Source organism: Diospyros lotus, chromosome 10, assembly GCF_014633365.1.
Source record: "Diospyros lotus cultivar Yz01 chromosome 10, ASM1463336v1, whole genome shotgun sequence".
NCBI classification, from domain to species: domain Eukaryota; kingdom Viridiplantae; phylum Streptophyta; class Magnoliopsida; order Ericales; family Ebenaceae; genus Diospyros; species Diospyros lotus.
In genome coordinates, this window is record NC_068347.1 from 1,870,099 (window position 1) to 1,942,187 (window position 72,089).

General features: G+C 40.1%; 2 protein-coding genes across 2 annotated transcripts; both read right to left on the reverse strand.

Moving 5' to 3' along the window:
- Window positions 1-16,427: 16,427 nt before the first annotated feature.
- LOC127811796 (trans-resveratrol di-O-methyltransferase-like) lies at window positions 16,428-18,151 on the reverse strand. The gene is made up of 2 exons (XM_052351968.1): window positions 17,369-18,151; window positions 16,428-16,748 (listed from the first exon to the last, which is right to left on the reverse strand). The coding sequence occupies exons 1-2, from the start codon at window positions 18,149-18,151 to the stop codon at window positions 16,428-16,430; spliced, it is 1,104 nt and encodes a 367-aa protein (XP_052207928.1).
- A 49,900-nt stretch (window positions 18,152-68,051) lies between these two features.
- LOC127811802 (trans-resveratrol di-O-methyltransferase-like) lies at window positions 68,052-68,870 on the reverse strand. Its single transcript, XM_052351979.1, has one exon. It carries the CDS (start codon window positions 68,868-68,870, stop codon window positions 68,052-68,054), a length of 819 nt encoding a protein of 272 aa, XP_052207939.1.
- Window positions 68,871-72,089: the final 3,219 nt, after the last annotated feature.

Sequence of the window (72,089 nt, forward strand, 5' to 3'; positions counted from 1 at the left end):
TGATAAAAACCTAATTGAACAACAATCACGATTGCACAAGCCACAAGCCAAATCTTCTATTCCTTTCTATCATGCCAAAACCGCTTCTCAATAGATAGAAAATATTTATATTTATATTTATATTTATATTTATAAATATTATTTTTAAACTATTTGACCCCTTGCTTGATTGAAGATTGTACATCTTTAACTGTACATTTGTAAAGTGACACTTTATCTACTCCCCTCCCCAATTGTCTAGATTTTCAGTGTGATGTGGAATTTATTTATTTTTTTTATTAGTAGTTAACAACCATCTTACGTATTTTTATTTAAATCTTGCCCTGATTGTGACGCATGAATTAAACATAAATCTTGCATCTTTTTACAAATTTTGTTATTGGTATAAGTAAAGTTTAATACAAATGAATCACTTATCTTACTATAATCATTAAAATATAATTTATCAAAACACTTATCGGCACACAATTATTAAAGTACCACATAAGCAACGGACAACTGAATCAATAAACAATAATAAATAATGAATAGTTCCCAAGACATAAGTTAAGTAGTCGGATAAATAATATGTCAGTGTCAATTCGATGGGATAACGTAAGGACAATTATCCTAACAATAAATAATAAATAATTTTTAATTAATTTAGTTAGACTTGATATCTTTGTGATATGTTTGTAAATAAAAAATTTCATTTCCTAGAAAGAATTGACACAGAACAAACTGGGGGCATACTTCAAACACAAAAGACCACAAGCGTTAAATACTATACAAATAATAATTTTGAGTGCTTAAAGTATACTCATGAATAAAAAAATTGAAAAATATTCTAGACAGCCCAACAATTAAACGTGCAAACATTAACGAACAATGAATATTCTTTAATTAGTTTAGTTTGATTTCATTTGTTTGTGATTGTTCAACTTTGTTAAAGGAAGGGAAGAAGACAAAATATAGTAATGGACAGTGAATGCACATGGATGTTATTTATTCATAGAATTTTTATTATGTATGAATTTATAAATTCTCTTATGTTTTTTTATTTAATAGAATATATGATATATAATAAAATGGAATAATATTTTATGTAAAAATTTTATGTACAAATAATATTTTTTAATAAGTATCATTAATTGTAACATGAAGTCACAAGTTTTATTGTTTCAAATATATCCCTGTACTTTGATGTGTTAAAAATAATTAAATTATTTTATCTCACTTTATTTTTATTTTTTTACACATCAAATTAAAGAGATTAAATTAACTTTAAAATGCAGGTAAAGAAATATAATTGAAACAACTAAAAATTTAGATTGTCACATAAAAAAGGGTTAAAGTACATAAGTTAGGTTGACTCAAAATTGGGAATGCAATAATGTAACTGAAATAACAAAAAGTTAGGATGACCACACACACGAAAAAAAATATATGTAGGAACAAAAATATGAGTTTGCCTAAGGTTTCCTAGAAAAACTCCAATTTAGTTTTTCTCTAAAATTATTTGGATGATAACAAATGCATTATCACCCAATTAAAATTAATTAAAAAAGTTGATAAATTTTCTTATTCAAAAATATAATTTTAGTTAAGACACTCATTAATGTTACTGAATAAAAGTTAATTTAAAAAATTTAATAGATATTATTAGCTAAAGATATAGATTGAATTTAATTTAATTTAAATGTGTAAGGATGATGAGGTGATCCTTTCGTCAAGTTAATGTTTTATTTTTATTTCTTATATTGATACAATCTAAATTGTTTACAATAAATATAAATAAAAATAAATTGACTATACATCTTTAAAATCTTGAATTTCTAGTTCAAATAATTCATGATTTTTTTTAAATAGATGTGATACCTGTCGACGTTTGAAATTGGTCGACCGTGATTCGTTGGCCTGCACTAAGAGAATAAATACAAGTGTAGAAGAAATAAACAAATAGAACCAATTACAAGTCACACACAGAAAGATTTAACATGATTTGGTCTGAATGATGCCTAGTCCACGATTGTCTCTCTAGTTATATCGGTAGAGTAACAGTATATTATTGCTCTTTTTTATACAATGGTTTTCGACCCCTATTTATAGTGTGGGTGTGACGATTAGGAAATTTTTCTCAATATTTAATTACAATTCGCTAATAACCCAAATATATGGGCCGGGGTACGACCCCAAAATAATACAACAACGGAAGCCAAATGAATATGAAACACATCACTCAGGGGCTTAATTATACATGACAACACGACACCCAAACAAATCCAACAAGTCACAATAATCGAGCCCTCGACCACAATTCGCACCTCAATGATCTTTTTAATTGGGATTGCCCTGTACACACAACCACCTAAGACTGGCATGCCGATAGTTTAGTCACAGTGTCAGCTCCCACATCTAGAATGATGATGAAACAAGATGAGCCACAAGGCTCAGCAAGCATAACAAAAGAATATAGGTAAGGTTGGGCATAGATCTCCCACACTAGAGTGCATCCTACTAAATGCAGGTAAGACAGACTAAAACCAAAAATAGCCATACTCGACATGTGCCACGCTAGATGAAGATAAACCACAATCGAAGTACACCTCGCAATATAACAATGCTGATATTGGAAATACACCTCTCACCCAGAAAACACCTGCACAAAGTGTAATGCGGCATATGAACATGCCATGCCATGCCATACCATGCAACAGAATAACCAATGCTCAGCTTAAATATAACAATGCACATTACAATCCTTGGGGCCCACATAGGAAATGCACATCCTGGCACCCAAGTCTCGGCATACAAACCTGCCACAACCATGAACTGGTTAGCATAAAGCCCATGAGCCCGAGGCTCCCACAACACGATCCACACAAGCCCGAGGCTCCCATCATAATCAGATACTAGAGTTCTCGAGTCATGGCTATTTGGAGCCTAGCTCACACTCATAGCTATTAAGGGTTAACTCCATACCATGATCCATAATTACATACCAGAGTTCCTGAATCATAGTTATCTGGAGCGTAGTTCACACTCATAGCTATTAAGGGTTAACTCCATACCACGATCCACAATCACATACCATATCAAACAGTAACCATGCAATGCAGCAGATAATAAATGTAATGGCTTTTGCAGCATTAAAGTGATGGTAAAGCCCCCATAAGCCCAGTACCAGGCTATGTTATGCCCACATAGGAACCCATACAGGAAAAATGCTTTAAATGAATGAGCTCACTTATCGTACCTAAGTCAGCACTCAACAAGCCAACCGGGTTATGCCAATGTGCACACTAGCATGACCCCCAATGAATGTAAGCCTAATCCCATGCACTGTAATATCATGCGATATACCATATAATGGCTGAGCCGATCGACAATGTTCAAGTAACGGTCGACAGTCCATGACCAGGAACAATTAGACGACAGCCGCCCTCGGCTCGATGACGATTCACCCCTGTGTCACCAAACAGTCAACACGTTACCTCACTAGACGACAACTCACGCCACCTATTATTACCACTCGCATCGACAGGAAACCACATTCACATCATGATACACTCAACCCCAATGGTGGGTGTCCGGCGATACCAACCTACCTAACCCGTTTACAATCTATCACAACAGCTGATAATTGGCACCCATACATCCAGCCATCAACTATCACGACCCAACGGTCGAAAGTCAGTAACTCTGTATCCCACACCCTATGACTCACACAAGCAAATCCCAAGACTCCCGGTTATAACAACTCACCCCAAAAGGCACCCACAACAACAATTGACTCACTAAGAACCTAGCCCCAACCAAGTTCAGCATCATTCCCAAGCAAAATAGGGGCGATACAATACCCCGTAAGCACTTACTGAATTAAACCCCAAAAGTCTTCTATTTAATTTAATTTAATAAAATTCGCACTATAAATAACCATAACGTATATAAATAATTTATAGGATCAAATTGGATGAAAGAAGGAAATGAAATTCATAAATAAAAAAAGACTCGCAGGGAAGTAAGGAGCTTGCCTTAAATTAGCTGATTTCGATATTTTTTCTGCTTACATACCGCTAAATTAATACAAGCTACAAGTTAGTTTAATTAAACCAAGAATTAATAAAATCACACCCTATATTAAATTTCAACCGTACATATTTATTTACACAATTCACCCCACTTACCTGAATATTTAAACCTCACTTATACTGAATTTTTTTTCAATTCCTACATAATTTTCTTCTCCATTTAGCTTCTGTGCGCACCATTTCCTTCTTGCATTTTCCTTCATTTGCTGGTCTGGAGACGCCCGAAATGGGCTTTAAATGGTTACAAAATAAGTGGCTGGGGGATACCCATGTGGCGACCGTGGAGACAGCCGCTGGAAACCACCGCATTTGGGCAAAAATAATGTCATTTCGGCCCTCCTTCGGATAGATAAAATTAGCCTTTTCTCTCAGTGCCCGAGCCTCCTCTGCGAATCAAACCCGCGACCCCAGGATCCCCCTCGCACACGCGTGCCACCCGCGCTGCTGCCTTCCTTTAACATATATATGCACCCACTTAATTATAAAGTAATTCTCTGCCACTTCCAAAATTTATATTTTAATCCCATAACTTTCGAAAATTGCCACATACACCCCTACTTAATATTAACTCTTATACCCCAAATTCAATAATTACTTACCCAACTTTTTAATACCCAATAATTTAATATTTTCCTTAAACACATAAATATTCCATAATCTCCAAAATCACAATAATTAATAATTATTAACCATCCTCAATTTAAATTAATAATTATTAGTCGTTCCCAATTAAATTAACAGTTACTAATTATTTCTGAATTACTAGGATGTTACAGTGGGGTGTTCACAATTTGAATAAAATTTAAAATGGAAGGATAATATCATGAAGATAATATTTCCTTATCAGCTCCACACAATCAGGAATGGATTCTGCTTTTATAGGGATTTGATTTATCTCTAATAAGGCAGGTGGATATTGCCTCTGATTATTCCGTGATTTTTTTGTTATGCGAGCTGAACGGTTCAACCAGCGAGTTGAAAGCATCACGGGGAGTTCTTTTGGTTCTGCAGTTTGGGCTTGGGTTTCGACGACATGTGACCTTGTTCTAACGACCTCGACCTTGGGAAGATTGGGCCAGCCTACTGAGTCAAGTTCGGCCCACTTGACTCTATCCAAAAAAACACCCATAACAATAAGAAATCTTTTTTGTTATAAACTATTGTTGTCAGAAAATGTTTCAAGAGGGGGTAAAGTGGACCTTTGAAAAATTTATTTTTCCTTAATAAGAAATCTTTTGGTGACCGATGTTTTGAGATATATAATTAATGCATTAAGAAATTTATGTTTAATTTTAGAATGACTATAAAAGCCTATATTCTCTATATTTTTTAAAGTATTCTTTAAAGATTTTCAGTAAGAAATGATTTCTAACTTTTGTTAAAAGAAGTAGTAATCTCAATTACAAATTTTTCAAACTTATGTAGAAGAGTTAGAAAACCTCGCAATAAATCTCCCTAACCTTTATACATAAAATAGAAAACCTGACTTACAACTTCTTGCAAATAGATAACTCCTTTATGCAAATAATATAAATCCCACATGTTAGGAAAATTTTAATACATAATTTACAAAACATTCAACCACAAAGACAATTCTTTAAGGTTAACACATCTCTTTGCTTCATGATAAAAACCTATTTGAACACTAATTGCAATTGTAGAAGCCACAAGCCAAATCTTCTTCTCCCTTCTAGCGTCCCAAAATTGCTTCTCAATGGATAGAAAATAGTGTGATAAATTGAATAGAGAGAAAAGATGACCTAACCTTCAATTTATAATGTAAATAGTATTTTATCCATCATATATATATATAACTCCATTAGGTCTACACTTCACAAGTTGTAATATCCCGAAATTTGAGAATAAATGATAATTATTCAAATAGGTATTTGAGGACATTATTGAATATTTGAGAATTTAAAAGGAATAATTTATTTATGTGGTTTTGAGAAAATAATTGTTTTAATTAAGAGTATTTATGAAAATGGGAAAATAAATTAATTTAGTGGATTTTCTGAAAATTATGGGGTGAAAGTGAAATAAGGGATAATTGTGAAGTGGGGGCGCAAGTGTTGATTTTCGAAAGTTCTGGGCGCTGGAGTAATTCTCGAAATTGGGTTGCGGGTCAGCTTAAATATAGCTGCGTGCATATATATGTTAAAGGCGTATGTGGCGCGGGCGGTCGCGCGCGAGGGCGACCATGGGGGGGACGTGGGATCCAATCCGCGTAGGCGCGCGTGAGGCTGGGTTTTGCTGATTTAATTTGGCCAAGGGAGGGACCGAAAGGACATCGTTTCGGCCCCAAAGGCGATGGCCTTCTGTCCAGCCCAGCAGCTGCCACGTGGCTGCCCCCAGCCTCTCATTTTGGCCAATTTAAAGGCCGATTTCAGCCTTTTTCGAGCAGCAATTGCAGAGAAAAAAATTGGAAAAGAAGCAGCGTGCGCACAGTGAAGAGAATGGAGGAAAATGGAGAAGAAAATGAAGATTAAACTTAGTTTTATTTGAGTTTAATTAGCCAGGTAAGTAAAGAAATATGTATTAAACATTCAAGCATAGAAATGCTGTAATCAACTTAAAAGAGGCAAACTCCCTCTACCCTTGCGATCTTTTTCTATTTTATAAACCCCTTGCCTTCCCTTAATTCGTTTCGGTGTCGAGTATTAATTATATAAATTGACGATGTTATTGACATGATTTAATTTAAAATAAATATGAGACTCATTGGAATTTTAATTGTGGTGCGCCTACGCGGGATTTTAGACGGTTAAATTATTTATATTATACGGTAAATTTATTTAATTATAGCTATAATTTTATTAATTGTTAGAAAACGCTTTACTTCGCAACGGGAGCACAAAAGAGGCAGGAATCAATCAATTTCAGGCAAGCTCCTAACCCTTTCCTCGCGTTATTTATTTCTCTTGAAAGTCTTCGAGATTTCTTGTATTTTAAACCCTCCCTCACTATGACTTGGTTCCACGCATTAACAATAATACTCTGCGTGGCAACTACAATATAATTTATATGTTATTAATGAGGTTATTGTTGATGAAATAAGTTACGCAAATGTATCTTGATGTCATTCATTTTGACCGTTACGGAGCTTTGTATCTCTCCATTTTCCTTGGGAATGATGCCGAACTTGATGGGTTAGGTTCTTAGAAGAGTCAGTATGATTTATGGGGTTATGTTAAAGAGTTTAATTGGAAAAGTAAGTGGTTCATTTCCATGTTTATAAGAGATGAGAATGAGAACGGTAATATGATGTTCATGGGATTATGTACATGAAGAGTTATGGAGAAATGTTGTGTAATGTTAAGTTTAGAAGATATAAAGCTAATAGTGTTAGTAAGTGTGTCTAAGGGTATGGGTACAAAGCCACTGACTATCGACCGTGGGTCGTGGCAGTTGATAGCTGGATGTATGGGTGCCAGTCATCGGTTGTTACAATAAGCGCTAGACGGGTCAGAAGAGCTGATACTCCAAATTCCTGCTTTAGTTTGTGCATAACATGATGTGTGTGCTACAAGGGGCTGGGTTGCATTCACTTGGGGACATGTTTTATGTGTGATGGGATGTGTGAACATTTGCATGACTCGGTTGGTCTAAGAGCCAATTTGGGTACCCTAGGCAAACATGTGAATTTAGAGCATGCCGCGTGTGTGTATTCCTATATAGGCGTAGCAGGGTGTGATGCTTGGTTTATGGAGGTCTTGTCATCACGTTTATGATACAAAGGCTATTGCATTTCTTATGTGCTGCATTGCATGGTTCTATTGTTACTGTTATTCTGGGTGGGAGTACCATGCTAGGTGTCAGAAGTACCGACTCGGTGAGCTTCGACTCGGCTTAGATATTAGCTCAGGGTTGGCCCAAGGGAAGACCAAGATCGCGGAAGTATATGATTATGTGATGTATGACAGGAAGAACATATGAGGGTATGATGGGTATCAGGAAGAGCATGTAACGAGTATCAGGAAAAGCCAAATGTTGAATGTCAGGAAAAGCCAACCATGTCAGGAAAAGGCGGGTCCAAGAGAATGATGAAATGGTAGCCTATGTTAGGTTACAATATGTTTGTATGCGGGACCTGGGTGCTAATGTGTGACTTATGTAGGCCCCTGGTTCCTTATGTGTAGTTAATTTTATGTTTTGCATGTAGAAGTAAGGCACGTATAGCTCATGACATGACGTGGTTGCATTGGCATGAATTGCATAGGGTGTCATGAGAAGAATCCTATCCTAAACCCTCAGCCTTTCTTTCTTGAGCTTGCTGAGTCTCGCGACTCACGTTTGTTTTCCATCATTCCAGGTCAGGGATTCGTCTGTGATAGCAGGTTCGTTCAGTAGGATTTGGGTTCTGGCCGTCGGGTCATGATAGCAAGTGTAGAGCTCTCCCAAAACTAGATCCTGGGTGTTATTGTACGTGTGTTAAAGTTAATGTTTTATGTTTGAGATATATGTGTATTATGTAAGTCAAATGGGCTCACGATGATCGGCTGTGTAATAACGATTATGAGACATGATATAAAAGAAAGATTATGACTTAAATAAGGGTTGTGCGTGAGTTGTAATCGTGTTATTGTTCGGTATCATTTTAGTAATGACCCTCTCACGGATCCTCTTTGTGCACGGGGAGGCTTCGGGAGGCGGGCCATTATACAAATCAAGACAAATGAGCCTACACCTATAAAAGTTAACTAAGCCCAACATACCAGTTATGATCACATATAACCTATTGGGCTTCCAGGAAATGTTAAGCTAAAGTCCAACTAGATTTTTCAAAATAAGATCCAATTAATATTGTGCACATTATAAAAATTCTAACATACACAAGCCATTAAAGGTTTGGACTGGAGTGGTTCAATTTGGTTCAGTCTGGACCAATCCTTACAAATCTGGAATATATATATATATATATATTCTTGTTTTAAGGTTTTGAATATAAATTTTCAAAAAATATGCACATATATTTATATATATCATCCAAACAAAAATTTTATTAAAAAAATATCTAAATAAGAATCAATAATCAAAATAATACAATATTCTAAATTAAGTTAATTAAAATATAACTCAATAAAACAAATTAAACAATCACCAAATTCAACATCTAATTTAATATCAAACTTCACAAAACAAAACGATAACAAAACACTACAAGAAAAACACTATTTAGTGATGGGAAAAAATCCGTCCCTAATTAGCTACAAGCTAGTGATGGATTTGCCTTCACAAAAATTTAGAGATGGAAAAGGTCGTCGCAAATTTAGTGACGAAAAGACCCATCCCTAAATTTTTTTAATATTTTTTATATTTAAAGACAGAATTAGTGACGACAAAAATTCGTCGCTAAAAATAAAGAAAAATGAAAATTAATATACAAATTTTTTAGTGACGGATTAGTTCCGTCAATATAATTAAAAATTTAAAAATTAAATTATAATTTTTAGCAATGGAAGAGATCCATCGTAAAAGACATTAAAACTAAAATTTTATTTTAAATTTTTTAGCCACGGATTAATTTTGTAGCTAAAAGATTTGAAAAAAATATAAATTAATATTCCCTCCCCTCCCTCCCTCTGCACTCTTTGTGTAAGGACTCACTCTCGAAAGTCTGGTAAACACAGAAGTTTCGAGAGAAAGCCCTCACAAAAATGGATACAGATGCAAACTTAAACTAAACATCTCTAAAGAGCTTTTCATTAGATTACACAATAGAAGCAGAAGTCAAACAAAACAAAATCTTCAAAGACAACATTAGGGCTCACATGCCCTCATAATAAGACAACATTCTCCCTGCACTCAAAACAAGACAAAACGTCCAAGAATCTTCCAGTTATGGTGCCTCTATGCATGACACCGATTAAAAGGAAAGTTAAGCCTGCTTGAACCCACTCTCGGCTGCCTTACCATGCTTACCTAGAATGATATAAAACAAAAGTGAGTCACAAGACTCAACAAGTATATATATAGATATATATAGAAGAAAAAGGATAACATGGTTGATAGTTGACTCGCCCATCAACATCCCCATACATGAATATGTATCACATATCAAGTCATGCCATGTACCAAAATGGCAAGTCGAAGTCGAAAATGCATAAATGCACACATATGGTCTTTGGGGCCTATATAAAAATGCAGATACTGATGCCCAAGAGCTCGTAGCTAACAACCAGAACAGGCTATCGAATGAAATTATGAATACCACCGCATCAAAGATCTCAAGTTGCTGCAGTCTTACACATCACAATCACAAGCCAAGCTTCATCGGGCGATACCACCAACACCCGGGATAGTCAAACTCATGAGCCAACGCTCCATCGGAATGGTCCTCCCGTCTCCAAAATAAATGTACATCTCGCGAATAAAACCAGTGCGCACAAAGGAACCATGCAATGCAACATATAAAGAAATGCAATGACACTTGTAGCATTAACGTGATGGCAAGGCCCCTATAAACTAAGCATCAGGCTATGTTGCGCCCACATAGGAATCCACACACACAAGAATGCTCTAATGCATATGCTCGCCTAACATACACAAGTCAGCAATCATAGGCCAACAATGTCATGCCAATGCTCATGCTCCTAACCCACATAAACATGACCCTCAATGAATGCAACCCATGTTCCAATATCATCATGCGAAGCAATATAGTAACATAGTGCAATGCAACATAACTGAAATCAAACTCATACAACTAACCCAATATCAACATCTGGAACTTACCCCCATAGGGTACATCATTCCACAAAGAAATGTAGGGAGGAACAAGCCCTACTTGGCTAGTGAATAAAAATACAACAAGAAATGCTCAATAATACTCCCTCAATTATCTAAGGAAATTTTCTAACAAAAGAAGAAACACATGGCCTATTAATGGCTCTCAACCATACTCAAATCATAACCCAAAGAATTTATTTATTTCCCAAAAATTGGAGAAAGGCGGACTATCCGAAATAGAAAATTTCCAGATTTTGGGTAAGGATTGGCAAGATTACTACGAGCTCAAAACATACCCAAAAGATCCAAGAATTATGCCAAACAAATCTTAAGGATTCTAGTTTATGGAGCACAAAGCGGATTTCCATTTGGATACCTCTACAAAAAGTTATGATCCCAAAAATAGAGACATGGTCGGATTACGAAGAAACAAAGATTTCCTAATCCAAGCATGAAGTTCAAAGGGATCCTACAGGTTCAAAGATTGGCCATATGATCCAAATTATATATCAAAAAAAATCTTATTGAGTTAGGGTCTCAACAAAAAAAAAATGAATCTTGATTCTGATATCAGGACAAGAAGTTAAGGTCAAAAGAGTGTAACATGCGCAATACTGAAAGAAAGGGAATAGTCGACTATTGGAAGGAATAGTCGACTAAATCTTAGTCAACTAAGGAAATTCTTAGTTGACTGAGTAGGTTTATTAGTCGACTGGTCCGAGCGCTGTCACAAAAATCTGAGAAAACTAGCCTCTATTGAGTCGACTAAACCCCAAATTTAATCGACTCGACGCATAAAAAACACACGAAATGGACCCAAAAAACTTCAAAACAACCACTACGAGCTTCTTAACCCACCCAAGACATTCCTTGAAGTAAAAATGGGATAAACAAACCGCAAAGAAACACCAACAAGACCTAACTTCATGCATACGAAATGAGCCATTAAGATACAAAAATGGAAGCAATCAAACATTTTAATGGAAAAGATTACAATATTTACAATGAAAGCTTTTTGAAATGAAATGGAGAAGAAATGAAGGAATACTTGCACAAACCATTAAAAAAAGTGTAAGAGAACTTGCCTTAATGATAGAATCCCAACTTGCCTTGATGATAGAATCCCAAAGAAGAAGCAACCTCCTGGAAGCTTAAACCCTCATCTCTTGAAGCTCCAATCAAGAAGAATGATGGAAGAAAAAGAAAAGAAGAAGAAGGAGAAGATACAATCGAGAGAGAGAGAAAGAGAAGAAGAAGAAGAAAAGAGGAATGGGGAAGAGTGGGTTGCCCGCCACTTTTCAACCACCCCCAATCTCTCTTTCTTATTTTGCCCCTCTACACAACACACTCCACTAAAATATCTTACCCATTTTGGACATTTCCCCCATTTCCTTTTCTTTTTCCTTCTTATTAAATTTAAAACAATAATTTCACATGGGTTCAAGCCCACACAATAATCTAACCTATACTATTTAGGCCCAATGGGTTTACTTTTCAAGTTGCCCCAATCCATTTTTATTAAATTCTCAACCTCCACTTTTATTGGACCTTTCCACACTTGGCCCAACCCAAAATCCATTAGCCCAACTCACATTGAGCCCAAATGGTTTAACTCTTTAACTCACCCACATACACAACTTTTTATATCCACAAATGCTAATTCACTTACAATTTATTTTCTTTTCCCCCAAAACAACAATAAATATAATGTTTTCATTAATTCTCCCTATAATTCACCCTTAAAATATTTTTCACTCTTTATCCCAATAATACCAAAATTTAATTCACCAAGATATAATACCAATTTAAATAAATTCTCTACACCCACTAACGGGTTGTTACTGTAACATCTCGATAATTTGGGAGAAGCTAATAATTATTTAATCCTGCATTTGAAGTGATTTTTGATTTATTGGAAGTGAATAATTAGTTAATAGGTGATAATTATTAATTATTACGTATAAGGTGATTATCAAATATTTATGGGGATTATTGTATATTTATGGGTTTAAAGAAAATATTAAATTATTTGTATTAAAAAGAAATTAAGGCAATTAATAATCTTTTTTGGGAGTATTTATGGAAATAGTAAAATAAATTAATTTAGTGGAATTTCTAAAAACTTAGGGTGTTAGTGGAATAAGTGGAAATGGAAGTTCGGGTGTGTGTGTAATTAATGAAAATTGTGGCTACTAAAATGTAAATTTCGAAAGTGGCTGAGAGTTACTTTAAATTTATTAGGGTGTGTATATAAGTTGAGGGCAGTGCCTAGCACGGGCGGCTACGTGCGTGTGTGCGAAGGGTAAGGTCGTGGGATCAATCCGCAACTGTGCGCATGCGTTGGAGGGAATTTTGGATGATTTTTTAACCAAAACCTTGCCCAAAATAGTGTTGTTTTGGGCAAGGTAGTGGGGTGTGCCAGCGCTGCCACACGGCAGCCGCTGGTGGCCTCTTTCTTTTGCCTTTTTAAAAGCTGATTTTAGTGAATTTCAGGGATTATTTCGAGCAGATTAGCAAGGAAATTCGGAGAAAAAGAAGCACCATGCAAGGGGCCATTTTGGGGGGAAACCAAGATTAAATGAGGTTTAATCGAGGTTTAATTGGGCAAGTGAGTAGAGAAATATGTATTAATCATTATGTATGGTTAGAATTTAATTTTGGGTCTGATTTTGTTAATTTTGGGAGTTTATGTTAATTTACAGCGTGTACTAATTTGGTGGCGTGTGAGCATGAAAATGCTAAAATCTACTAAATCGAGGCAAGCGCTTTACTTCTTTTGTGAGCTCCTTTCATTTTATGAATCCTACGTCTTTCCTTAATTTGTTTCGGCTTTGCGTATTAATTATAAAAATCGTGGATTTTATTGGCATGAATTAATTTAAATTAAATATGAGACTCATTAGGGTTTTATTTGTTGTATGCCTACGGGGTATTGTGTGCCGCCCCTATTCCTTTCGGAATGATGCTGAAACCAACTTGAAAACTAGGTTCTTAGAGGAATGGGTTTATTTATGGATTTCTCGGGTATGAGTCGGCTAAAGCTATCGAGCAGTGGGGTAGGCATCGGCTGTTTAGTGATGTTGGAGTAGACTATTGTATAGCTCTAAAGTGGACCATCAGGCGGACACTCCTAGTCATTGATCGTTGATCGGTGCAGGACACTACTGACTAGCTCTGTCATTATGTGATTTGTTGCATGATTCAATATGTTGTATTATCGTTCATGAGTTTATATGCACATGGGTACGAGATGCATATTGAGGTATTCATTTATTGAGTATGCTTGGACACGGAAATTCTAGCATGGTTAGATTGCATCTAGCACGGGTATATGCATCGCGTGTGGTTTACTATGTGGGCGGAGCATAGCCTGATGCCTGGATGTATGGGCTCCAGTGTATCACATTGATGCTCACTACGCCATTGCATTTTTATGTGCATTGCATGGTTATTAACAGTTCACAGGTCTCGGACGAGAGGACTTTTTCGAGGGAGCCTACGGCTCTGTTGTTCTACAGCTCGAGTGTTGGTAGGATCGATGCAAGCATTCGGGTGACGGGAGCACCGACCCGGAATGACGCGCACAGGTTTGTTGGAAGTATATGTTGCCTTTTAGGACAGTGGCAGGTTGATATGGGACTTGGCTGTCGTGTGTCTTGTGTGGCCCCAAGAACTGATATGTGCTTTTATTTTCGCTTTTATACTGTGTTGGGCGTCTCATGGCTTGTGTGTGCCTGAGGGTTAGTGTTCTGGGAAGAGAGTTTACTGGATATGTCCAACCTTCATCCTGCATTTATTTATCATGTGACCGTTGTGCTAGTGGAGTACTCGTAGCTCATGCATGTGTATAGCTTAGCTTCTGCTATTATAATTCTTATGTATCCATGCTAGAATAGTACCTGTCTTATGTTTCATTATTTCTCATTCCGTAGGCGCTCCCGTTTGAATAGTCCGGATGGATGGGATATTCGGGCGGGGGTGCTTACAGTTACACTCTATCTCTCATCTCTTCACTCTGTCTCATTTCTCTTACCCTTTTCCTCGCCCTCTATGCTCTCCCCACTCTTCACTTTTTTTTTTATTTAATTTTTTTTGTTGTAGAGTCTTCATTTAGAAGATACGAGCACATCATCAAAATTTGCAAGGTATTTTCTTTTTTTTCTATGCATTATATTTTTAATATTTTGTTATTTTAACTTTTAAATGCATCTTTGAGTGTTTTTTAGATGAAAAATATCCATGTTAGTTTCGATGAAAAATATCAATGTTATTTATATTTATTGCATGTATATTATTATTTATTTTACATTTATATAGTTGCATATTATGTATATATATTATTGTGTATAGTGTATATATTATTAATGATTTAAACACGATAAAAAAATTAGAAATAAAAATTATTATGTCAATTTTTTTCAATGAAATATTAATTATACATAAAAATTAAAATAAATATACAATTTATTTTTAAAAATTGTTTTTAAGTAGTTATTTATTAAATATATTATAACAATTTTAAATAAAAAGCTTAATATTTGTATTTTAATTAGTTCTCATTTGTATTTTAAAATAAGAAGTACAAATATAATGTTATAAATGTTGTTGTTGAGTTAGTTATTTAGTAAATATAATTTTAAAATTAAAAATACAAATATAGTGTTATAAATATTGTTGGTGAGTTAATTATTCTATTTAATTAATTAAAATAAATTATTAATTATTAGAAATTTATTTTTATATATTTATATCAAATAAATATAAAAATTTATGTTCAAATTTTAATTTATATAATTTATATATTTTATTATTATTATTTTATTTACATATAATTTTTTTTAAATCAGCGATGGAATCAACAACAGGTATAACTCCCGTCGGTGATTTAGTGATGGGACTTATACCCATCATTGATTCAATGACAGGTATAACCCCCGTTCCTAAATGCGTCACTAAATTTTAGCGACACCTTTTTTAGCGACGAATTTTTGATGTTTTAGAGATGAATTTTTTTGTAGCTAAAACGTTGATTTTTTTGTAATAAAATATATCATTCAACATTTTTAAAATAAAACATTCAACTTAATAACATCTGACTGAACCAATCCCAGACTGAATCGAAGATCAGCTAGTGGCTTTGCGCGAATTGAGGACTAGACTGCTTAGCAACCGATAAGGATCAAAATTTGAACACCTCTAGGTGTAAAGGTATAATTTGTGTTAAGTTGACTTTATGTTTAATGTGAGAGATGGTGAGTTCAAATCTTGTGAATATAATAATTTTTTAATATTTAAATAAAATATTCAAAAAGTGTTTTAAAAAATCACAATTGTTGGGACCCAATTTCCATTAAAGAGTGTAGGATTGTAAATTCAAAATACACACATAAATTATGTAATGAAAACCCTAAAAAACCAAACCATACAAATAGACATTAAATAGAAGCAACACTTAGAACACATAAATCAGCCTTTGCCATCGGCTTCCGACAACTAAATCCTAGCTCCAAACACATAAGAAACCAAACCAAACAAATAGAAACAACACTTAGAATACTTAAATTAGTAGACAAACTTGTCATGCAAGAGACAGAAATAACTTGGTTTCGCGACACTAGGAATTACTTATTATGGATAAACCTCAATGAGAGATCGTAAACCCAGAATAGGGTTTATCTTGTAGTCACTAAAGCCAACTGCGGAGAATAAGTTTGCCCACTCTTTTTCAGTTCTTTCTTTTGCAGAGACCAACACCATCATCAACATATCATAGAAGAGTTTTGTTTGGATGGACTTGTCACCATTTTCATTTGCTTCTTCTAGCTTTTGGTGTCCTACCACTATGTCGATGATGATAACCTTTCCTCCTTTTTGTTTGCTTGGAATGGCCTTTTTACAATGCCTTAATATCTTCATGCAATCTTCATCGCCCCAATCGTGTAATATCCACTGTAAAGAAAGATGGATAAGGCATATAAAAGGGGAAAAAAAAAAAGATTTAAGGCTTCACTTGTTCAGATATAAAATATTTTTTCATCTTTTAAGTAAAGAACAAGTTTCCTATCTTGTTTTTCTTGACAAAATAGTGAAAATGAAAATTGAAAATTAGAAACTAGAACAAAATCAAATGTTACCCAAAATAAACAAGTGAAAAAACAAAAGGAGAATAGAAGTAAAAGACGAGCCCTTAGGATTTGTCTAGCCATAAAGGGTTATAGTGGCCCCTTTTTCTTTTTCTACTTATTGGGGAGTAGAAGACGAGTCAACAGGCTATTTTTGTGTTCTCATCTTGTGAATGATGTTGACCATCACACATGCTTAATAGAACCGAAAAGTATACCGTAAAATTGCAAAACCAAATGTGACCCAAAATAGACAAAGCAAAACAATAGAGAGAGAGAGAGAGAGAGAGAGAGAGAAGATGATGAACCTTTTAGATTCGTTTGACTGGAAAAGGGCCACTGTGGCCTTTTTTCTCTCGGCAGGTTCAGAAGGACGAGTCGACAAAGAAACTATTTTTATGTTGTTATTTTTTGGATGATATCATTAGCAGACTATTGATAGTATACCTTGAGTAAAATTGCATTTGCAGGGGGGATGGCCTCAAACATGTTTCCAGGAGTGAAGAACAAATTCTTTCTCCCTGGCAGCTTGCCAACAACGTGAGGAAGATCAAGCACAGTGCACTTCATCTCTGGGAATGCCTCCGCAATGGCCTTAGCCATCGTCCCGGTGCCGCCCCCCACATCGACCAACGAGCTAAGCCCCACGAAGGCTCCTCTGCACTCCTGGATCACCACAGACGCCATCATACGCGAATCACTCTCCATGCCCTCGTTGAGAAGACTGTTAAAGGCGGGGTCCTGTCCGGCGCAATCCCAAATCGTCCGTCCATTCGCCGTCAGGAACGTGGTGGGATCGTCGTTCCCCAGCCATGGAGTCAGCCAATTCCATGGCTTGACAATGAGAGGATGGAGAACAAAGAGCACGAAAGGCGACACGCTAGCAGGTGTAGTCCTTAGGAGGAGATGGGAGGCCGGCGTGAGCGTGTACTCGGCTTCTTCCTCCTTTCCGGCGTCGGCGGCTTTCAGCTCAACGAAGAACCCATCGTGAGCTAGCACGCGCATGAGGCGACGGATGCAGTGGGATTTGGCGGGGTTGAGAGCAGGAAGAGAAGCAACCAGCTGGGAGAGCTTCATGGGTTGGCCATGGCGGTGAATGATGTCTGGTATGCCCAGCTGAACTGCACATTTCAGACAGGCTGAGCTTATGAAAGCGAATGTGTGGTTCCAAACGTGAGCATGCGCACGGAGAAGCTCATCAGTAGTGCCAATTCTCTCTTCGCCATTCATGGCCGTTTCTTAAGATTGATGTGATTTAGTTTGTGCTGAATGGCTCTTAACATTCAGGACGTGTATATGTATGTGTATATATAGCTTGCAGAATGCTCTATTCTGCACGCAGTGAGATTGCTTTCAGTTACGTTTGGTAGGAGAGAAAGAGAAAGAAAATGAAAAAGAAAATGAAGAGGAAAAGGAAAGACGATGCATCAATCATTCACCGCGCTCTCTCTCTCTCTCTCTCTCTCTCTCTCTCTCTCATATTATAAAATTTAAGCGTGATATAAATAAAAACAAAAAAACATAACATTTTTCATAAAGAACAAAAAATGGAAATGTGATAGCGCGTAATCTTAAAAATAAAAATAAAAATGTGAGAAAATATATAAATAAAAAAATATGAGTCTTTCATAAATTTTAATATAAAAATTATAAAAAAAATAATTATTCAATTAAATATAAACATAAATTTCATCATCCATTAAAACGAACATAAATATAAGTTGTTTTTGTCTCTAATTTCATCGCCAAGACAACAAAAATGAAATTATTTTCATCTTTAATATGATCATAAAATAGAAAGACATTTTTAATATTATAGAATGACCCCTAAATTTTTCTAGGATTACAAGAATGACCTAGAATTTTTTTTTTATGTTTCTTGGCATTTTAGGATAGAAAACATTTTAGAAATAACGAAATAACACAGTTTCAATATTTTCATGTATGAGAGGATATTAAACACGAGCATGCCTTAACCAGCTGGCTACCCTTAGTCTCTTTACTAAGTCATTCTTAGTCTCACATTCTACTTGAGTTCGGCTCCGTACAAAGGAATGAAGTTTTCTACAAGACATGAACAAATCCTACTCATGATTAAACTATCAAATTCAATTAAGATTTTCATTTAGAATTAAGTAATAAGTTCGATTATAATTTAAGATAATTTCTTACAATCTAACAATCACCTCAAATCCCAATTAACTTGGATAAATCCTAATTATGTATTGTGTGACAAAAAGACTTAATCTTAAGTAAATGATTATCTCTAAACTAGTATAAATAAAGAAAGATCTCACATCTAGAATAAACATTCTCAATTATAGTCTATAGCTTATTTGTTTTAATTTACTATTGCTCCATGTCTAACTTGTTGGGATCAATATACCCAATCCCTAACTTGTGAAAACCTACGAAGAAATAAAGCAACCAGCCAAGTACCAAGTGCAACCATAAAAATAAAGGAGACATACAATTTATGTGGAAAACCCCCTCAATATGAGGAGTAAAAATCATGAAATTGAGGTGCAAAAAAATTTCATTAATATTACCAAATTTGGGTTATAAAATCCTCTCAATAATCATAAGAGGCAAGAGATGTGAGGACCCTTTCTTAGAGATCCCGTTATCAAAAGAATTTGAGAGGAAATTCCAAAGATTGATACAAATAAAAACTCAAGTGAATAAATTCCTTTTTTTTTTTTTTCCAACAACAGAAGTAAAAATAAATATTAAAACCATAAGTTCACTTAATACAAACATTAGAGGCTTATTCATACATAATTATCAAAAGTTTCAATTAAGTTCAATATAACAAATGTAATAATTTTTCCCTTGCACCCGAAGTACTCCCAAAGACTTTTACTGATCAAGCTCTACTGGACTCACATTTAACGTTCGTTTTCTCCTAATCTAGAATGGTATAAAAGAAAGTATAAGTCGTAAGGCTCAGCAAATATAATTTTAAAACAGACAAGAATCAATAAGAATTGAAATAAGCGACAGAATTACTTAACTACATTAAACTCACCCATGTTATACTTCACAACATCATATAACAATATATACATGCATGCATGCACACATACAACCCTTAGGGCCCACATAAGTCACATTGGCAGCCAAGGCCTAAAAATATGTTCCTGACTTGTATACCTACAAACATAATCATTAAATTGTGGACCATGGTCTTTCCACATATGCACTGATTTTCATCAGGCAAGCATAGTGAGGTGAAGCTCCCACGTATTGATTTTCATCAAGCGAGCATAGTGAGTCAAAGTTCTTTCGTGTCAGACTTTCGTCTACCAAGTTTGTGGGTATACCATGCAGACATTGTTCGCCATGCACATTAATCATCATGCAACACTTAAGCAATTTCAAAGCACATGTATCCATACATGATCATACATTCTTAAATAATATTCCAAGCAAATGCTCATACATGATCATATATTATACACATCATCATGTTTATTAATGTACATTTATAACATATAGCCCCACTCACGATCAACGTAAAATCAATTAATATACATATTAACAACCAACGTGATTTATGAGGCATTATGTCATTCGATTTGTATGTTTGGTTATTTCATCGACTAGATATAAAATAAATCTTCTAGACATGTTTGGGGTTATCTTCTCATTATTCTCGACCATGACACTGTTTGATATCACTGGGTTCAACTTGGCCAACTTTTAAACCAAAATAAATAATTTTATCCACGTTCATAATTTTTACAACAACAGGGAGGGTAATCTAGAGTTATCAGAACCCAAGTGTCGTCTAATGATATTAATGAACTAAATAATCAACATAACATGTATTATAAAGTTATAATACTGTTTGGATAGAATATTATGAAATAATTATGATTCTTCAAGGATTAAGCGGTTGGAGAAGCATGGATCATCGAAAGATAACTTATTATGACAAAGAACATAATTTCTTTAAAAATATAGGATGAATTGAAACTTTATTTAGACTTTTTGAACAAGTCTTTAAAAAAGAACAAGAAGATTAAATATGATAGAGGAGGTAAGAATCATAATATCAATCATAGAAAGTATAATTAAAATAAAAAGAGATTAAGAACTTTTTCAGATGCTTTTCCTTTTAATTTTGCTATTTTGGGTGCAAAAAGTGAAGTCCTTCACCTTAAGGGCCCCCCACACACTATCTCACGCATCTGGGAGAGGTTAATCACGGTACACAGCAGCACATCAAGTAGGAGGTACAGTGCATGGTACCCACAAGAAGCCACCCCACAGGAGGGTGAAATTCTCACACTGTGACTGTCATGACTTGAACCTGCATTTTTGAATGTAATCTGCTACCTAAAAATCAATTATTCTACGCCCCATGGGGCAATTTTTGCTATTTTTGCTTGAATATAGAGCTGCTAAGGTTTGAAGTGAGCTATGGGAGTTATGGACGTAAGAAGAGGAAGACAAAGAACGCCTTATATAGAAATTGGGAAAGGGAGAGACGGATGAGACTCACGCTGCTGCCTTCTTCTACTTTTTATTAGTTATAATATATTATCATATATTATATGTATAATAATATATATATGATATATAAAAGTAAAGACAAGAAGGCAGCCCCTTCACGTGGGTGGCTGCCATGCACTATTTATATATATATATATATATTTATATAAAAGATAGGGTTTCATGGATCTAAATTTTTAATTTTTTTATTATTTACATTTTAATCCCTAAACTTTTACAAAATTACAAAACGTGACTCGAAAACCAATTTTCATAAAATTTCATAGACAAACATAATTGATCATAAGCATGCATATTCCATATTCAAATATCAAATATAATGCCTCAAAATTATTGATAAATAAAAATGTGCAACATATGTTATAAAAATGACCAAAACCACTAAATGGGTCATTACAAGAGATAAAATAAGGAATCAAACTTATATCAAATCAGTAAAATAAAGAAAGAGTTGAGGAAGAACAAACCGAAACTAGAAGACAGTATGAAAATGGCTAAATTCCCAAGAATGTCGACCTCCAAATCAGATCTTTATCGTCCAAATCCTAGAATCGCTAGTATAGAATGTAGTGCCTAAATTTTAGTTCAATCATATCATAAAACATCGTCTGATCGTTTCTTCAATCACTGCTGCACAGGCAAAAATAGAAAATCCGAGATGAACCACAAAATTGTATAAAAATAGGCTCGATTCCCAAGGGTTTTGGCCTCCAAATCAAATCTCCACTGTCCAAATCCTATAACCATGAGTCTCGAACATAACCTCAAAATTTTAAATCAATTGGAGTAAAAAACATTGTCTAATTGATTGTTCAATCACAGTTGCACGGGAAGAAATAGAAATTCAAATTTCTCCCAAAACTTTGCCATTTTTTCTCTCATTTTTCCTTTTGTTTTTCTCACCTATTATGCATGAATTTTATAGCTTTAGAGGCACAAAAAAACCCTAATCTCATTAAGATTATTTTAGACCCATGAGATAAAAATATTACTGAAAGAAACCATGCCATCCTTTTAGGAATACCCAACTATTATTGTTAGGGCCTGCTCTTGGATTACTCACTAGCATAGGAAGTTCAAGAGAAAATCAATTCAAAATGAATACAGACACAAATATTACTCAAATTTTTCAAAAATTATTTTCATTCCCATATTTGCTTACCAACAATATGAGCAATAAAAAATATTACATCATTCTTTACATTATCAACTAGGACTTACCACCCATACATTTTCATAATAAAAGGAGTATCAAGACTTTAAATACAAAATTAAACCCTTTAATCATGCCCTTATCAACTACACCCATGGATCTTTGAGGCCGGGACATCTATGTATTTTTACAACAACAAATCTATTATATTGTGTGTCATATCAATATAAATATATAATATATTAATATAGAGTGTCATCTATTAAAATTAAGTGTTCAAATAACAGTTTCACTATTCATTTTTGTTATAAGAATTGAGAACAATAAATCTATATTGAATTAAATAATATAATTAATATTATACAATTGATTTATAAGAAGTCTATATAAAATAAAAGATAAACCTTACTGATTCAATTAGGAGTTTAAACTCTAAAAATTTTCTAGAACGAGGATAAATCTGAAATTTATTTTAAGAGATAAATGTAAGCCGGTCGGTCTAAAATTTCACATATTAAAATTTAATCTTTCCTTTATAATCAAAGTTAAATTTATTATTTTATTGGCTAACAACCGTATTTATTTAGAATTTTAATCAAAATAGTATGAGAATTTTTTTTTGGGTACATAAAAAGTAAGAAAATGTATATAATATATACGCCAAGTACGGAAAAGTCTAAAGCTATGAGGTCACTGTTACCATGAGGGGTAGGTAAGCTTACCACCCGAGCTACCTTCGAAGAGTATGAGGAATTATCATACTTGAATCAATCATAAATCTTGCAATTTTATTAATAAATTGTAATAACCATCCTTCAAATTTTGCTTAATTGTACGAATCACACTTTATATTTTAAAAATAATAATAAAATAATCATTCTTTCATTCATCCTCTCTCTTATTTTATTTGTTTTCAATAAAATTGTCTTGACGAAAGGACAATGTATAAACAAAAGAAGTCGTGTGCTTCTATGATGGTCTTTTTTTTATGATATCACTATCAATCATTTTCTTCCTATAAGATTGAATATTTATTAAAAAGATAATATATATATATATATATATAAATACAAGAAGGCATGTGTGCTTCTCTTTTTATACCATATCAATAACAATGACATTTCTTTTATACTATTAGCGTGATCCGTATCATACACATGCAAATTAAAAATTATACTTGAGAGCTTAAGTTTTATGTTTTATTATTTTCAGATAATATTTAAACTGAGCCATTAAAAGTTCGGATTGGACTGGTTCAATTTGGTTCGATCTAGACCGATCCTTACAATATATTCTTGTTTTCAGCTTTTGAATATAAAATTTCAGAAAATATGCACATATATTTATATATATCATTCAAACAAAAATTTTCTTAAAAAAATATCTAAATAAGAATCAATAATCAACATAATACAACATTCTAAATTATGTTAATTAAGATATAACTCTATACAACAAATTAAACAATCACCAAATTCAACATTTAATTTAATATCAAACTTCACAAAACAAAACAATAACAAAATATATCATTCCATATTTTCAAAATATAATATTCAACTTAATAACATTTAATTGGACTAGTCGATTTTTAGTCTTGGACCGATCTTGAACCGAACCAGTCTTGGACCGATCTTGAACCGAACCAAATATCAACTAGTGGCTTTGGGCAAATTAAAGACTGGACCGCTTAGCAAACAATGCGAATCAAAATTTGAACACCATTGAGTGTAGAGGTATAATTTGTATTAAGTTGACTTTATATTAAATGTGGGAGATCATGAGTTCAAACCTTCTGAAGATAATAATTTTTTAATATTTAAATAAAATATTCAAAGAGTGTTTTCAAAAATCACTACTATTGTTGGGACCCAAATTGTCGGATTGTAAACACAAAATACCCACATAAAATATATGAAAACCCTATATTATTATTGAATATTTATTTTTCCCAAGCTAAAAGACATTAAATAAATCAGCCTTTGCCATCGGCTTCCAACAACCAAATCCTGGCTCCAAACACTTAAGAAATCAAACCAAACAAATAGAAGAAAACACTTAGAATACATAAACTAGTAGACAGGCTTGATAGTAAACATTGGATATATATTATATCTATATATTACTAATTACTAATACATCAAATGTTTGAAACAACTTATTGAGGTTTTAAACGAATATATAACTTAGTTTCACGACATTAGGAATCACTTATATCATGGATAAATCTCAATAAGAGATCGTAAACTCAAAATAGGGTTTATCTTGTAGTCACTGAATCCAGCTACTGAGAATAAGTTTGCTCACTTTTTCTCAGTTCTTTCCTTCGTAGAGGCCAACACTGTAAGGTCCACTTCCGAATACTCAAAAGAAGATCATTACAGAGATGATATAGAATAAAATTGAACTCAACTTATTTCATTTCTAACAGTGAAAATTTAAATAAGATTTAATTACATTCTCAATATCTCATAACTTTAGACTCGATGGCCATAAATAATAAGAAGCTCAAATGTCCATAACATAATAAATTCTCATTATTACAAACCTCACCAAATCACTCACTAGGATCTTTAAAGGTAGGACGTGTCTCCATACACCACTATCCCTGAGCTGCAGTCCTATTGGACTCGCCTTCAATAACCGTCTTTCCTTTACCTGGAATGGCAAAGAAGATCAAGTGAGCCACAAGACTCAGCAAATTCGAGAAACAAAGAATAATATATAGGATCCAAGAACACGATGACACTAAGAAGAGTAATCAAGGACCCCATAATTATATACAAGATTCATAATTCATGAATTTATCAATCACTACAAAAAAACTAATTTTTAGCGGCAGTTTTTTTGACATTTAGCGGCGGTTCTTAACTGTCACAAAGTGATTTAGCGACGATTTAAAAAACTGTCACTAATACAATTGTCGCGCAGTATTTAGCGACGATTTTTAGCAACCGCTAGTATAACCGCCGCTAGTAAAACAACTTAGTGGAAAGCAATAATTAGAGAGTTGTCAATGCAATGGTCCATGCAATGCAACCTCTCTTGCCCCATTTCTTCATATATATATATATATATATATATAGTGACAGGACAGCCACCTTCTTGGCCCCATTAATTGTCTAATTAAGGGTTAGTAGGTAGGTAGCATTTTGTTCTGCATGTCCGCATGAAAGAAAGTCTACACTAGCAAAGCTGTTAGACATCACCTTCTTGGCCCCATTGAAATAAACGTGGGTTTGGGGGTATGGCCAAAAATAAAAAATCGTACCGCCTTCTACGACGACGGTCCCACCCATTCACGTTTTCCAGGTTAATTACACCAATAATCATTGAATTTTGCATTCTGTTACTAGTTGGCCACTGAACTTTAAAATGTTACTCGTTGGTCACTCATCTTTTAAAATGGTTTCCCATCCATCACTCGTTAACTTGCCGTTGGTTGAGGGTAACGGCTACGCACACGTGTCAAACGGAAAACACACATGGCACTGACATGAGCTGATTGTGTATTAACTGCCAACCATAATATGCCACGTGTCACTATCTTCCAATTCCCCATAAACCCACATCCTCCCTCCCTCTTCTTCTCTTCTGACTCTGGTTTCCCCCACTGTAATAGACCCAGCAGACTCATCGACGCAGACGTCGCCGCCTTTGCCGTTATCGACTTTCGCCTCCATCGCAGCAGTCGTCTCCTCGACCACCGTTCGCCTTCGACGTAGCTGCCATCGCCGTGGCCGGCTCTATCGACGATCGTCGCCGTTGTAGATTAGTGATGAGATGAAGAGTTATAACTTCTAATTTTAAGCGTATGTTGGGGAGAGAAGAAGAGGGATGGAGGATGTGGGTTTATGGGGAATTGGAAGATAGTGACACGTGGCATATTATAGTTGGCAATTAATACACAATCAGCTCATGTTAGTGCCACGTGTGTTTTCCGTTTGACACGTGTGCGTAGCCGTTACCCTCAACCAACGGCAAGTTAACGAGTGATGGATGGGAAACCATTTTAAAAGATGAGTGACCAACGAGTAACATTTTAAAGTTTAGTGGCCAACTAGTAACAGAATGCAAAGTTCAATGATTATTGATGTAATTAACCCCACATTTCCCCTTCCACTTCAACTTCACCTTCAATTTTTATTCCTTCTAGTTCTTGTTGTAAAATAATAAAATAATAATAATAATAATAATAATAATAATAATGATAAAATTCTTGTAAACTAATTTGTAAATACTCGATCCAACTTCAAAAGGGATAGATATGTAAATAGTTAGTTTGGTAAAATTAACAGATTGAATAAATCAAATCGAACTGACCGATTAAACCCAATACCAGATTAATCGATAACAAAAAAAAATTGAATATAAACTATATAAATTAAACCGATTGAATAAATCGAACAAATACAAAAAAAATTGATTAAAATCAAACTAACTGATAGACCAAATAAACTGAAAAATCGAACAAGTTGAAAAATCATATAACAGGTCAAAAGCAACGTCGTTTTATAACCACAAAAACATTGTTGGTGGGTTCTTGCACCACCACGACAAGAGAAAGAGGGGTTCCTGTATCACCACGGCAAGAGAGAGAGATAAAAGGGTTCCTGCATCACCACGACAAGAGAGAGAAAAGGGGAGGGAGAGAGAGAGGGGTTCCTGCATTATCACGGCAAGAGTCAGAAGGGGGGGGAGAGAAAAGGGGGTTCCTGAGCAAGGGAGAGAGAGAGATGGGTTCCTGCATCACCATGAGAGCACATTTTTGTCGAAGTTCTGCCGTACGTAGTTTCCTAACACAACTCTCTGCACTCCACTGCGTCCATGCAATGCAACATCCCATTTCTTCATACATATATAGTGACAGGACAGCCACCTTCTTAATTGGCCCCATTAATTGTCTAATTAAGGGTAAGTAGGTAGCATTCCGTTCTGCATGTCCACATGAAAGAAAGTCTACACTACCAAAGCTGTTAAGACATCTCACCTTCTTGGCCCCATTGAAATAAACGTGGGTTTGGGCGTATGGCCAAAATTCAAAGACCCTATCGCCTTCTACGGCGACGGTCCCACCCATGCACGTTTTCCGTTCCACTTCCAACTTCACCTTCAATTTTTATTCCTTCTAGTTCTTGCTGTAAAATAATAAAAAAAGAAGAAAATAATAAAATTCTTGTAAAGTAATTTATATATACTCGAATAAATTGAATCGAGGGGATTAAAACGAACCGACCTGACCAATTAAATTTAATAAATCAAATTAATTGATAATCAAAAAAATTAAATATAAACTGTATAAATTAAACCTATCGAATAAATCGAATAAACACAAAAAAATTTATCAAAATCGAACTAAGTGATAGACCGAATAAGTTGAAAAATCAAACAAGTTGGAAAACCATATAATGGGCCAAAAACGACGTCATTTTATAACTACAAAAACATCGTCATTTTAAACTTTTATATTAATAAATATATTTAATCATCAAATAGAATACATACAGTTTCTTATCATCAAATATCATTTTTAGTTTTTACAATTTGAGAACAAACATGTATGCGATGCAACATTTAATTTTTGTTGAAATAATCTTAACAAAACTTTGTGGGGTTTCTATGTATCTTAGCGTAGATAATTTTTTATTATCTATATTTTCATTAAATTGATGGCAGTCACCTCATATATTTTCTCATACATGAGTGTTTCCCCCCTATCTTGCATAGAAATTTCTTGGAGGAGCCGTTTTTCCGTTTCTAAAACGTTTTCTAAACTTTTCTCATTTTCATTTCGGATCCTATTTATACCTAATTTTTAAAAAAAATGTCCGTTTCAATATTTCCATTTCATATCAGAAATATTTCCTGTTTCCGTACAACATAATTCCCCCTAATTAATCTTTAAAAAATTTAGTTTTCCCATGCATGAGTGTTTGAAAATTCCACTTACTCATGCATTCCAGCAGGTGACAATTTGATGGTAGCCGTTAACTTTGAAATGCAATAATTTATTTTATAAAATAATTTTTTTTAAAATGTTATAATATATATATATATATTTTTACTATTTATCATTTTTAATTTTTATTTGAAATTTTAAAATATTAATATTATTAAACTTAATATTCAATTTTTCCTAAAAAGAAAAAACACAACGTTTGAATTTTATTATATGTAAGTTTCTGTAGTTTTTTTTCATCTTCTTTTTTTCCCTATTATTATTATTATTATTATTATTATTAGTTGGTGTGAATATACTATATAAACAAAGTTTAATTGGTTATCATAATTATCTGAAAGTTCAAATTTTGATCCTCCTACACCTTCTATTTTGTGTCCGCCCTCTCCTAAGAGAGTGTTTTTAGGTGTTTTGAATTTCTAATTTGTTTTACCACACCAAATTCGAAGACAATATATGAAGTTAAAATTAGAATCATTATTTGAATCATTCTCTTGTTTGAAATCTTCTTCAATTTTTATTTCTTTGAAAAAAATAGGCCATTTGGTATTTTTTTTTCTCAAAATAATAAGCACAATTTTTATTTTTTCAAAACTTAACAATACAAAATAGTATGTTTATATTTATATATTCTTGTGTTAAATGCTTGCCAAAAAGAAAAAATTAATCCTTGTTGGGTTGGTCCAATAAATTGATGGTGCCCATGGTTCTTTGTATTGTGGGGTTTCTATGTATATTAGTGTAGATATTTGTTTATATGGAGGCTGTCCATTAGTGTTTGAAAATTCATTAGTGGCTGATCAACTTTGAAATGCAATAATTTATTTTATAAAATAAAATTTTAAAATATGTATTTAATCTTCATGCATAATATCTATTATTTTTTTTACTATTTATCATTTTTAATTTTATTTGGAAATTTTAAAATGTTAATATTATTGAACTTAATATTCATTTTTTTCTAAAAAATAACACAATATATATATATATATAAACAAACACTTAAGACTTCACTGAGAGGTCTTCCCAAATCTTCGAAGCTGGTGGGCTGTTCATTTACCCCAAAGATAAGGGGCATGGATCTTCCCTTCGAGTCGAGATCTGCTGTCTCAAAAGGTTGTCCCCTTTTTTGTCCAGCCAATGAAATGTAGCCACATCACTCATTTTTAAATAATAATTTTTTAAAAAAATTATAAAATCAAACCAAAAAATTATAAAATCAAATAATAACATATATATAATCAATATATATGTCATTTATAATTTTTTAGTTTGATTTTATAACTTTTTTTAAAAAATTACTATTTAAAAAAATTACTGTTTAAAAAATTATAATTTTTAACAAAAGAAGTCGTGCTTCTATGATGGTCTTTTATTTTATGATATCACTATCAATCATTTTCTTCCTATAAGATTGCTTAGATTGAATATTTATTAAAGAGATAATATATATATATATATATAAATACAAGAAGGATTGTATGCTTCTCTTTTTATACTGATATACCTTGTAAACTTGGAGAGTCACAAGATCTAAAAGAGTTGCGAGATATGAACATAAAGCCCAAAGCCCCCACGGGTTGTAGGAGATCAAGGAAACAAGCCTAAGGAACAAGAGGTCGAGCCAAGACCAAGTGGGGAGGACCCACTCGATTTTGCCGAGTGGGTACGACACTACTTTGGTTTCTTGAGCATAACTTTCTCATAAAAACTCCGATTGAGGTGATTCAAAATCCTATGGACATATAATAGAATTATCTACAACTTTTGTGTTTTGAGAGATTCAGGCTCCATCAAGGCTTAAATTGGGCTCTAAGTTGATGCACCTATACTATTAAAGCTCAGAGTCAAGTATTGGAGCGAAGATGCATCCAAACCAAGACAAAAGGCAAAAGAGGTCCTCAAATCCAAGGGAATGAAGACCCACTTGTCCATGATTGAGTGGGGGGTCACTCGGTCATCACCAAGTGGGCGGGTGACCAATTTCCCCTCACTTTTCATGACCCACTCGATTATGTCGAGTGGGTACGACACTACTTTGGTTTTCCGAACATAACTCTCTCATACGAGCTCCGATTGAGCGGATTCAAAGTCATGTGAAAATCTAAGAGAATTATCTACAACTTTCATGTTTTGAGTTTTGAGAGTTTTGAGCTGAATCAATGTGTAAATCAGGTATGAAGTTGAGGTACAAGAACCACTCAAGACCAAACCAAGGAAAAGGGAAAAATAAGGAATGACTGAGTGGCCCCCCACTGGGTCATGACCGAGTGGTCCCCCACTCAGTCATGGTCAAGTGGGCTTGGGCCAATCTCTCATCTTTCCCTCTCGGATGGGTCGCAATCTCTCATTTTTTTCCTCTCGGATGGGCCACGAAATCATCGAAACGGGCGGCAAGATTCTCGCCCCGATTGTCGCACGTCTCCTCTCTCCTCCACTATAAATAGAAGACAGTGCCTTCATCACAAGGTATGCACTTTTGGGCTCCTCCACACAATTCCATCTTTTTGGCTCTCGAGAATTAACTTAGACATCGGAGGGTTTGCGCGGGGACCCCCACCCGCGCCCTAACGTTGCTCTCGTTTTGTAGGTCACTTGGTTATGGAGGGCCACTCGGTTGTGGAGGGCCGCTCGGTTATCCTTGGCCACTCGGTTATCTAGGGCCACTCGATTATCCAAGGCCACTCGGGTATCTAAGGCCACTAGATCATCAGACCCACCAGATCGTCTGATCTATCAGATCTACTAGATCGTCAGATTTATCAGCCCATTAACCCTTAATATCAGCCCAAACCATCAGCTCCATTGGGCCACCAGACCCATCTGATTATCAAATCCAATTGCTCAACAGATTTTCTTATTCACCAAGACGATCCAACTCACAGTGACAAAGCTCTTACGTCTGTCCACAATTAAAAATAGATTGTTGTATTTTGGCAACAACAATTGACACCGTCTGTGGGAAACGCAAGATAAAAAGTCAACTTAAGAATGGAAAACACTCGTGGACACCAATGAACTCTCTCTCAAGGCGTAGAAACACGCCTACCACCACGTAACTCTCAACAACAGGAAGCGCCTCCCATTATTCCCAATTCTCACCCACAAGAAACACCTCCACCTCCTCATAATGCTTAACCCCAAGGAGGTGATTGCTCAGTTTCCTCGAGCCAGCAGATAGGGAACCAATCAGTCCCACCTCTACTTAACATCGGTTCAGGACCACTTTCCGCTAATCAAGATGGGACTTCACGATAGCCACCGCATACGGCCCCGTGGGAAGAGTATGAAGCATTGAGACAACAATATGTTGATGACATGCAGGCACTTAGAGACATGGCTGGTATACTCCAAGGTATGATGCCTGGAGAGACGTTGCTCGATACCTTGAAAAAGTTTATGCCACCGCTTGAGTCTCAGCCCAAGGTGAGAGCTAATTCTTATCAAGAGGTCATTCCCGATTCTCATTCCCGATCCACTCCTCGATGGAAAGATGGATCACCACCACCAAGGAAGAATCCTTGCGCCACGCCTCGAAGAAATGAGAGCCCATGAAAGGAAAACAGGGCTAGAAGCCCCCAAGGATGGAGATACCATGAAACTGGAGCCAAGACGCCAACAAGACATGATAACCAAACAACAACAAGTATAGGGCATGACATGGAAAGGGTAGTTGAAGAAGTACTTGAACGAAAGAAATCGATCCCAGCCATAGAGGAGCAACAACGCAGAAAATGTTTGTTTACTACAGATTTATTGGAGAAGCCACTGCCTAGAAAATTCAAGATGCCTCAAATCACCCCCTATTCTAGTAAGGATGATCCTTATGATCACATTCAAAGCTATGAGTCGTTGATGATATTGCACGGATGGGACGATAACATAATGTGCCAAGCTTTCTCCTTAACTCTGTCAGAACATGCCCGAACATGGTTCAACAGTTTACCTGAGGCCTTTATCTTTTCATTCTGTCAGCTCAGAACGGAATTTGTTAAGGCATTTATGATTAATAGTCGAAGAAAAAAGGATGTCACATACTTGCTCAGTATTCGATAGGGGAACAAAGAAACTTTGCGTCTGTATGTGGATAGATTTCGGAATGCCACCCTCGAAGTTCATGATTTACCAATTGCAATGGCAGTGTTTGCTACGTTACACGGAACACAACTAACTCCCCTACTAGAATCATTATCTTTGTACCCACCAACATCCCTAGCAGATTTGTTTGTTAGAGCAAATAAATATGCGCTCCATACGGAAGTTATGAGAGCTGTAGGTGGGAATGAGGACAGAGAGCATAAAAGAAAGGAATGTGATGATGAAGAAGACTCCAGACAGGTTAGGGGATCAGATATACCTCGACCCCAGTTCCACCATTACACAAGACTTCTTCAACCTCGATCGACCATATTTGCAGCCATCGATGGGTCAGGTCTCATTGGACTCTTGAAAAAGGTTGACCATCCCATGGGAAAGAATAGAGAAGAATATTGTAGGCAACACAGAACTCGTGGTCATTCCACTAACTAGTGCCGAGAGTTAAGAGATCAAATTGAGATGCTAGTTTGTGAATGACATCTTCAAAGGTATGTACAGGTCAAAGATAATGAGCCTCGAAGAGGAGAAGATAGACAAGAAGAGCGAGGGAGATCAAATCAGAGATGTCAAGAGAAAGGAAGGGATTACGAAGAGAATCCACCTCTAGACAATGAACCAGTTCATGAGCCCAAACATGTCATCTCAGGTGGTGAAACTATGGTCGGGGGCTCATCATTTTCCCCTAAGACAAGCCACGAAGGGACAGGCCCTTGGGGGAAGGTGGTCAGCTATCATTGATGCCCTCAAAGAGAAAACTGGGAGCAAAATTCAGACAAATTCAAGAGAGCCTATGTTAAAGATTGAAAAACTAAACTGTTCGAAATTTTGCTTGACCCATGTATTTCGGGATCAAAGGCAACAATAAGACCCCAAAATTAAACAGTGGATGTACTCACTTATTTACTCAACCATTCAAAAAATGTCAGTGTTTTCATTACACATTGCTTTAGAAAAGTTTGTTTGCTATGTTTTGCTTTCAAGAAATAAAAACAAATTCAACCCCGTTGTCCAGCTCAAGGCCCAGCAACGAGAGAAAAACAAACTCAAGCTCGTTGACCCGCTTAAAGCCCAACAACGAGGGGAAAACTCAATGTAACCCCATTGTCTCACTTATGGCCCGACAATGGGAGGAAAAATAAACGCAAGCCTGTTACCCCGCTCATTGCCCGGTAACGACGTAAAAGTACATTCAAACCCGTTGTCACGCTCATAACTCGATAACGAGCTAAAAGTATATTCAAGCCCTATGTCTTGCTCATAGCCTGTCAATAGGGTAAAAATACATTCAAACCTGCTGTCCCGCTCATAGCTCGGTAACGAGTTAAAAGTACATTCGAGTCCGTTGTCACGCTCATAGCCCGATAACGAGGTAAAACTACATTCAAGCTCGTTGCCCCGCTCATAACTCGAGAATGAGGTAAAAAAACATTCCAACCTGATGCCCAGCTCATAGCCCAGCAACGAGGTAAAAGTACATTCAAGCCCGTTGTCCCATTGCCTCACTCATAGCCTTGCAACGAGGTAAAAGTACATTCAAACTCGTTGCCCCGCTCATAGCCTGGGAACGAGATAAAAGAACATTCAAGCCGTTGTCCCACTCATGGCTCGGCAACGAGGTAAAAATATATTCAAGCCCGTTACCCCGCTCATAGCCCGGCAACGAGGTAAAAATACATTCAAGCCCGTTGCCCCACTCATAGCCCACCAACGAGGTAAAAATACATTCAAGCCTGTTATCACGCTCATAGCCCGGCAAAGAGGTAAAAATACATTCAAACCCGTTGCCACGCTCATAGCCCGACAATGAGGTAAAAGTACATTCAAGCCCATTGCCCCGCTCATAGCCCCGCAACGAGGTAAAACTATATTTAAGCCCGTTGTCACGCTTATAGCCCGGCAACGAGGTAAAAGTACATTCAACCCATTGCCTCGCTCCTGGCTGGACAATGAGATAAAAGTACATTCAATCCCGTTGCTCGGCTCACGGCTTGGCAACTAGGGAAAAATACAGTCAAGCCCATTGTCCGCTCACGGCCCGGCAATGACGTAAAAGTAAATTCAGGCCCGTTGTGTCGCTTATAGCACGGCATCGAGGTAAAAGTACATCCAAGACCGTTGTCCCGCTTATAGCCTGACAACGAGATACAAGTACATTCAAGCTTGTTGCCCCGCTCATAGCCCGACAACGAGGTAAAACTACATTCAAGCCTCGTTACACCGCTCATAGCCTGACAACGAGCTAAAAGTACATTCAAGCAAATTGCCCCGCTCAGAGCCCGTCAACGAGGTAAAAATACATTCAAGCCGGTTGTCCCACTCATAGCCCGGCAAAGAAGTAAAAGTACATTCAAGCCCGTTGCCCCGCTCATAGCCCAGCAACGAGGTAAAAATACATTCAAACTCGTTGTCCTGCTCATAGCTTGACAACGAGGTACAAGTACATTCAATCTCGTTGCCCCACTCATAGCTCGACAACGAGATAAAAGAACATTCAAACCCATTGTCTCGCTCATAGCCCGGCAATGAGGAAAAAGTACGTTCAAGCCCTTTGTCCCGCTCATAGCCCGGCAATGAGGAAAAAGTACGTTCAAGCCCTTTGTCTCGCTCATAGCCCAACAAAGAGGTAAAAGTACATTCAAGCCCGTTGTCCCAATCATAGCCCGGCAATGAGGTAAAAATACATTCAAACTCGTTACCCTACTCATAGCCCGACAACAAGGTAAAAGTACAGTTAAGCCCGTTGTTGCAATCATAGCCCGGCAACGAGGTAAAAATACATTGAAGCCCGTTGCCCAGCTCATAGTCCAACAATTAGGTTAAAGTTCATTCAAGTCCGTTGCCCCGCTCATAGCCCGACAATGAGGTAAAAGTACATTCAATCCGGTTGTTCCGCTCATAGGCTGGCAACGACGTAAAGTACATTCAAACTCGTTGCCTTCCTCATAGCTCGGTAACGAGGTAAAAGTACATTCAAACCCGTTGCCCCGTTCATAGCTCGGCAACGAGGTAAAAGTACATTCAACCCTGTTGTCTCGCTCATAACCCGGCAATGAAGAAAAAGTACGTTCAAGCCCGTTATCCCGCTCATAGCACGACAAAGAGGTAAAAGTACATTCAAGCCCGTTGTCTCGCTCATAGCCCTGCAATGAGGTAAAAATATATTAAAGCTCGTTGTCCCGCTCATAGTCCAACAAAGAGGTAAAAATACATTAAAGCCCATTGCCTCGCTTATAGCTCGGCAACGAGGTAAAATACATTCAAACCCGTTGCCTCGCTCATAGCCCGGTAATAAGATAAAAGAACATTCAAACCCGTTGCCTTGCTCATAACCCGACAACGAGGTAAAATTACATTCAAGCCCATTATCTCAATCATAGCCCGGCAACGAGGTAAAAATACATTGAAGCCCGTTGCCCTGCTCATAGCCCAGGAATTAGTTTAAAGTAAATTAAAGCCCGTTACCTCGCTCATATACCAACAACGAGGTAAAAGTACATTCAAGCCGATTGTCCCGCTCATAGGCCGGCAACGAGGTAAAAGTACATTCAAATCAGTTGCCCTGCTCATAGCTCGACAACGAGGTAAAAGTACATTCAAGCCGGTTGTCCCGCTCATACCTCGACAACAAGTTAGAAATACATTTAAGCCCCTTGCCCCGCTCATAGCCAGCAATGAGGTTAAAGTACATTCAAACCCGTTGCTATGCTCATAGGCCGACAATGAGGTAAAAGTACATACAAACCCGTTGTCTCGCTAATAGCCGGCAACGAGGTAAAAATACATTCAAGCCAGTTATCCACCTCATAGCCCGGCAAAGAGGCAAGAGTACATTCTAGGCCGTTGCCCTGCTCATAGCCCGGCAACGAGGTTAAAGTACACTCAAGCCAGTTGCCCCGCTCATAGCCAGACAATGAAGTAAAAGTACAATCAATCCGGTTGTCCCGCTCATAGTTTGGCAACGAGGTAAAAATACATTCAACCCTGTTACCCCGCTCATAGCCCCGCAACGAGATAAAAGAACATTCAAACCCATTGCCCTGCTCATAGCCCGACAAAGAGGTAAAAGTACATTCAAACTCGTTGTCCCGCTCATAGCTTGGCAATGAGGTAAAAATACATTCAAGCCAGTTGTCCCGCTTATAGCCCGGCAATGAGGTAAAAATACATTCAAACCCCTTGCCCTGCTCATAGCCCAGCAATGAAGTTAAACTACATTCAAGCTCGTTTCCCCTCTCATAGACTGACAACGAGTTAATAATACATACAAACCCGCTGTCCTGCTAATAGCCCGGCAAAGAGGTAAAAGTACGTTCAAGTATGTTGTCCCGCTCATACCTTGACAAAGAGGTAAAAGTACATTCAAGCCTGTTATCCTACTCATAGCCCAGCAATGAGGTAAAAATAGATTCAAGCTCGTTGTCCTGCTTATAGCCCAGCAACGAGGTAAAAGTACATTCAAACCCATTGCCCCGCTCATGGCCCGACAATAAGATAAAAGTACATTCAAACCTATTGCCTCTCTCACGGCCTGGCAATTAGGGAAAAATAAAGTCAACCCCATTGCCCCGCTCATAGACCGACAGCGAGGTAAAAGAACATTCAAAGCTATTGCCCTGCTCATAGCCTGACAAAAAGGTAAAAGTACATTCAACCCCATTGTCCCGCTCATAGCCCGTCAATGAGGTAAAAATACATTCAAGCCAGTTGTCCCGCTCATAGCTCGGCAAAGAGGTAAAAGTACATTTAAGCACGTTGCCCCACTCATAGCCCGATAATGAGGTAAAAATACATTCAAACTTGTTGCTCTGCTCATAGCCCGGCAACGAGGTAAAAGTACATTCAATCCCGTTGCCTCGCTCATAGCCCGAGAACGAGGTAAAAGTACATTCAAACCTGTTGTCCCGCTCATAGCCCGACAATGAGAAAAAAGTACATTTAAGCCCGTTGTCTCGCTCATAGCCTGACAAAGAGGTAAAAGTACATTCAAACCCGTTATCCCGCTTATAGCCCGACAATAAGGTAAAAATACATTCAAACCCATTGTCCCGCTTATAGCCTGACAACGAGGTAAAAGTACATTCAAACCCATTGCCCCGCTCATGGCCCGACAATCAGATAAAAGTACATTTAAACCTATTTCCCTAATCACGGCCTAGCAACTAGGGAAAAATAAAGTCAAGCCCATTGCCCCTCTCATAGACCGGCAACGAGGTAAAAGTACATTCAAACTCGTTGCCCTGCTCGTAGCCCGACAAAGAGGTAAAAGTACATTCAAGCCCGTTGTCCCACTCATAGCCCGTCAAAGAGGTAAAAATACATTCAAGCCTGTTGTCCCGCTCATAGCCCGACAAAAAAGTAAAAGTACATTTAAGTATGTTGCCCCACTCATAGCCCTGCAACGAGGTAAAAATACATTCAAACCTGTTGCCCTACTCGTAGCCCGGCAATGAGGTAAAAGTACATTCAATCCCGTTGCCCTACTCATAGCCCGACAACGAGGTAAAAGTACATTCAAACCCGTTGTCCCGCTCATAGCCCAGTAATGAGGAAAAAGTACATTCAAGCCTATTGTCCCGCTCAAACCCCGATAAAGAGGTAAAAGTACATTCAAGCTCGTTGTCCCCTCATAGCCCGATAAAGAGGTAAAAGTACATTCAAGCCCGTTGTCTTGCTCATAACTCGGCAATGAGGTAAAAATACATTCAAACCGTTGCCCTACTTAAAGCCTAACAACGAGGTAAAAGTACATTCAAACCTATTGCCCCGCTCATGGCCCGATAATGAGATAAAAGTACCTTAAATCCCGTTGCTTGGCTCACGGCTTGCTAACTAGAGAAAAATAAAGTCAAGCCCATTGCCCCGCACATAAACCAGTAACCAGGTAAAAGTACATTCAAACTCGTTGTCCCACTCATAGCCCGACAAAGAGGTAAAAAAACATTCAAGCCCGTTGTCCCGCTCATAGCCCGACAAAGAGGTAAAAATACATTCAAACCTATGCCCCGCTCATAACTCAGGAACGAGGTAAAAATACATTGAAACCCGTTGCCCCGCTCATAGCCCTGTAACGAGGTAAAAGCACATTCAAGCCTATTGGCCCGCTCATAGCTCGACAACAAGGTAAAAGTACATTCAAACACGTTGTCTTGCTCATAGCCCGGCAATGAGGAAAAAGTACGTTCAACCTCGATGAGTCGCTTATAGCCCAACAAAGAGGTAAAAGTACATTCATGCCCGTCGTGCCGCTCATAGCCCGGCAATGAGGTAAAAATACATCAAGCCCGTCGTCTCACTCATAGCCCAGCAAAGAGGTAAAATACATTCAAGCCTGTTGCCCCGCTCATAGCTCGGCAACTAGGTAAAAATATATTCAAGCCCATTGCCCCGCTCATAGCCCGGTAACGAGGTAAAAATACATTCAAGTCCGTTGTCTCGCTCATAGCCCGGCAATGAGGTAAAACTACACTCAAGCCCGTTGCCTCACTCATAGCCCAACAATGACGTGAAAGTACATTCAAGCTCGTTGCCCTCTCATAGCCCGGCAACGAGGTAAAAGTACATTCCACTCGCTAGCCCGCTCATAGCCTGGCAATGAGGTTAAAGTACGTTCAAGCCCTTTATCCCGCTCATACCTCGATAAAGAGGTAAAAGTACATTGAAGCCCGTTGTCCCGCTCATAGCCCAGCAATGAGGTAAAAATACATTCAAGCCCGTTGTCTTGCTTATAGCCCGGCAACGAGCTAAAGTACATTTAAACCCATTGCCCCGCTCAAGGCCCAGCAATTAGATAAAAGTACATACAATACCATTGCCCGGCTCACAACCTAGCAACAAGGGAAAAATACAATCAAGCCCATTGCCCCGCTTATGGGCCGACAATGAAGTAAAAGTAAATTCAAACCCGTTGTTCCGCTTATAGCCCGGCAACGATGTAAAAGTATTTTCAAGCCTGTTGTCTCGCTTATAGCCCGGCAATGAGGTAAAAATACATTCAAGGTTGTTGCCCCACTCATAGCCTGGCAATGAGGTAAAAAAACATCCAAACCCGTTGCCCCGCTCATAGCCCAGCAATGAAGTAAAAGTATATTCAAACCCATTGCTCCGCTTATAGCCCGGCAACGAGGTAAAAGTACGTTTAGCCCGTTGTCCTACTCAAGACCCTGCAATGAGGTAAAATACATTAAAGCCCGTTGTCTCGCTCATGGTTCGGTAAAGAGGTAAAAATACATTCAAGCCCGTTGAACCGCTTATAGCTCGGCAACGAGGTAAAAATACGTTCAAGCCGTTGCCGTGCTCATAACCCAGCAACGAGGTAGAACTACATTCAAATCTGTTGCCATGCTCATAGCCTGGCAACGAGGTAAAAGTACACTCAATCCCATTGTCCCGCTCATAGCTTATCAACGAGATAAAAAAACATTAAAGCCCGTTGCACAGCTCATAGCCCAACACTGAGTTAAAAGTACATACAAGCTCGTTGCTCCGCTCATAGCCCGGCAACGAGGTAAAAGTACAATCAAACCCGTTATCTCGCTCATAGCACAGCAACGAGGTAAAAATACATTAAAACCCACTGTCATGCTCATAACCCGACAATGAGGTAAAAATACATTAAAGCCCGTTGTCCCACTCATGGCCCGGTAAAGAGGTAAATATACATTCATGCTAGTTACACCGCTCATAGCCAGGCAACAAAGTAAAAATACATTCAAACCCGTTGCCCCGCTCATAGCCCCGCAACGAGGTAAAAGTACACACAAGCCCGTTGTCCCGCTCATAGCCAGGCAACGAGGTAAAAATACATTCAAGCCCGTTGCACCGCTCATAGCCCCGCAATTAGGTAAAAATACATTCAAGCCCGTTGCCCCGCTCAAATCCTGGCAACGAGGTAAAGATACATTCAAACCCGGTGTCCCGCTCATAGCCCGACAAAGAGGTAAAAGTACATTCAAGCCCGTTGTCTCGCTCATAGCCCGGCAATGAGGTAAAAATACATTCAAGCCCATTGTCCCGTTTATAGACCGACAACGAGGTAAAAGTACATTCAAACCCATAGCCCCGCTCATGGACCGACAATAAGATAAAAGTACATTCAATCCCGTTGCCTAACTCACGGCCTGGCAACTAAGGAAAAATACTATCAAGCCCATTGCCCTACTCACGGCCCGGTAATGAGGTAAAAGTAAATTCAAGCCCGTTGTCCTGCTAATAGCCCGGCAACGAGGTAAAAGTACAATCAAGCCTGTTGCCCCGCTCATAGCCCGGCAACGAGATAAAAGTACATTCAAACCCGTTGCCCCTCTCATAGCTCGGGAACGAGATAAAAGTACATTCAAACCCGTTACCCTGCTCATAGCACGTCAACGAGATAAAAGTACATTCAGCACGTTGTCTCGCTCATAGCCCGGCAATGATGTAAAAATACGTTCAAGCCTGTTATCCTACTCATGGCCCGGTAAAAAGGTAAAAATACATTTAACCCCTTTTGCACCGCTCATAGCCAGGTAACGAAGGAAAAATACATTCAAACCCGTTGCCCCGCTTGTAGGCCCGCTTGTAGGCCCGCAACGTGGTAAAAGTACACACAAGCCCGTTGTCCCGCTCATAGCCAGATAACGAGATAAAAATACATTCAAGCCCTTTGCACCGCTCATAGCCCCGCAATGAGGTAAAAATACATTCAAGCCCGTTGCCCCGCTCAAATCCTGGCAACGAGGTAAAAATACATTCATGCCCGTTGTCCCGCTCATAGCCCGACAAAGAGGTAAAAGTACATTCATGCCCATTGTCCCGCTTATAGCCCTACAACGATGTAAAAGTATACTCAAGCCTATTGTCTCGCTCATAGCCCGTTAACGAAATAAAAATACATTCAAGCCCAAGTTGCACTCTCATAGCCCAACAATGAGGTAAAAGTACATTCAAACCCGTTGCCCCCCTCATAACCCAACAAAGAGCTAAAAGTACATTCAAACTTGTTATCTTTCTCATAGCCCGGCTATAAGGTTAAAATACATTCAAGCCCGTTGTCCCGTTTATAGCCCGGCAACGAGGTAAATGTACATTTAAACCCATAGCCCCGCTCATGGACTGACAATGACATGAAAGTACATTTAATCCCGTTACCCGGCTCACGGCCTGGCAACGAGGGAAAAATACTGTCAAGCCCTCATTACACCGCTCACGGCCCGACAATGAGGTAAAAGTAAATTCAAGCCCGTTTTCCCGCTTATAGTCAGACAATGAGGTAAAAGTACATTAAAGCCCGTTGCCCTGCTCATAACCTGGCAACGAGGTAAAAATATGTAACATCCCCTCTCCTAGAACTGCCAGAGAAGAAGTGCTATGGGAAAAATATAAAAAAAACTAACTGATAAACTGAAATTTGATACCATGACTGAACATCTTGATCAATTGGAATAAAAGCTTTGAGTCAATACAGACTGAAAAGCATAAATTTTGTCTAAGGGATAATCCCGCAACTGAAATATAAAATAGATCTAAATTGATAAAACACTATAAAACTCAACAGACTCCCAGACATCTATTATCTTGAGCGGCTCCACGTACACACACTATAGACCACTGCTGTTAGGCCCCATATCTGGTACTCTCCCGCTAGAACCTAGAGGGGTGAAGAGTACAAGGTGAGCTATAAAGCTCAGTAAGTAATAAGCTGGAAAGAATATTGAAGCTGAATCGAAGAATATTGTACTGATAAATAATTTACTGAACTTGTACTGAATAATCACTATCTGATTACATTCATAAAAATGTATGCACATAAACTGTAAACTAAATGCAGGTATGCAACTTTGGCTCATAGGCCCACATAATTTGATAAAACTGTAAGCACATACTGTGGGCAAAGCCCCTAGCCCCTTGGTTGCCACCAGGTGAGCAACTCATAAACTGAGTTGAAATTGAAACTGATGGGATCCCCGCGGACTAAGCCGCCTGGCGCGCATAATGCAATGCAATACTTATATAAATGCTAGCACACGATATGTAGTGCTCCATATAAAATCATGCTCAATGCTCATACCAAAATGTATGCACATAATCTCACCAAATAATGCTGATCATGTCATGAATAAATAAATAATGCTGAACATTATATGATCTTCATCTATATATTGGAATACAAAGATTCAATGAATTATGTTTTATGGTATGGGTATGATTAACTTATTACGTTTTGGCATATAAACTCGTTACTGGAAGCTATTGAATAATCTAACTTAATTAAAACTATTTTGGAAGTTCAATTAAATTTCTGAAAAAAGCCATCTGGATATCAGGAAGGATATCTGGATATGATGAAAGACATCCGGATATGAATGAGGCTTATCCGGATACACTGACATTCATATAAGAAGCTGTCTAGAAGATATTCGGATAGATATTAGGACACCCGGATATGATTTTGGTCATCCGAAGACACTGGAAGCACAAAGAATGAGCTATTCGGATTTACTGATAGTATTCAGATAAGGACTAGGACATCCGAATATGATTCTGGCCATCCGGATATCTCATTGAGGCATTCGGATGCCACAAGAGACTATTCGAATATGAATTTCAACTTTTGAGGGAGACATTCAGACATCAGGTGAGACATCCAGATATTATCTTGACCTATCCGGATGTATAAACAAACCATCCGGATATCATACTCGAAGAACTTTAGATACATCCGGATACGATACAAGGTATCTGAATATTACTCACATAAAGTCTTAGATTCATCCGGATACAACACGAAGCATCTGGATATCACTTACAACAACTAGGCACACCCGGATACGAAAACGCAGCATCCGGATATTACTGGGTTATCCGGATATGAATAAGAGCTATCTTAAATATTACTCACAATAAGCACTGGACTCATCCGGATGTGATGCAATCCATCCGGATACATTGCTAAAGCCATCCGGATATGCCCAATGGCCATTCGGATGTCACTCATAGAAAACTTTTTGACTCATCCGAATAGACCCTATTCCATTCGGATGCTACTCACAAGCTTTGAAAAACCCATCCGGATATGGAAGAACTCATTTGGATATCTGCAACTATTTTTGATGGTCATGAACGATTACAAAGGCTATGTTCTTCATCAAAACTCAATGAAACTATGCCATTCTGAAATAAATCTTGGAAACATGAATCCCAACTGGTATCAAGCAACTTCAGGAATGATTTCACAATGATATTTACTTGAGTCGCTGTATAACTATGCACATCCATCTCATACTGTGAACGTATATATATATATATATATATACTCTGTAATTGGTAACAATCTGGTAAAATAGACTGAATAACTTGAAGAACTGAGAGTAATACTAAATCATAATCCCGTAAGAAAGGTTTACAGGAATAGATACTTGCCTTATGATCTATTAGATCAATGAAACTTGCAGACTCCCCTCTATTAAACACTGATGATGCTCCCAAGCTTCTCTATTCTTCACAGCGTGAAGAAACTAAAGCTTAATGGGCTATATATAGGTATAAAAACCCTAAATCCCACTCCCTTTATAACATGGATTCCTTCTCCTAATATAACTAGGAGACTCTTAATTCAAATCCATCTCGCTTATGGATTATCTTAATCCCTTATTCATAATAACTTTAATTAATAAATAAATTCTAATAACAAATTGCTAAATGACCTTCATGTCCTAGCATTTAATTTCCATAATAAATAACTTAAATTAAATGCTATTTAAACACTAATCTCTCCATTAAAAAATCTAAATTGCCACCTTGGCAAATTCCTTTAACTCCAACATTAAAAAGAAATAAATGCTATTATTTTCCTCCAAAATCTCTAAATTCCCACATTAAATAATTAATTGACAAAATCACTTAATCAAATACTTCAACAATTAATTAAATAATTCTTGAATAAATACTGGGCCTACTAACGGGTCGTTACAAAATACATTCAAGCCAGTTGTCCCGTTCATAGCCCGGTAAAGAGCTAAAAATACATTCAAGCCCGTTGCCCCGCTCATAGCCCGGCAACGAGGTAAAAGTAAATTCAATCTCATTGTCCCGCTCATAGCTCGGCAACGAGGTAAAAATACATAAAAGCCGGTTGCCCCCTCATAGCCTTCAAAGAGGTAAAGGTACATTCAAACCCATTACCCCGCTCATAGCCCGACAACAAGGTAAAAGTACATTCAAACCCGTTACCCCGCTCATAACTCGGCAACGAGGTAAAAGTACATTCAGCATGTTGTCCCTCTCATAGCCGAGCAATAAGGTAAAAGTACGTTCAAGCCCGTTATCCCGCTGATGGCCCGGTAAAGAGGTAAAAATACATGCAAGCCCGTTGAACCGCTAATAGCCCGTCAATAACTTAAAAATACATTAAAACCTATTGCCCCACTCATAGCCCGGCAACGAGGTAAAAGTACATTCAAGCCCGCTGCCCCGCTCATAGCCCCGCAACGAGGTAAAAGTACATTCAAGCCCGTTGTCCTGCTCATAACCTTGCAATGAGATAAAAATACATTCAACCCTGTTGTCCTGCTTATAGCTCGACAATGAGGCAAAATTACGTTTAAGCTAGTTGTCCCGCTCATAGCCCGACAAGGAGGTAAAAGTACATTCATGCCCAATTTCTCGCTTACAGCTCTGCAACGAGGTAAAAGTACACTGAAGCCCATTGTCCCGCTCAAAGCCCGTCAATGAGATAAAAATACATTCAATCCCATTGCACTACTCATAGCCCAGTAATGAGGTAAAAGTACATTCAAACTTATTGCCCCGCTCATAGCCTGGCAACGAGGTAAAAGTATATTCAAACCCATTGTGTCGCTTATAGCCCGGCAATGAGGTAAAAGTATGTTCATGCCCGTTGTCACGCTCATAGCCCAACAAAGAGGTGAAAGTACATTCAAGCCTGTTGTCTCGTACATAGCCCGACAATGTGGTAAAAATACATTTAAGCCCGTTGTCCCGTTTATAGCCCGGCAACGAGGTAAACGTACATTCAAACCCATAGCCCCGCTCATGCCCCAATAATGAGATAAAAGTACATTCAATCCCATTGCCCGACTCACGACTTGACAACTAGGGAAAAATACAGTTAAGCCCATTGCATCGCTCCCAGCCCGGTAATGAGGTAAAAGTAAATTCATGCCCGTTGTCCCGCTTATAGCCCAGCAATGAAATAGAAGTACATTCAAGCCCATTACACCACTCATAGCCCAGCAATGCGGTAAAAGTACATTCAAACCCATTGCCCCGCTCATAGCCCGGCAACTAGGTAAAAGTACGTTCAAACCCGTTATCCCGCTCAGAGCCCGATAATGAGGTAAAAGTACATTCAAGCCCGTTATCCCGCTCATAGCCCGGTAGTGAGGTAAAAATACATTCAAACCCCTTATCCCGTTTATAGACCGGCAACTAGGTAAAAGTACATTCAAACACATAGCCCCGCTCCTAGCACGATGATGAGATAAAAGTACATTCAATCCCGTTGCCCAGCTCACGGCCTAAAAACTAGGAAAAAATACAGTCAAGCCCATTGCCCCGCTTAAGGCCCGGCAATGACGTAAAAGTAAATTCAAGCCCGTTGTCCCATTGATAGCCCGGTAACTTGGTAAAAGCACACTTATGCCTGTTGCCCCGCTCATAGCCCGGCAACGAGATAAAAGTACAATCAAGCCCGTTGCCCACTCATAGCTCGAAAACGAGGTAAAAGTAAATTCAAACCTGTTGCCCGCTCATAACCTGACAACGAGATAAAAATACATTTAAGCCGGTTGTCCCGCTCATAGCCCGGTAAAGAAGTAAAAATACATTCAAGCTCGTTGCCTCGCACATTGCCCCGCAACGAGGTAAAAGAACATTCAAACTCGTTGCCCCGCTCATAGCCTGGCAACGAGATAAAAATACGTTCAAACCCATTGCCCCGCTCATGGCCCTACAAAGAGATAAAAATACATTCAAACCCGTTACCCCGCTCATAGCCCAGCAATGAGGTAAAAGTACATTCAAACCTGTTGCCCTGCTCATAGCCCGTCAAAGAGGTTAAAGTACGTTCAGCACGTTGTCCTGCTCATAGCTGGGCAATGACCCAAACATACATTCAAGCCTGTTGTCCCGCTCATGGCCCAGTAAAGAGGTAAAAATATATTCAAACCATTGTACCGCTCATAGCCCGACAACGAGGAAAAAATACATTCAAACCTGCTGCCCCACTCATAACCACACAACAAGGTAAAATTACACTCAAGCCCGTTGTCCCGCTCATAGCCTGGCAACGAGATAATAATACTTTCAAGCCCGTTACACTACTTATATTCCGTAATGAGGTAAAAATACATTCAAGCTCGTTGCTCCGCTCATAGCCCAGCAAGGAGGTAAAAGTAAGTTCAAGCCCGTTGTCTCGCTCATGGCTCGGTAAAGAGGTAAAAATACATTCAAACCCATTGCCCTGCTCATAGCCTGACAACGAGGTAAAAGTACACTCAAGCCCGTTGCCCCGCTCATAGCCCGTAAAAGTACACTCAAGCCCGTTGTCCCACTCATAGCCCGACAAAGAGATAAGAATACAGTCAAGTATGTTGCACCGCTCATAGCCCGGCAATGAGGTACAATTATGTTTAAGCCCGTTGTCCCACTCATAGCCCGACAATGAGGTACAATGACGTTCAAGCCCGTTGTCCTGCTCATAGCCCGTCAATGAGATTAAAGTACGTTCAGCATGTTGTCCTACTCATAGCCGGGCAATGACCTAAACATACATTCAAGCCTGTTGTCCCGCTCATGGCCTAGTAAAGAGGTAAAAATACATTCAAACCGTTGTACCTCTCATAGCCCGGTAACGAGGAAAAAATACATTCAAACCCGCTGCCCCACTCATAGCCCCGCAACAAGGTAAAAGTACACTCAAGCCCGTTATCCCGCTCACAGCCCGGCAACGAGATAATAATATGTTCAAGCCCGTTACACTGCTTATAGCCCCGTAATGAGGTAAAAATACATTCAAGCCTGTTGCTCCGCTCATAACCTAGCAAGGAGGTAAAAGTAAGTTCAAGCCCGTTGTCTCGCTCATGGCTCGATAAAGAGGTAAAAATACATTCAAACCCATTGCACTGCTCATAGCCCGGCAACGAGGGAAAAGTACATTCAAGCCCGTTGCTTCGCTCATAGCCCGTAAAAGTACACTCAAGCCCGTTGTCCCGCTCATAGCCCGACAACGAGATAAGAATACAGTCAAGTCTGTTGCACCGCTCATAGCCCGGCAATGAGGTACAATTATGTTTAAGCTCGTTGTCCCGCTCATAGCACGGCAATGAGGTACAATGACGTCTAAGCCCGTTGTCCCGCTCATAGCCCGATAAAGAGATAAAATTACATTCATGCCTGTTGTCCCTCTTATAGCCCTATAACGAGGAAAAAGTCCACTCAAGCCCATTGTCCCGCACATTGCCCGTCAACTAGATAAGAATACATTCAAGCCCTTTGCACCGCTTATAGCCCCGCAACGAGGTAAAAGTACATTCAAACCCATTGCCATGTTCATAGCCATTAACGAGGTAAAAGTACGTTCAGCACGTTGTCCTGCTCATAGTCGGGCAATGAGGTAAAAATACATTCAGGCCTGTTGTCCCTCCATGGCCCAGTGAAAAGGTAAAAATACATTCAAGCCCGTTGCACCGCTCATAGCCTGGCAACGAGGTAAAAATACATTCAAACCTGTTGCACCGCTCATAGCCCCACAACGAGGTAAAAGTACACTCAAGCCCGTTGTCCCACTCATAACCCGGCAACGAGATAATAATACATTCAAGCTCATTGTCTCGCTCATGGCCCGGTAAAGAGGTAAAAATACATTCAAGCCCGTTGCACTTCTCATAGCCCGGCAACAAAGTAAAAATACATTCAAACCCGTTGTCCCGCTCATAGCCTGGCAACGAGATAAAAATACATTCAAACCCGTTACCCCACTCATAGCCTCGCAACGAGGTAAAAGTACACTCAAACCCGTTGTCCCGCTCATATCCGGGCAACGAGATAAACGTACATTCAAACCCGTTACCCCACTCATAGCCTCGCAACGAGGTAAAAGTACACTCAAACCCGTTGTCCCGCTCATATCCGGGCAACGAGATAATAATACATTCAAGTCCGTTGCACTGCTCATAGCCCCGTAATGAGGTAAAAATACATTCAAACCCGTTGCCCCGCTCATAGCCTTACAACGAGGTAAAAGTACATTCAACCCCGTTGTCTTCCTCATAACCCGACAATGAGATAAAAGTACGTTCAAGCTAGTTGTTCCGCTCATTGCCCGACAAAGAGGTAAAAGTACATTCATGCCCAGTTTTTCGCATATATCCCTATAACGAGGGTAAAGTACACTGAAGCCCATTGTCCCGCTCATAGTCCGTCAACAAGATAAAAATATATTTAAGCCCGTTGCACCATCCACAGCCTAGCAATGAGGTAAAAGTACATTCAAGCCCGTTGCCCCGCTAACAACCTGACAACGAGGTAAAAGTACATTCAAACCCGTTGTGCCGCTCATAACTCGACAATGAGGTAAAAGTATGTTCATGGCCGTTGTCCTACTCATAGCCCAACAAAGAGGTAAAAGTACATTCAAGCCCATTACTCGCTCATAGCCCGGCAATGAGATAAAAATACATTCAAGCCCGTTGTCCCGTTTATAGCCCGACAGCGAGGTAAACGTACATGCAAACCCATAACCCCACTTATGGCCTGACAATGAGATAAAAATACATTCAATCCCGTTGCCTAGCTCACGACCTAGCAACTAGGGAAAAATACAATCAAGCCTATTGCACCGCTCACGGCCCGGCAATGAGGTAAAAGTAAATTCATACCCGTTGTCCTGTTTTTAGCCCAGCAATGAGGTAAAAGTACGTTCAAGCCGTTACACCGCTCATAGCCCAGCAATGAGGTAAAAGTACAATCAAGCCCGTTGCACCGCTTATAGCTCGGTAACGAGGTAAAAGTACGTTCAAACCCGATGAGCCGCTCATAGCCCAGCAATGAGGTTAAAGTACATTCAAACCTGTTGTCCCGCTCATAGCCTGACAGAGAGGTAAAAGTACATTGAAGCCCGTTGTCCCACTCATAGCCCGGTAATGAGGTAAAAATGCATTCAAACCTATAGCCCCGCTCATGGCCCGACAATGAGATAAAAGTACATTCAATCCCGTTGCTGGGCTCATGGCCTTGCAACTAGGAAAAAATACAGTCAAGCCCATTGCCATGCTCACAGCCCGGCAATGCAATAAAAGTAAATTCAAGCCCTTTGTCCCGTTTATAGCTTGGCAACTTGGAAAAAGTACATTCAAGCCTGTTGCCCAGCTCATAGCTCGGCAATGAGGTAAAAGTACAATTAAGCCCATTGCCCTGCTCATAGCTCGGAAACGAGGTAAAAGTAAATTCAAATCCTTTTCCCCGCTCATAACCTGACAACGAGGTAAAAATACATTCAAGCCAGTTGTCTCGTCATAGCCCTGCAACGAGGTAAAAGTACATTCAAGCCCGTTGCCTCGCTCATAGCTCGGCAATGAGGTAAAAGTACATTCAAGCTCGTTGCCCCGCTCATAACCCAGAACAGAGGTAAAAATATATTGAAGCCCATTGCCCCGCTCATGGCCCTGAAAAGAGATAAAAGTACATTCAAACCCATTGCCCTGCTCATAGCCCGGCAATGAGATAAAAGTACATTCAAACCCATTGCTCCGCTCATAGCCCGTTAACGAGGTAAAAGTACATTCAGCACGTTGTGCCGCTAATAGCGGGGTAATGAGGTAAAATACATTCATGCCCGTTGTCCTGCTCATGGCCCGATAGAGAGGTAAAAATGCATTCAAGCCCGTTGCACCGCTCGTTGCCTGGCAACTAGGTAAAAATATATTCAAACTTGTTGCCCCGCTCATAGCCCCACAACAAGTTAAAAGCACACTCAAGCTCGTTTTCCCGGTCATAGCTCGGTAATGAGATAATAATATATTCATGCCCGTTGTTCCGCTCATGGCCGGGTAAAGAGGTAAAAATACATTCAAGCCCGTTGCACTGCTAATAGCCTGGAAATGAGGTAAAAATACATTCAAACCTGTTGCCCCGCTCATAACCCGGCAACAAGGTAAAAGTACATTCAAACCCGTTGCCCCGCACATAGCCCCGTAACGAGGTAAAAGTACACTCAAACCCGTTGTCTCGCTCATAGCCCGGCAACGAGATAATAATACATTCAAGCCCGTTGCCCCGCTCATAACCTTGCAACGAGGTAAAAGTACATTCAACCTCGTTATCCTGCTCATAGAACGGCAATGAGGTAAAAGTACGTTCTTGCCAATTGTCCAGCTCATAGCCCGACAAAGAGGTAAAAGTACATTCATGCCCGGTTTCCCGCTTATAACCATGCAACGAGTTAAAAGTATATTGAAGCACATTGTCCCGCTCATAGCTCGTCAACAAGATAAAAATACATTCAAGCCCTTTAGCATCACTCATAGCCCAACAATGAGGTAAAAGTACATTCAAACCCATTGTGCCGCTCATAGCCCGGCAATGAGGTAAAAGTACATTCAAGCCCGTTGTCCCATTTATAGCCCGGCAACGACGTAAACATACATTCAAACCCATAGCCCCGCTCATGGCCCGACAATTAGATAAAAATACATTCAATCCCGTTGCCCGGCTCATGGCCACGCAACTAGGAAAAAATACAATCAAGCCCATTGCACCGCTCACGGCCCAGCAATGAGGTAAAAGTAAATTCATGCCCGTTGTCCCGCTTATAGTTCGGTAACGAGGTAAAAGTACATTCAAGCCCATTATCCCGCTTATAACCCGACAATGAGGTAAAAGTACATTCAAGACCTTTGCACTGCTCATAGCCCAGTAATGAGGTAAAAGTACATTAAAGCATGTTGCCTCGCTCATAACCCAGTAATGAGGTAAAAGTACGTTCAAACCCGTTCTCCCGCTCATAGCCCGATAATGAGGTAAAAGTACGTTCATGCCCGTTGAACTGCTCATAGCGCGACAAAGAGGTAAAAGTACATTCAAGCCCATTGTCACGCTCATATCCCGGTAATGAGGTAAACATACATTCAAGCCCGTTGTCCAGTTTATAGCCCGGCAACAAGGTAAAAGTACATTCAAACCCATAGCCCTGCTCATGGACCGACAATGAGATAAAAGTACATTCAATCCCGTTGCTTGGCTCACGGCCTGGCAACCAGGGAAAAATATAGTCAAGCCCATTGCCCTGCTCACAGCCCGACAATGAGGTAAAAGTATGTTCAAGCCCGTTATCCCGCTCATAGCTCGGCAACGAGGTAAAACTACGTTCAGCACGTTGTCCCGCTCATATCCCGACAGTGAAGTAAAAATACATTCAAGCCCATTATCCCGCTGATGGCCCGGTAAAGACGTAAAAATACTTTCAAACCCGTTGCACCGCTCATATCCCGGCAACGAGGTAAAAATACATTCAACCCGTTGTCCCGCTCATGGCCCGGTAAAGAGGTAAAAATACTTTCAAACCCGTTGCACCGCTCATATCCTGGTAATGAGGTAAAAATACATTCAAGCCCGTTTTCCCGCTCTTATCCTAGTAACGAGGCAAAAGTACATTCAACCCCGTTATCTTGCTCAGAGCACGGCAATGAGGTAAAAGTATGTTAAAACCCGTTAGCCTGACAAAGATGTAAAAGTACATTCAATCCTGTTGTTTTGCTCATAGCCTGGCAATGAGGTAAAAATACATTCAAGCCTGTTGTCCCGTTTATAGTCCGGCAACGACGTAAACGTACATTCAAACCCACAGCCCCGTTCATGGACCAACAATGAGATAAAAGTACATTCAATCCCGTTGCCCAGCTAACGGCCTGACAACTTGGGAAAAATATAGTCAAACCCATTGCACCACACACGGCCCGGCAATGAGGTAAAAGTAAATTCAAGCCCGTTGTCCCGCTCATCTAATGAGCTTCGATGTTTTGAATGTAAGAAGCTAGGTCACATTAGAAGTGATTGCCCTCAATTGAAAAAGAAAGACCGCAAGGAAAGAAAGATGAAGAAGAAGGCTCTAGCTACATGGGGAGAAGAGGAGCTCTCATCAAGTGATGAATCCCAAGAAGATGAAGTTGCCAACATTTGCTTTATAGCCAATATTGAAGATGAGGTAACTTCTCAGCATCCTACTTCAATTTCTGATTTTACATTTGAAGAACTACATGATGCATTCAATGATCTGCTAAGTGAATGTGAGCATATGAACAAGAAAAACATTGATTTAAAAAGGGAATCAAGTTCTCTAAAAAATGAGGTAAATGAGCTGAAAAATAAAATAGGAATGTTAGAAGATGAAAGAAACAGTCTGAGTACTGAAAAAGAAAATCTCTTGAAAGGAAACAAAGAGATGAAATAATCCTTAGAAAAATTAGTTGAAGGGAAAAAGAAACTAGAAATGATTCTTGGAGCTCAAAGAAATTTTGGAGATAAACAAGGAATTGGATTTGATCCATTCCAAGCAAGCCCTAGTAAAACAGTTTTTGTTAAAACTTCAAATCAAAAGTTTATTCAAAGAAAATCGTTCTTTAGACCAAAGTTTTCAAAAAGAAATATTACATGTCATTACTGTGGTAAAAATGGTCATTCAGTCAACAAATGTTATATACGAAAATTTCCTCAAAAATTCAAACAAGTTTGGGTTCCTAAAGATGTAGTATCTTCTAATAAGAATGGACCCAAGATGATGTGGGTACCAAAGGGAACAACGTGAGTGATTTCTTGTGTAGGTTGCATTGGTTTCAAATGATTCAAGGAGCAAGTGGTTCCTTGATAGTCGGTGCTCAAGGCACATGACAAGAGATCAAGATCTTCTCAACAACATCATTTTCAAGGAAGGAGGTAAGGTTTTCTATGGTGACAACTCTCAAGGTAAGATCAAAGGTATGGGCTCTATTTCTTTTGAAAACATTACATTAGAAAATGTATTTCTTGTGGATGGTCTTAAACATAATTTGATTATTATTAGTCAACTGTGTGATTTAAGCTATGAAGTTTGTTTTGATGCTAATTCTTGTAAAGTTGTATGCTCTAAGACAAAAGAAATGAAATTAAAAGGAAATAGAGTAGGGAACATCTATCTCACATTTCTAGAATCATCTAAAATGGAAAAATGTTTAGTAGCAAATTCATCTCAAAACTCTTGGTTGTGGCATAATAGGTTAGGGCATGCTAGTATGAACCTAAAAAGCAAGTTAGTAAAGCATGATATTGTTAATGGATTGCCCAAGCTTAAATTTGAAAGAGATCACATTTGTGGCACTTGCATGAAAGGTAAGCAAATCAGTGTATCATTCAAACCAATAAATGAAGTATCAACATCTAGATCTCTAACACTACTTCACTTAGACTTGTTTGGTCCAATGAGAACTCTAAGCTTAGGAGGTAAACAATATGTTTATGTAATAGTAGATGATTATTCTAGATTCACATGGGTTATCTTTCTTGCATCCAAAAATGAAACCTTTAAGTCATTTGAAATATTCAGTAAAAGAATTCAAAGAGAAAAAGGCTTTTGTATTTCAAAAATAAGAAGTGATCATGGAGGAGAATTTGAAAATGAGTCTTTCAAACTATTTTGTGAAGAAAATGGAATAGATCATGTCGACGTTTGATTTCGGCCGACCGTGATTCGTTTTGGGCCGCGGTGAGTCAATCCAAAAATACCGAGAAGGAAGGAAGAAAACCCCTCCCCCCCCCCCAAAGTTCCAAGCGTGTAACACAGAATCTTTTACATGGTTCGGCCAGAACGATGCCTAGTCCACGGCCGCCATCTGATTATTCTCCCAGAGTGGCGGTATCTGATTATCCTTTTTTCCTCTCCCCTCCTCCTGGTCTCTTTCATTCTCATTTATCTTGAGGGGCTTTTACAATCTAGATAATATATAAAAATACAGTGTTTGTATAATGGGGGACAAACAGTTCTTACCGCCTTCGCAAGACCGGGAGTGGGATCCCCATTACGAGGGGCATGGGCTGTTACAGATAAAGTGATCGGACCCTACCTCTGACTTCTCAGCAGCTTTGCCGCTCATGCGAGCTGGAGGTTTTAGGCCAGCGACCTGGATGGGACAGCGATCTGGAGGATATTTCAGGAGCTCGTTAGTCGATTGCTCCGAGCTCGTTGGGGGATTACCGGGGGCTCGTCATATGCTCGCTTTACGAGTTCCGGGTCTTTGGTGGAGGCTGGACCTTCCTTGACGAGGTCGTCCGGGCCTTCTCGGCCTTGGGTGATTGGGCCGGTCTATCGGATCGAGTCTGGCCCATGCGGGGTGATGCGGGAAATACATATAACATAAGCCCCCCAGTTCGCGGCACGATCTTCGTGCTGGGAACTGACGCGTGCCAGCTGTTCTTCCATCCCTCCGACTTCTGTCCAATCACCTTAAGTCTCGTCGTTCCACGCAGCACGCTTTGTCGGCAGCGCATTTAATGCGCGCCCCCTCCCCATTTCTGCGCATGATTACACTCGTGGGACCCGCAAGCTGTTGTGCGGCCGCTGGATGCGGAGCATGTGATAAGTCGTCATTTGATCCGACGGTTGGGATGGACCAGGCCGTCAGTATAAATAGTGGGGAGTGTCCACCCGCTTCTTCTTTCACGCTATTTTGAAACTCCCTCAAACCTTCGCCTCCCTGCTTTCTCTTTCCTCTTCTCCAGGCCTCCGTTATCGCCGTGCTTTCAGACGTCTGCCGTTCTCGTCCGGTGCTTGGTACGAGTCCCCATTCAGTCGTCAAGCGCAGCTTTTAGGTAAGTTTGTCGTGACTTTCTTCTTCTTCTTGTGAGGCCGTCCACCGTTGGTTAGCCGTCGGTGGTTTCTCTGGCTTCGTTGATCGATGTCGTTCTCATTTTTAGAGAAACGGCACGATTCGGTTTGTCGTTTGCTGGGCCTTTGGGTCCAATGACCTTAGGATTAGCTTTTCATGGAACACCGGGCTTGCGGTTGCAGCCCCTCCGCCCTCGGCGGTACCCCTTTTGCGAAGCGCTCGGCCTGGAAGACCTAGGGGACATTTTAGGGTTTTTCTTCTAGTTTCTTGAGGTCTGGTTCGCAACTTGCGACCTGACTGTTCTCTCTTTTCCTTTGTAGATGTCCGATCAATACCGTGGAAATTCAGGTCAAAAGCGCTGCAATTATATCGTAGGAGAAAACGACACTTCGAGCTCCGAAGATTGTCTCATTATGGAGGGCCAAAATCTTGGGGGTGCGAGCTCGGGGTGCAGGGAGGTCGCCGTCCCGACCTCTCGGGAAATCGAGCTGAAGGTTCAAGATCAGATCGCTGGTGGGAGTGCTGATCTTGCGGTCTTCAGGAGATTCTCGTCCAAGGCCAAGCTTCTCGAGGTGATGACTTGTGCTTAGGAGTTTCGTCTCCCCAGGACCTGCCGAATATACATCCCTGCTTCGAGCTCCCATGCAGCCTACCCGCCAGCCAATTTCATAGCTATTAGCCCCCAACACCTCGAGTCCGGCTTTAGGTTCCCAATAGCCCCGTACCTTATCGCCCTCTTGAACGACGTCAAGCTCGCCCCCTTCCAACTAACACCGAATTCGTATGCCCAACTTACTTCTTTGGCCGTTTTATTCCTTATAAACAAACTCCCTCTCCCTTCGCCAAAACTGATAAGATTTTTATTTTCTTTCAAAAATGCCAAGGACGGGCTGTATTACCTGGCGACTCGTCCTTCTCCGTACAAGGCCGCCCTTTCTCAGGGTAAAGCAAAGGGGAAGTCCAACGTGGGCGATTACAAGTCCAGTTGGTTCTTCGTGTCTTGCCCTTCCCTTTCTCTACTTAGGAATTGTAGCTTCGCACTGACCCCTGGTAAGAGAATATGAGCTCTCATAAATCTTTCCTTTGTTCCGAGAGTGCTTGTTTTAACTTGCTCATGCTTTGATGCAGATTTTGGGGGGAAGAAACCGATTTTATCGGCCGAGGAGACTGATATCCTTGGCAAACTTGTGGCTGCGGAGTCGAGCTCGGAAATTCTTGAACTTTCGGACGAGCTACTTCGCGAATACGAGCTCGCCCCTCCTCTTGGCACCGAGACTATCGAGGGAGATCATTTCAGGGACTTGGGTACAGAGATTCTCCCTTCCGGCTTACAGCTCGCTGAGACGAACAGTTCAAGAGGGGAAGCCGACCAAGACGATAATATGGTTGATCTCGAGCTCCTCCAACCGAAGCGTCATAGGGCGAGGTCGAGCACTACGTCCTCCATGACCCCGAGCTATAGCTCGCGGGATGGCAGGTCGGAGCAGCCGCAGCCGCAATCACGCCCTCAGCAGCAGCAAACCCAACAGTCGCGGGGGGGGCAGCAGGAGCAGCGGCAAAGAACACTGCCCCGTCAGCCCCAACAGTCAAAGCAAGCTCATCTGCAGCTGGGGCATCGGCCCCCTGCCTCCCGAGACCATGGTTCGAGTGGAGCCCGTGGGAAGGAGGTCGCAGTGGAGGTTCGAGACGCTCCTGCCGCCAGCTCGAAACGGAGATCGGACCAGCTGCAACAGGGGGAGGATATCAGGGCCAAACGGGTCAGGGTCCGCGAGAAGGAGCTGGGCGTGGAGGCCCTGCCAGGAGGGGTCTTTGTCGGTCCCCTCCTGGATTCCGTGCCTGACTTCCTGGGTCCGAACTCGAAGCCCCTCGACGACCCGAAGTTAAAGGGAATCCCTCTTTGTGATTTTGTCGCCCGTCACAGCCTGGTGGTAAGTAGGAATTCTTCGTACCTCGGTTTCTTAGCCTACTTTTTTTTTTTTTATGAGCTAACATTTCTTCTTTTGCAGACTTCTCTTGCTGCCGTGAAGCTCCGAGGTCAGTACAAAGATTTTGAGGAGCAGCTTCAGTCGGTGAGCTTGTCCCGTCAGGTCGAAATAGCGAAGCTTGAGGACGAGAAGAACGCCCAAAAGGCCGAAATAACGAAGCTCTTGGACGAGAAGAAAGATCTCCAGGTCGAGCTCCTTGCCACTCAAAAGGAGGTGGAGGGTTGCTTGACGCGTCTGAGGATGGAGACCCAGAAGAATAAAGATCTCGACGAGGAGCTTCGCAGGTCGAAGAACATGTGGGAGCAAGCCAACTCCGGGCTCACCGGCGAGCTAAATGGAGCGAAGGCGGAGTTGCGGAGGGCTGAGGAGCGACTCAAATCAACCGAGGCAGAGCTTAGGGCGGCGAAGGAGGAGCGGACACGGGCGGATGATCGTGTCGTCCGATGCGAGGAGCTTGCCAAGAGGACCATTGACGATATAAGGGCGGAGGTCGGAGAGCGGATGGACGCGGCGCGTAGGGAGACCAGATCCGACACCTGCTCGGCATTTCTGTACACCCTTTGGGTGAACCATCCTGAGATGGATTTCTCCTTCTTTGGTGCGCAGGCTGTCGAGGAGGTGGCTCGGTATGCTGCCGAGGCCGCGGAGGATGCTGATGATGCCAGTCCCCTTGACTCGTTTTTGGTCGCAACGCAAGCTCCTCAGGTCGGGGCCGAGCTATCCGGGGTCGCCGCGGCTCAGCCTGGTGAGACTGCCAAGGAGCCTCCTGTGGAGGTTGCCGAGGTTTGCCCAGCCGGGACTGTCGAGGTCGATCTCCAGCCGAACCTACCTACTGAAGCTCGCCCTGTCGAGGTTGATCCTGCAGAATCGAACGCCCCTCTTAGCTAGGACTTCCACATGTATTTTTTTTTTTTTTGTAACGTGAGCTCCGTCTAATAATAAAAATTGGCATTTTGTGCACGTTGCCTCAGATTTCTTTGCGAATTCAAGTTAACTCTGACGAGGTTTTGGCATGACGATTCTTGAATCATGACTTGAAAGTAACTTCTTCATGGTATAACTTGAAAATTTCTTCAACAAAGCTCCCGTATCTTTGAAAGGTTCACTGATAAGAAACTTTCGAGTATGTAACTTGATAATAAACTGTTCGAACATGGGTCCAGATAGATCCGGAGTTTTATCAGCTCGTAGAGTAAAGCTCTTTAACTAGCTCGTTGATGATAGTTGTAATGACCAGCGCGAACACTCATACTTAGGCAATTTCCAGGAAACCCCGTTCGGCATATTTTGACGAAATAAAGAGAGCCTTCCCGAGATATATGTAAAATCGGATGGCCTTGTGATCTTGTCTAACATGTGGTGGCTGAGAAGCTCGTTATAGGGCGTGTGCCTGATAGGTCGCGAATGCTTTATTTTTAGCCAAGTTAAGACGGACCTCAGCTGATAGGGTCCAATACGCAAAGTTTGCTAGGGTATGAGATTATGCCATGGCCTCGGTCGGCATGTTGAGGCTTTAATAAGTTTTCAATAAATTGGGAGCGAACACTCAGGTAGGTCGCAGACCATGGCTTTAAGCCAAGATAGGAGGACCCCAGCTAGTGAAAGCGCAGCCTGTACCACCAAGTTATATGTTCAGGCGGGTCATAGAGTGACCCCAGCTAACACACCATGGCTTGTTATTTCGTTTGACTTGTACGGCCGGGATATGTGTCAAGGTAGGTCGCTTTACGGCCTCAGCTAACACCCAGTGGCTTCTACAAGTTTTATTTGAACTCAGAGGGAACACCCAGGTAGGTCGCAGACCATGGCTTTAAGCCAAGATAAAAGGATCTTGGCTAGCGAACCCAAGCTCGGGGTTACTTGTGGAAGTGGTTGCTCAGTAGGTTCCAAACCATGACATAAAGTCAAGATGATTGGTTCTCAGCTCGCAAACCACGACCTGAGGGAGGGACCAAGGTGAATGCTCGGTTAAGCCGTTGACCGTAGCGCCGCGGCTAGGTTATTTAGGCCTCAGCTCGCAAACCATGGCTTCTCGACCCCTCGTTACGGGGGCATTCAATCGAATACCAATAAGAATAAAGTGCAATGAAAGTTCATAAATTCTGACCAGAATCATGAAAGTCATTCGTAATGAAAAAGACGGAGCATAGGCAAGAACGATTACATTTATCTGAAGTAAGGACGAAGGTGTTCTGCGTTCCAAGCTCGTGGGAGAGGGAGACCGTCCATGTTTGCCAGATGATATGCTCCGTTATTCAAATTTTCTTTGATGAGAAATGGACCTTCCCAGTTAGGACCTAAGGTGCCATCGCTTGCCGCCCGTGCTCCTGGCAGTACTAGGCGTAGTACCGGATCTCCGACGTTGTAACGTCGGATTCGGACCTTCCTGTTATAGTATCGCGCCACCCTTTGTTGATAAATGGCGATCCTCACGCGAGCTACATCTCTTGATTCCTCGAGCAGGTCCAGATTAGCCGCCAGTAGCTCGTTATTGCGATCTGAGCTGAAGGTGGCTCTTCGGTGGCTGGCCACTTTATTCTCAGCGGGGATCATAGCATCCGACCCATACGCCATCGAGAATGGGGTTTCTCCAGTGCTGCTTCGGGCTGTTGTCCGATAGGTCCATAGCACCGTTTGCAGTTCATCCACCCAGGCCCCCTTTTTGGCCTCAAGCTTTGTCTTCAGGGTCTGCTTGATTATTTTGTTGACTGCTTCGACCTGCCCATTGGCCTGGGGGTGATCAACGGCGGTGAAACTCTTTTGAATCCCCATTGACTCGCAGAATTGGATGAATTGCTCGCTGGTGAATTGGGTTCCGTTGTCCGTTACTATTTGCTGTGGCACTCCGAATCTGCAGATTATGTTATCCCACGTAAAAGCTTGTGTCTTCGCGCTGGTGATCTGTGCGAGCTCTTTGGCCTCTGCCCATTTGGTGAAGTAGTCAACTGCCACTATGGCATGTTTGCATCCTCCGCGAGCCGTGGGCAGCGGCCCGATTAGATCCATGCCCCAAATGGCAAAGGGCCAAGGGCTGCTCATCTGCTGCAGGTAAGCCGGCGGAGCTCGCGGAACCTTGGCGAACCTTTGGCACTTCTCGCATTTCTTGACCGTCTCTATGGCATCTTGCTTCACGGTGGGCCAATAAAACCCTTGTCGGAGGGCCTTTTGTGCCAGAGAGAGTGCCCCTGCGTGATTACCGCAGTGGCCTGCATGAATTTCTTCTAACACAGACTGGCAATCGGTGCCGTCAATGCACCTCAGGAGTGGGGCTGAGAATCCCCTCTTGTACAGTCTTTCATCGTAGATGCAATATCGGGCGGCTTGAGCTCGCAGGCGACGTGCTTCCAGCTTGTCTTCCGGTAGTTTCCCGTCTTGCAGATACTCCAAGATGGGGGTCATCCATGAGTTTTGGGGCACCGTGATCAGTAGCGTTTCATCTCGTTGTTCCGTGCTCGGGGTGGCCAAAAAATCGACAGGTATGTCCCCCAAGAATTCTGCGTCCCGGGCAGTTGCTAGGCGAGCCAGAGCGTCCGCATGAGAGTTCTGGGAACGGGGGATTTGATGCATTTCATATTTTTCGAAAGTGGCTAAAAGTTCGCGTGCCTTCTGTAAGTATGCTGCCATCTTCGTGTCTCTGGCCTGGTATTCTCCCCGCACCTGGTTGACAACTAGTTGAGAGTCACTGAAGATGTCCAAGAATTCAGCTCGTATTTCCTTTGCCAGGCGGAGTCCTGCTAATAAGGCTTCATACTCGGATTCATTATTGGTGGCTAAAAAACCGAACCTCAGGGCGCAGAGGATTTTGTGACCTTCGGGGCTTATTAGCATAACCCCGGCTCCCGCTCCTTGTTCGTTCGATGATCCATCGACGTATAGTTCCCAGGACGGTCCTTTCAGGTTTTCTGGCTCCTCGTCAATTGGCCCAGTAAACTCGGCAATGAAGTCTGCCAACGCTTGACCCTTTATCGTCATTCTTGGTTTGTACTTTATGTCGAACTGAGCGAGCTCAATAGACCATTTTAGTAAACGGCCTGAGGTATCCGGTTTTTGGAGGATTTGTTTCAATGGGTATTTGGTCAGGACTTCGATCTCATGAGCTTGAAAATAGGGTCGCAGCTTCCTTGATGCCACTATTAGACAGTAAGCCAATTTTTCGATTGGTGCGTACCTTGTTTCTGCATCGATTAGGCTTTTGGAGACGTAATAAATGGGGTGCTGCACCCCTTCTTCCCCCCGAACGAGGGCCGCGCTGAGAGCCTGTTGGGATACTCCTAAGTACAAGGTCAACCTCTCTCCCTCCTTAGGTTTGACGAGCAGTGGGGCCCGTCCCATGTACTCCTTTAGTTGTTGGAATGCGAACTCGCATTCTTCTGTCCATCTGAAGTCTTTCTCCTTTTTTAGAAGCTCGAAGAATGGGGCACACTTGTCAGTTGCCTTTGAAATGAAACGGCTCAGAGCCGCGACCTGACCATTGAGGCTTTGCACCTCCTTCTTTCTTATGGGCGACCTCATGTCGAGCAGAGCCTTAATTTTGTCTGGGTTGGCTTCGATGCCTCTGTTGTTTACCATAAACCCAAGAAATTTTCCAGAGGCTACACCGAAGGCGCACTTGAGCGGGTTGAGCTTCATCTGATATTTCCTGAGGATTCCAAATGTTTCTCTTAGATCGGAAACGTGGTCCGTCACTTGCTCGGATTTTACCAGCATGTCGTCAACGTATACTTCCATGGTTTTTCCGATCAGTGTTTCGAACATCGTATTGACCAGCCTCTGGTAGGTCGCGCCAGCATTCTTCAATCCAAAGGGCATGACCTTGTAACAATAGAGCCCCCGGTCGGTTATGAACGAGGTGTGCTCTTGGTCCGTGGGATTCATGGGGATCTGGTTGTAGCCCGAGTAGGCATCCATGAAACTGAGGAGGCGGTGACCCGCCGTTGCATCCACGAGCTGATCGATTCTGGGGAGGGGAAAGCTGTCTTTAGGACAGGCCTTGTTCAGGTCGGTGAAGTCGATGCAGGTCCTCCACTTCCCGTTTTTCTTTTTTACTAGGACCGGGTTGGCCACCCAGACCGGATAGTGGGCTTCCTTGATGAAATTATTCGCCAAGAGTTTATCCACTTCTTCTTTAAGAGCGGTATAACGCTCCGGAGTCATTGGCCTCCTCTTCTGGCGCACTGGCCTGTAGCTTGGATCTACGTTGAGCCTGTGTGACATGACTTCTGGGGCGATTCCCACCATATCTTCGTGGTTCCATGCGAATACATCAAGGTTAGCTTTAAGGAAATCTGTAAGTTGGGATTTTACCTCGGGGGCTAGACTCTTGCCTAGCTTGAGATGCCTTTCCTCGTCTGCCTCGCCGACTGAGATATCTTCGAGCTCTTCCATGGGACCGGTGGGCTTTTCGCAGTCGACCTCGCGTGGATCCAGGTCTTCCCATCGGCCGGTTGATCGCGGGCCGACTTTTGCGATGATATTTACTTTCTTTCCCTTTGCTCCCATTTTCAGGGCGTCCTCATAGCAACGTCTTGCGAGGTGCTGCTCGCCTCGTACACACCCTACACCGTCGGGGGTCGGGAATTTCACCGTAAGCGACCTGGTTGAGGTAACTAGATCCAGGTCGTTCATCGCCGGCCTTCCGAGTATGACGTTGTATGCTGAGGGGCAGTCAATTATTAGGAATTCTGCCAAAGTAGTGGCCTGGCGGTTCGCATTCCCGATGGTGAGGGGAAGGCTGATCCGACCGACGGGAATCACTGCGTCTCCCGTGAACCCATAGAGTGGCTCTGGGGACGAACTCAACTGTTCCGTTCCCAGACCCATCTGATCGAAGCATGCTCTGTACATTACATTTACCGAGCTGCCCGTGTCCACCATTATCCTTCGCACTTCGGAGTTGCCGACCTGGGCTCGTATAACGAGTGCGTCGTTGTGCGGCCAATGGACGTCTCTGGCGTCTTCTTCCGAGAAAAACATCTTCTCTGGGATTGGGTTACCCCTAGGCCGCTTCGTGGGAACCGGCTATTCGCCCGATCTCGCTAGCAAGACATGGTTGGCCTCTCGTATGTATTTGTCGCGGGATTTGTGGGAGGATCCAGCGAGGTGGGGCCCGCCATGGATCGTGTAGATGGTTCGTACAGCCGATGATTGGTCATCATCGGTGGGAGGCTGCTGCTGTACCGGCGGCTGGCTTGGTTGATTAGTCGGCCGCACCACGTAATCTTTCAAGCGACCTCTTCTTATCAGATCTTCGATGGCGTCCCTTAGGGCCCAGCATTCCGAGGTGTTGTGACCCGCCTCGTTGTGGTACGCGCAAAATTTTTCTTTGTTTCAGAATTTGTTTGGGGTTCTTAACGGGTTGGGCTTCCCGAATTCCTCTTTGTTCCTTTCGATGGCGAAGATCCTTTCTTGGGGGTCTGACAGGGCACAGTAGCTGTCAAAGCGCTGTGATCTATGAGGTCGCTCATCTCCCTCTGCCTTCCGAGCTCGCTTGAACACTTCATTGTTCGAGCGCTCGCCCCGAGCTTCTCTTCCGGCGTCTCCGTTGTGCCTTCTCTTATTCTGGCTGGAGCCCCCAGCTTCTTCTCTCGACCCGACGGGCTTCTTCGTCCCGAAGGCGTCTTCCCATCGGATTTCCTTGGAAGCTCGTTCATAGAATTCCCCCAGGTCTTTGACCGGGGTTCGGTAGATGCTCTCGTAGAGCTTTCCGTCTTTTCGGAGGCCGGCGGAGATCGCCGTTAGGATACTTTCGTCCGAGGGATCCTCGACGTTGCTCACCTCGCGCCTAAACCTGGCGATGTAATCCCTTAGTGGCTCGTTTGCTTTCTGGAATACGGTGGCAAGGTGGCGCGAGCTGCCTCCTTAGAGCCCTGTATTGGTTAAGGAACCTCTGTTGGCACTCTTCCCAGCTGTTGATACTACGAGGCGGAAGGCTCCTGAACCAAGCTCGGGGGATGTCTCCTAAGATTGCTGGGAAGGCGCGACATTTAGCCAGCGAGCTGGTTGTCTGTAGATCCATTTGCACGTTGTACGCATCCAGGTAATCATAGGGGTCGCTGTCCCCATTATATTGCGGCATGCTCGGGACCTTAAACCTCCGGGGCAGGGGTTCGAGCTCAACCTCTCTGGCAAACGGCGTCCTATCCCCACGGCCATTATTCTGGCTGCGGACTCCTTGTCGTTCTTCCAGCTGTCGCACCCTTTGATACAGCTCTTCCACAGTTGAGTCCGGTCCTACTGATTGCTGGGCTTGCGACCGCCTGCTTCTTTCTCGGACTGGGGAGCGGTGAATTGGGGACGGATAGTTGTCCCCGATATCTTCTTCCGCGGGTGGGTGTCTCTCCTCCCGCGGTTGGCGGACCCTGCGAGGCGACGCCGGTGGGTCGTGGACAGCCCGTGCTTGAGCTTGGGCCAGAATTCTGACCGCGTCAGCGAGTTGCATTACCGTATTCTCCAATGCTTCCTGGCGCTGCTGCCAGTCCCGGATCGTCCCTGTCCCAGTGATTTGGACAGTAGGCTGGACAGGGACCCGTGGTGGTATGCCGGGAGCGTCTCCGGCGGGCGGCGGCAAAGGAGTATCGGCTGTCGGGGCAATGGGTCCTCCATTTGGTGGTAAGTCTCGTGGTCGGTCGTGGTGATTTTCAGGTGGGTCGACCGCCACCTCGGAACTTCTAGTATTCCTTCCTCTAGCCATGGCTATTGATCAGAGCGGCCCCTTCCTCTAGCGCCAAAATGTCGACGTTTGATTTCGGCCGACCGTGATTCGTTTTGGGCCGCGGTGAGTCAATCCAAAAATACCGAGAAGGAAGGAAGAAAACCCCTCCCCCCCCCCAAAGTTCCAAGCGTGTAACACAGAATCTTTTACGTGGTTCGGCCAGAACGATGCCTAGTCCACGGCCACCATCTGATTATTCTCCCAGAGTGGCGGTATCTGATTATCCTTTTTTCCTCTCCCCTCCTCCTGGTCTCTTTCATTCTCATTTATCTTGAGGGGCTTTTACAATCTAGATAATATATAAAAATACAGTGTTTGTATAATGGGGGACAAACAGTTCTTACCGCCTTCGCAAGACCAGGAGTGGGATCCCCATTACGAGGGGCATGGGCTGTTACAGATAAAGTGATCGGACCCTACCTCTGACTTCTCAGCAGCTTTGCCGCTCATGCGAGCTGGAGGTTTTAGGCCAGCGACCTGGATGGGACAGCGATCTGGAGGATATTTCAGGAGCTCGTTAGTCGATTGCTCCGAGCTCGTTGGGGGATTACCGGGGGCTCGTCATATGCTCGCTTTACGAGTTCCGGGTCTTTGGTGGAGGCTGGACCTTCCTTGACGAGGTCGTCCGGGCCTTCTCGGCCTTGGGTGATTGGGCCGGTCTATCGGATCGAGTCTGGCCCATGCGGGGTGATGCGGGAAATACATATAACAGATCATAACTTCTCTTGTGCTAGGACTCCCTAACAAAATGGTGTAGTAGAAAGAAAGAATAGATCCTTACAAGAAATGGTTAGAACAATGCTTTGTGATAAAAATCTTCCTAAATATTTTTGGGCAGAAGCTGTTCATACTACTTGTCACATTCTAAATAGAGTGTCAATAAGACCAATTTTGAAAAAGACTCCCTATGAACTATTTAAAGGAAGAAAGTCTAACATAAGTTATTTCCATGTCTTTGATAGCACTTGCTATATTCTCAATAATGGAAAAGAATCTCTAGGTAAATTTGATGTTAAAAGTGATGAAGATATATTTTTAGGATATTCATATCAAAGTAAAGGTTATAGGGTATTCAACAAAAGAACCCTAGTAGTAGAGGAAACAATTCAAGAAATAATTGATGACATAAGCATTGAGGTTCCAAAACTTAGGAAAGATGGTGAAAATGAAGTAACCCAAAATTTTGAAAAGCTTACAGTAGAGCAAAATGAATTTAATACTCAAGAGAATGATCCGTTTGAAGGAGAACAAGAGCATCAAGTAGAAAAAGAACCAACATTTCCAAGAAAAAGGAAATATGTCAAAAAGAATGAAATCATAGGAGATCCATCCAAAGGCATTAGAACTAGATCATCCATTAGAAATGAATGCCAATATGTTGCCTTCTTATCCCAAGTTGAACCCAAAAATGTCAAAGACACTTTAGAGGATGAAAATTGGATTATAGCCATGCAAGAAGAATTAAATCAATTTGAAAGAAATGGAGTTTGGAAACTAGTGCCAAGACCAAAAGATTATCCTATTATAGGTACAAAATGGGTATTTAGAAATAAGATGGATGAAAATGGAGTTATAACTAGAAACAAAGCAAGGCTAGTGGCTCAAGGTTAGCCAAGAAGAAGGTATTGACTATGATGAAACTTATGCCCCCTGTTGCTAGGTTAGAAGCCATAAGAATGTTGTTAGCATTTGCTTGTTACAAAAACTTCAAGTTATATCAAATGGATGTTAAGAGTGCTTTCTTAAATGGGTATATTAATGAAAAAGTTTATGTAGAACAACCCCCAGGTTTTGAAAATCACAAGTATGAAGACCATGTGTTCAAATTGTCTAAAGCTTTGTATGGTCTAAAACAAGCCCCTAGGGCATGGTATGAGAGACTTAGTAAGTTTCTCTTAGATAAAGGATTTAAAAGAGGCCAAATAGATACAACCTTATTTATAAGAAGCCATGATCAGGACATCTTATTAGTTCAAATATATGTAGATGATATCATATTTGGATCTACAAATAAATTTTTATGTGATCAATTTGCAAATCTTATGCAAGGAGAATTTGAGATGAGCATGATGTGTAAGCTTAAATACTTTTTAGGATTACAATTAAAACAAGAAAATGAAGAAATTTTTATTTCTCAACAAAAATACATAAGAGACATTCTTAAGAGATTTGATGTTCAAGATTGTAAACCTATGGCTACACCTATGAGTAGTTCTCAAAGCCTAGATAAAGATGAGTTAGGCAAGGCTGTAGACAACAAGCTTTATAAAAGCATGATTGGTTCTTTACTTTGTTTAACAGCCATAAAATATAAATTTTTTAATCTTTCGAATAAAGAACAAGTTTCCTATCTTGTTTTTCTTGACAAAATAGTGAAAATGAAAATTAAAAATTAGAAACTAGAACAAAATCAAATGTTACCCAAAATAAACAAGTGAAAAAACAAAAGGAGAATAGAAGTAAAAGATGAGCCCTTAGGATTTGTCTGACCATGAAGGGTTATAGTGGCCTCTTTTTTTTTCTACTTATTGGGGAGTAGAAGACGAGTCCACAGACAATTTTTGTGTTCTTATCTTGTGCATGATGTTGTTACCAGACTATCACACATGCTTAATAGAACCGAAAAGTATACCTTAAGTAAAATTGCAAAACCAAATGTGACCCAAAATAGACAAAGCAAAATAATAAAAAGAGAGAGAGAGAGAGAGAGAGAGAGAGAGAAGATGATGAACCTTTTAGATTCGTTTGACTAGAAAAGGGCCACTGTGGCCTTTTTTCTCTCGGCAGGTTCAGAAAGACGAGTCGACAAAGAAACTATTTTTATGTTGTTATTTTTTGGATGATGTCATTAACAGACTATTGCGCTTGCTCACAGAACGAGGAATAGTATGCCTTGAGTAAAATTGCATTTGCGGGGGGGATGGCCTCAAATATGTTTCTAGGAGTGAAGAACAAGTTCTTTCTCCCTGGCAGCTTGTCAACAACGTGAGGAAGATCAAGCACAGTGCACTTCATCTCTGGGAATGCCTCCGTAATGGCCTTAGCCATCGTCCCGGTGCCGCCCCCCACATCGACCAACGAGCTAAGCCCCACGAAGGCTCCTCTGCACTCCTCGATCACCACAGACGCCATCATACGGGAATCACTCTCCATGCCCTCGTTGAAAAGACTGTTAAAGGAAGGGTCCTGTCCGGCGCAATCCCAAATCGTTCGTCCATTCGCCGTCAGGAACGTGGTGGGATCGTCGTTCCCCAGCCATGGAGTCAGCCAATTCCATGGCTTGACCATGAGAGGATGGAGAATAAAGAGCACGAATGGCGACACGCTAGCAGGTGTAGTCCTCAAGAGGAGATGGGAGGCCGGCGTGAGCGTGTACTCGGCTTCTTCCTCCTCTCCGGCGTCGGCGGCTTTCAGCTCAACGAAGAACCCATTGTGAGCTAGCACGAGCATGAGGCGACGGATGCAGTGGGATTTGGAGGGGTTGAGAGCAGGAAGAGAAGCAACCAGCTGGGAGAGCTTCATGGGTTGGCCATGGCGGTGAATGATGTCTGGTATGCCCAGCTGAACTGCAAATTTCAGATAGGCTGAGCTTATGAAAGCGAATGTATGGTTCAAAACGTGAGCGTGCGCACGGAGAAGCTCATCAGTAGTGCCAATTCTCTCTTCGCCATTCATGGCCGTTTCTTAAGATTGATGTGATTTAGTTTGTGCTGAATGGCTCTTGACATTCAGGACGTGTATATGTATGTGTATAGATAGCTTGCTGAATGCTCTATTCTGCACGCAGTGAGATTGTTTTCATTTACGTTTGGTAGGAGAGAAAGACAACGAAAATGAAAAAGAAAATGAAGAGGAAAAGGAAAGGATGATGCATCAATCATTCACCTCTCTCTCTCTCTCTCTCTCATATTATAAAATTTAAGTGTGATATAAATAAAAACAAAAAACATAAGATTTTGTTCTTTTACTGTTTTCAAGTCTTTTTTAATTTTTAATTTTTAATTTTTTAAAATAATAAAAATGCATTCTCTTTACTATTTTTAAAAATATACTTTTAAAAATAAAAAAAATTATAAAAAAAACTCAAAACAATAAAAAGTTGTTTCGAGTGTTTTCATTCAAGACAAACTCAAAATTTAAAATATATTTATTTATTTATTTATTCATATTTTATTATTATAATGAAAAAAATATTACAAAATTCATTAACTTTAAAATATAGATATTTTTTTAATAATTTATAAACATTAAATATTTTTAATTTACTAAATAATCAAATTTATTGAATAAAATATAATTAAAAAATTATTTTCAAAATTTTAAAGAGAATGTATTTTTTAATTTTTTGTTTTGAGAAATAATTTTTTAAAATGACAAAAAGAACGCGTTTTCAATTTTCTAAAAATAGACTTTCAAAACAGAAAACTAAAAATGAATTCAAAACTCAAAATTAAAAATTAAAAAATAAAGAGAACGCAACCTAACATTTTTAACATTTTTCATAAAGAACAAGAAATAGAAATGTGAGAAAATGTATAAATAAAAGTCTTTCATAAATTTTAATATAAAAATTATAAAAAATAATTATTTGATCAAATATAAATATAAATTTCATCATCCATTAAAACAAACATAAATATAAATTGTTTTTGTCACTAATTTCATCGCCAAGATAATAAAGATGAAATTATTTTCATCTTTAACGCGGTCACGAAATAGAAAACATTTTTAATGTTGCAGAATGACCCCTAAATTTTTCTAAGATTACAGGAATGGCCCAGATGTGTTTTTGATGTTTCTTGGCATTTTAGGGTAGAAAACATTTTAGAAATAACGAATTATGTTTTCATGCATAAGAGGATATTAAACACGAACATGCCTTAACGAGGCTACCCTTAATCTCTTTACTAAGTCATTCTTAATCTCACATTCTACTTGAGTTTGGCTCCGTACAAAGGAATGAAGTTTTCTACAAGAGCTAAACATGAACAAATCCTACTCATGATTAAACTATCAAATTCAATTAAGATTTTTATTTAGAATTAAGTAATAAGTTCGATTATAATTTAAGATAATTTCTTACAATCTAACAGTCACCGCAAATCCCAATTATTTGTTTTAATTTTACTATTGCTCCACGTCTAACTTGTTGGGATCAATATACCCAATCCCTAACTTTTGAAAACTTGTGAAGAAATAAAGCAACTAGCCAAGTACCAAGTGCAACCATAAAAATAAAGGAGGCAATAAATTTATGTGGAAAACCCCCTCAATACGAGGAGTAAAAATCACGAAATTGAGGTGCAAATTTTTTTTACTAATATCATCAAATCTGTGTTACAAAATCCTCTCAATAATCATAAGAGACGAGATGTGAGGACCCTTCCTCAGAGATCCCGTTATCAAAAGAATCTGAGAAGAAATTCCAAAAGATTGATACAAATAAAAACTCAAGTGAATAAAATTCCCTTTTTTTTTCAACAACAGAAGTAAAAATAAATATTAAAATCATAAGTTCATTTAATACAAACATAAGAGGCTTATTCATACATAATTATCAAAAGTTTCAATTAAGTTCAATATAACAAATGTAATAATTTTGCCCTTGCACCCGAAATACTCCCAAAGACTTTTACGAATCAAGCTCTACTAGACTCACATTTAACATCCATTTTCTACTAATCTAGAATGATGTAAAAGAAAGTATAAGTCGCAAGGCCCGAGCAAATATAGTTTTAAAACAGACAAGAATCGAAACAAGCGATGGAATTACTTAACTATATTAAACTCACCCATGTTATGCTTCACAACATCATATAACAATATATACATGCATGCATGCACACATACAACCCTTAGGGCCCACATAAGTCACATTGACAACCAAAGCCTAAAAATATGTACCTGACTTGTATACCTACAAAGATAATCATTAAATTGTGAATCATGGTCTTTCCACATACGCACTGATTTTCATCAGGCAAGCATAGTGAGCTGAAGCTCCCACGTATTGATTTTCATCAAGTGAGCATAGTGAGTCGAAGCTCTTTCGTGTCAGACTTTCGCCTACCAAGTTTGTGGGTATACCCTGCAGACATTGTTCGCCATGCGCATTAATCATCATGTAACACTTAAGCAATTTCAAAGCACATGTATCCATACATTCTTAAATAATATTCCAAGCATATGCTCATACATGATCATATATTATACACATCATCATGCACATTTATAACATATAGCCCCACTCATGATCAACGTAAAATCAATTAATATACATATTAACAACCAACATGATTTATGAGGCATTATGTCATTCGATTTGCATGTTTGGTTATTTCATCGACTAGATATAAAATAAATTTTCTAGACATGTTTGGGGTTATCTTCTCATTATTCGTGGCCATGACACTGTTTGATATCACTAGGTTCAATTTGAACAACTTTTAAACCAAAATAAATAATTTTATCCACGTTCATAATTTTTACAACAACAGGGAGAGTAATCTAGAGTTACCAGAACCCAAGTGTCGTCTAATGATATTAATGATAAAATAATTAACATAGGATGTATTATAAAGTTATAATACTATTTGGATAGAATATTATGAAATAATTATGATTCTTCAAGGATTAAGCGGTTGGAGAAGCATGGATCATCAAAAGATAACTTATTATGACAAAGAACATAATTTCTTTAAAAATATAGGATGAGCTAAAATTTTATTTAAACTTTTTGAACAAGTCTTTAAAAAAGAACAAGAAGATTAAATATGATAGTGGAGGTAAGAATCATAATATCAATCATAGAAAGTATAATTAAAATAAAAAGAAATTAAGAACTTTTTCAGACGCTTTTCCTTTTAATTTTTATTTTTTTATTTTTTTAAATTA

Bases quoted from the DNA above. Each gene is read 5' to 3' on its own strand.
- LOC127811796 (XM_052351968.1), bottom strand. From the start codon at position 18,151: ATGAATGGCGAAGAGAGAATTGGCACTACTGATGAGCTTCTCCGTGCG. The intron at 16,749-17,368 runs GTATACTATCAA...CTTTCTTTACAG, and splicing joins CAAATGCAATTTTACTCAAG to TGGATATTACACGATTGGGG.
- LOC127811802 (XM_052351979.1), bottom strand. From the start codon at position 68,870: ATGAATGGCGAAGAGAGAATTGGCACTACTGATGAGCTTCTCCGTGCG.